The sequence below is a fragment of the Oncorhynchus nerka genome, linkage group LG18 (genome assembly GCF_034236695.1).
Source record: "Oncorhynchus nerka isolate Pitt River linkage group LG18, Oner_Uvic_2.0, whole genome shotgun sequence".
Lineage (NCBI taxonomy): Eukaryota > Metazoa > Chordata > Actinopteri > Salmoniformes > Salmonidae > Oncorhynchus > Oncorhynchus nerka.
The window spans coordinates 40,560,211-40,632,299 of NC_088413.1; the positions used below are offsets into that span (position 1 = coordinate 40,560,211).

General features: G+C 41.0%; 3 protein-coding genes across 4 annotated transcripts in view; all 3 read left to right on the forward strand.

Annotated features, from left to right (window-relative positions):
• The first annotated feature begins 14,566 nt into the window (after window positions 1-14,566).
• Window positions 14,567-15,856, forward strand: nkx2.9 (NK2 transcription factor related, locus 9 (Drosophila)). Its single transcript, XM_029688666.2, has 2 exons — window positions 14,567-14,816; window positions 15,170-15,856. Exons 1-2 carry the CDS (start codon window positions 14,666-14,668, stop codon window positions 15,724-15,726), a joined length of 708 nt encoding a protein of 235 aa, XP_029544526.1. The 5' UTR covers window positions 14,567-14,665; the 3' UTR covers window positions 15,727-15,856.
• Window positions 15,857-35,783: 19,927 nt separating this feature from the next.
• On the forward strand, window positions 35,784-38,522 carry nkx2.1 (NK2 homeobox 1). Its single transcript, XM_029688665.2, has 2 exons — window positions 35,784-36,393; window positions 37,221-38,522. The coding sequence occupies exons 1-2, from the start codon at window positions 36,027-36,029 to the stop codon at window positions 37,886-37,888; spliced, it is 1,035 nt and encodes a 344-aa protein (XP_029544525.1). The 5' UTR covers window positions 35,784-36,026; the 3' UTR covers window positions 37,889-38,522.
• Window positions 38,523-61,528: 23,006 nt separating this feature from the next.
• mbip (MAP3K12 binding inhibitory protein 1) overlaps window positions 61,529-72,089 on the forward strand; it is a 14,384-nt gene continuing 3,823 nt past the window's right edge. The window contains exons 1-7 of one of the 2 annotated variants that reach the window (XM_029687639.2): window positions 61,530-61,696; window positions 62,192-62,311; window positions 66,113-66,334; window positions 67,010-67,106; window positions 67,601-67,666; window positions 70,571-70,744; window positions 70,908-71,002. In XM_029687639.2, coding sequence (XP_029543499.1) covers window positions 61,547-61,696; window positions 62,192-62,311; window positions 66,113-66,334; window positions 67,010-67,106; window positions 67,601-67,666; window positions 70,571-70,744; window positions 70,908-71,002 — 924 coding nt within the window. In that variant the 5' untranslated portion in view covers window positions 61,530-61,546. Of the gene's footprint in view, window positions 61,697-62,191; window positions 62,312-66,112; window positions 66,335-67,009; window positions 67,107-67,600; window positions 67,667-70,570; window positions 70,745-70,907; window positions 71,003-72,089 lie in introns of both variants that reach the window. The other variant, XM_029687640.2, reaches the window with a different exon arrangement.

The following is a 72,089-nucleotide window of genomic DNA, read 5'->3' on the forward strand; positions in this document are numbered from 1 at the left end:
AATGAGTAAATGTGTCCAAACCTTTGGCTGGTACTGTACATAAGTATTCAGACCCTTTGCTATGGGACTTGAAATTGAGCTCAGGTGCATCCTGTTTCCATTGAATGTCCTTGAGATGTTTCTACAACTTGAATAAAGTCCACTTGTGGTAAATTCAATTGATTGTACATGACCTGGAAAGGCACACACCTGTCTATATAAGGTCCCACACTTGACAGTGCATGTCAGAGCCAAAACCAAGCCATGAGGTCGAAGGAATTGTCCGTAGAGCTCTGAGACAGGATTGTGTCGAGACACAGATCTGGGGAAGGGTACCAAAAAACATTCTGCAGCATTGACGGTCCCCAAGAACACAGTGGCCTCCATCATTCTTAAATGGAAAACGTTTGCAACCAGCAAGACTTTAGCTGGCCGCCAAACTGAGCAATCGGGGGAGAAGGGCCTTGGTCAGGGAGGTGACCAAGAACCCGATGGTCACTCTGACAGAGCTCCAGAGTTCCTCTGTGGAGATGGGAGAACCTTCCAGAAGGACAACCATCTCTGCAGCACTCCACCAATCAGGCATTTATGGAAAGGACGCACCTGGCCAGATGGAAGCCACTCCTCAGTAAAAGGCACATGACAGACCGCTTGGAGATGCCAAAAGGCACCTAAATGACTCTCAGAACATGGGAAACAAGATTCTCAAAGTTGAACTCTATGGCCTCAATGCCAAGCGTCACGTCTGGAGGAAACCTGGCACCATCCCTACGGTGAAGCATGGTGGTGGCCACATCCAGATGTGGGTATGTTTTTCAGAGGCAGGGACTGGGAGACTTGTCAGGATCGAGGGAAAGATTAACAGAGCAAAGTACTGAGATATCCTTTATGAAAACCTGCTCCAGAGCTCTCAGGACCTCAGACTGGGGCGAAGGTTCACCTTCCAACAGGTTAATGACCCTAAGCACACAGCCAAGACAACTCAGGAGTGGCTTTGGGACAAGTCTCTGAATGTCCTTGAGTGGCCCAGCCAGAGCCCGGACTTGAACCCGATCAAACATCTCTGGAGAGACCTGAAAATAGCTGTGCAGCAACCCTCTCCACCCAACCTGACAGAGTTCTAGAGGATCTGCAGAGAAGAATGGGAGAAACTCCCCAAATACAGTATGCCAAGCTTGTAGCGTCATACCCAATACTTGAGGCTGTACTCGCTGCCAAATGTACTTCAATAAAGTACTGAGTAAAGTGTCTGAATACTTATGTAAATGTGATATTTCCGTTTTAATTTTTTTTTAAATAAAAAAAACACTTTTTGCTTTGTCCTTATGGGGTATTGTATGTTTATTGATGAGGTAAAAAAAAAGGTTGTACGGTAACGAAATATGGAACATGTCAAGTGTTCCGAATGCACTGTATGGACTCCATTGTGGGAGCTCAGCTTTCAGCCCTAAATAGGCTATGGGATAGTGTTTCTGAGTTGTTTGGGACGTTTTGGAGATAATAACATTAGTTTCTAACTCATTTCAATTTCACATATGTGTTAATTGTGAGTTATATTCTATTATTAATTCCCTTTTTGTCTTTGGGGAGGGGATCTCTTCTTTGATTTAGCAAATGTCTCATCGCTGTTTGGGACTTTTTTTTAAAGCGCCCCATTGATGACTCTAACCTCTCACATCCAAATGGAATTGACACCATTAAAGTAATTTACAGGTTAACACTTCTGAAAGGTTCGGAAGGGTTGAGTGGTCCTGGAACTTTAGTGCGGCCGTAATGAGGATGACCGCAGGTTAACGACGTATGTAGTCGTGTTTCAGAGGGCCATGGCTGGATTTCTCGTGAGAAGGACAAACGAAACAATATTTACGACACTTTTAAGCATCCATCACTTTGACATCTGGTCGTCTAGCACCTGGTCTTCATTAACATTAAATATTACATTCCGGGCTAATTTGGAGCAGAGCTCGGCCAATCAAATAGATTGGAAAATCTATTTCGCACAACAGTCACATATGAGTGGAAATATGGGTCTTTTGCGTTTGGTAGCTCTTCAAAACTAGTTCATGTAAACATTACTATAGTTTTAAGTCAGCATTGTTGAGGAACGTGTTCATTCTTATTGTTTGTTCATTGGATCTTGCCAATGCCTAAAATTATATCTGTATCTTCCTCATTAGCATCTTCAGCATCATCATTGGCCTATGTAAAATAATGTAGACTCAACCTAAATCCAAGCCCATAACCTCAACCCAAACCGATATAACCTAAACACCCTAACATTAAGCACCTGAACATGTAGCAAAATAGTGTTACAAATATGTGTTATGAAAATGTAATATTGAATAAAACGTTTAAAGTTTGTCCAATACATTTTAAAGGCCAACATATTTGTGAAATGACTGTAAACATATATTTTTTTACATAACACCATAAAGTATAGGCATATATGATAACTAATACCTATTGTGTTCATTGTCATTCCCTCTCAAAATTGTTTGATGAACACCACAAGGAAAGGACGCACCTGGAAGAGTGGCCTAAAAACACCTGACGTAAACTATACATGGCGGTTGTGCACTGGCAAGATGAACCTAACCGGATCATTTAAAAAAGTTTCCGAGGCCGTGTCCATCCCCAAGGCTCTGTAGGAAACTCCCCACCGCATAACAGCGCAAGGCTGTTGGAATCTGCACAATGTTGCAGCGGGTTGGTCTGTTGATTGAGGGATACAAAATACAGGCCGTCTGACTATCTCCTCACGTGGGAGCCAGTATTTTTTAAGGATAGCCCCATCATTTTGAGTCTGCAACGGGTTCACCTTGTTGCGAATATGTGCATTTATATAAACTAGCCAACTGCGCAGCGGACGCCCCTGGTTTGGTTGGAGATGTGCCCTGACACCCGACGTTGAATTGCAATGCATCACCTGGCAGAAATTCGCGTTTGAATCATGTAATGTGAGACAATATATCCACAGGAAAGTATAATTACATACAATTCTCAAAGCACTGGTAATGAGTTGAGCTTTCTATCACCTGAACCACGCACACAATATTAAAACAAAAACATACATGAGACTCATGCATACTTGCCTAGCTCGTGCACATGTTTACATGGTTCTGCACATGCTTCAGGTGATAGAAACCTGAACACATGACCAGTGCTTTGAAAGGTGGATGTACTTATGCTTTCCTGTGGATATTTTGTCTCACATTCCTACTACCAAACGACCAACCTATGGACAACAGGTAAAGTATGTTATAAAAAAAAAAATTTAATCCCCCAACATTCTGGCTTGTAGAGGTCAGGAGAGCTAACTTTTCTGATTAAAACGCTCATTCCTGCCTGATGTACAGTGGGGCAAAAAAGTATTTAGTCAGCCACCAACCATAATTTGCAAATAAATTCATTAAAAATCTTACAATGTGATTTTCTGGATTGTTTTCTCTCATTTTGTCTGTCATAGTTGAAGTGTACCTATGATGAAAATTACAGGCCTCTCTCATCTTTTTAAGTGGGAGAACTTGCACAATTGGTGGCTGACAATACTTTTTTGCCCCACTGTAGAATAGAAGTTGCTACACATGCTGAGCACTTGTTGGCTGCTTTTCCTTCACTCTGCGGTCCAACGCATCCCAAACCATCTCAATTGGGCCGAGGTTGGGTGATTGTCGAGGACAGGTCATCTGATGCAGCACTCCATCACTCTCCTTCATGGTCAAATAGCCCTTACACAGCCTGGAGGTGTGTTGGGTCATTGTCCTGTTGAAAAACAAATGATAGTCCCACACCATCACACATGTGGAGATCATCCATTCACCTACTCTGTGTTTCACAAAGACACTGCGGTTGGAACCAAATATCTCAAATTTGAGTCAGGTTTGTAGGCCTCCTTGCTCGCACACACTTTTTCAGTTCTGCCCACACACTTTCTATTGGTTTGAGGTCGGGGCTTTGTGATGGCCACTCCAATACCTTGACTTTGTTGTCCTTAAGCCATTTTTCCACAACTTTGGAAGTATGCTTGGGGTCATTGTACATTTGGAAGACTCATTTGCGACCAAATCATCATTGATGTCTTGAGATGATGCTTCAATATATCCACATAATTTTCTTTCCTCATGATGTCATCTATTTTGTGAAGTGCACCAGTCCCTCCTGCAGCAAAGCACTCCCACAACATGATGCTGCCACCCCTGTGCTTCACTGTTGGGATGGTGTTCTTCGGCTTACAAGCCTCCTTCTTTTTCCTCCAAACAGTTCTCTTTCTGTTTCATCAGACCAGAGGACATTTCTCCAAAAAGTATGATCTTTGTCCCCATGTGCAGTTGCAAACCGTCGTCTGGCTTTTTATGGAGGTTTTGGAGCAGTAGCTTCTTCCTTGCTGAGCAGCTGATTGATTTGCACTTTTCGCACCAAAGTACGTTCATCTCTAGGAGACAGAACGCGTCTCCTTCCTGAGCTTTATGACGGCGGCGTGGTCCCATAGTGTTTATACTAGCGTACTATTGTTTGTACAGATGAACGTGGTACCTTCAGGCGTTTGGAAATTGCTCCCAAGGATGAACCAGACTTGTGGAGGTCTACAACAACAACAAAATCTGAGGTCCTGGCTGATTTCTTTTGATTTTCACCTGATGTCAAGCAAAGAGGCAGTAAGTTTGAAGGTAGGCCTTGAAGTACATCCACAGGTACACCTCCAATTGACTCAAATGATGTCAATTAGCCCAACAGAAGCTTCTAAAGCTATGACATAATTTTCTGGAATTTTCCAAGCTGTTTAAAGGCACAGTCAACTTAGTGTATGTAAACTTCTGACCCACTGGAGTTGTGATACAGTGAATTATAAGTGAAATAATCTGTCTGTAAACAATTGTTGGAAAAATTACTTGTGTCATGCACAAGGTAGATGTCCTAACCGACGTGCCAAAACTATAGTTTGTTAACAAGAAATTTGTGGAGTGGTTGAAAAACTAGTTTTAATGACTCCAACCTAATTGTATGTAAACTTCCGACTTCAACTGTATAAAAATAGGCACAAAAAATATTTATACAGTATATATTTATAAAGATTTATTTTTTATCTATAAATATATTTTTTGCATATTTTGCATGTTATTTTGGCATTAATACATGTTCACATATCAGTTTGCAAACAATGCAAAAATAATCATGGAGTTAAATAAAGCTGCATACAAACATGGTCTCTTTATTGCTTTCTTGAGATAGGCAGCTCCAAAATGCAGGTGTTTCAACCAAGTTCAGTGCTTTTTGTGGTGTTGGGGCTGCCTTTTGAAAATACGTCGTGTAGGGTTTGGTAATGTTCTCTAGTTGCGCCGTGATTGGCTCAGTGTTCTATCACTCATGGGGACACTACATCACCGCAAAAACTAAGAGGGAGGGGGCTCGACAATTCAAGCCCCTTGGGTGCTGCCATAGAGTTACATTAAAAGTTGCCCCATCCAACAAGGCTCAAGATCATTGGCCACAGATAAAATCACATATCTACCGCAGCTTTGATTGGACTGATCATGTCAACATCATACTTTCAAAATCTTAGCTAGCGGTCATCATCATGAATCAAGTTGGCAATCTACTGGCAAGTCCTTTTCCATCCTTGTCATATGAAGATAAATTATAGATATCGGTGCTCTTCAGCCATTGGCCATAAGCATTACACAACAAGTTGGAAATCGCAAATTCAACAATGATTGGTTTGGAAGGAATCGGGTTAAAGGTTGAATACATTGGCCATGCTGTCAATCCAGCATGACTTCTGCCACGGTCAAGACAACTGGAAACTCAGAAAACAACGAGAAACGACTGGGAAAATACGTTTTCCCATTCCAACCCGGAATTCCAAAACGGGAACTTAGACCTTTTTCTAGAGCTCTGACTTGAAGACCACCGACGTCATGATTCGACCTTGTTTTTTTTTCAAGTTCCCAGTTATCTTGAAAGTACCCACAAGGACCGCTGCACCACCTTCCTGTTCAGAACAACAATGCACAGAACAACAATGTGAGTCCAAAAATGTATTGTATACTACTGCATAAATGATGTAATATGCCAGGGAGATATGTATACTGTAGCTAAGAAAGTAATACTAAGTGTATGTTGTGTAGTAAGCTGTTAGTAGCTCATGTGCCTCACCCTAACAATATGGTCCCTTTTCCATTCATAATTTAGCCTACTGTTCTGACTTGGTGGTGCACATGTAGCCTATAGCCTGTTTTAGAGAAATGTAATCATAGAATATTGTAAGAGCTTTATGCCCCAGATTTATGGAGACCCTAGTGTTTGAGGACTGTTTGTCACCATTATAGTGCAATTAATGTGTTGTGTCGTGTCTTTGCTGGCATGCATCTAAAAAAGAAATATATCATTTTTTGCCTGACCAAGATTTACATGCAAAAATCGCCACTGGTTCCAGTTTTTTCCAATTTGGATAAGTACTGGATAAGATTCAGCTTGGGATAAAACTAAGCTTGACAAAATGTTACAAATACATATTTCAAATATTACCCTACATTAGATCCTATACATTACCCAGATGAAACATATGTCATGGTATGATCATGCCCATTCACAAAACAGTTGTACATTTTTTAGAATTATATCTGGTGAGGTGTTATGGCAGAGAAGAAGCCTAATGCTGCACTTTGTCTGCTATATGAGTAGTGTGGATCACTCAGATGTGCAAAGGTTTTTAAGAGTCACATTACTAGCAGAGGCTCTGGGAAACACCTTGGCTACTAAAGACAGCCTACATCATAAGATAGTTCTAACGATGATCATAACGCTACGCATGCTCTGGGAAACGAGGCCCAGATCGTGTGTGTGTGTGTGTGTGTGTGTGCGCGTGCGTGCGTGCGTGCGTGTGTGCGTGCGTGCGTGCGTAAACTCAGAAAAGAAATAAACATCCTCTCACTGTCAACTGAAAGCCCTTTGTTTCTAGCCATTTTGAGCCTGTAATCAAACCCACAAAAGCTGATGCTCCAGATACTCAACTAGTCTGAAGAAGCACAGTTTTATTGCTTATTTAATCAGCTCAACAGTTTTCAGCTGTGCTAACATAATTGCAAAAGGGTTTTCTAATGATCAACTAGCTTTTGAAAATGATAAACTTGGATTAGCTAACAATCTGCCATTGGAACATAGGAGTGATGGTTGCTGATAAAAGGCCTCTGTAGGCCTGCGTAGATATGCCATTAAAAAAATCTGCCCTTTTCCAGCTACAATAGTAATTTACAACATTAACAATGTCTACACTGTATTTCTGATCAATATCAACCTTCAGCTCATGCAGGAGAATATAACAAAACCATTTCATTTGAGGAAGCTCGTGCGCCGTCTTGTGTTTTTCGACCATCACTTGACAAAGGAGATTTTAAGAGACATGGCATGCCCTCCACATGGTTTACATTCTACAGACTCTAAAATCTAGGGAATTCTGCACAGGAATTCTATTCCATGATGAGGTGGCGCCATCTTGTGGATATGCAATCATTTTTACCTGAAGCACTGAACCACCAGGCAGTTCAGTTCTCATTATCCACATATTTGGCTTACTGTACCATCAATTACATTTGTCTCTGCCTGAAATACATGTGCAGCTGATCATGTTCCTTTGAGTCTTCCTAAGTACCCCCTGTGGATAGGCCAGGTACCCCCAGTTTGAGAACCACTGGCCAGTGTACCAAACGTTTGGAACACCTGCTCTTTCCCTGACATGGACTGCCAGGTGAAAGCTATGATCCCTTATTGATGTCACCTGTTAAATCCACTTCAATCAGTGTAGATGAAGGGGAGGAGACCGGTTAAAGAAGGATTTTTAAGCCATGAGACATTTTTAAGCAATTCAGACATGGATTGTGTATGTGTACCATTCAGAGGGTGAATGGGCAAGACAAAATATTTAAGTGCCTTTGAGCAGAGTATGGTAGTAGGTGCACCGGTTTAGGTGTTTCAAGAACTGCAATGCTGCTGGGTTTTTCCAGTGTGTATCAAGAATGGTTCACCACCCAAAGGACATCCAGCCAACTTGACACAACTGTGGGAAGCATTAGGGTCAATATGGGCCAGCATCTATGTGGAACACTTGTTCTAAGGGCAAAAGGGGGTGTACGGTGTTCCTAATGTTTTGTACACTCAGTGTATATCCAACTACAGTATAACTAATGTCGTAACTTATGTTTTTCTGTCTACTTTTCAAGTAAATGTAACTTTTTGTAATGTTTTGGGAAACATAGTCATTTAAAAATAGACTAAATTATGTTTGCATTGGTGTTTGGATATAGGCTGATGACCTTATGCACACTAAGAAAAAGAGGGTTCCTTAAGGGTTATTTGGGAAGGGTGATGGTTCTGGGTGGAACCATACTGACCCAAAGAGCCCTTTGCAGTTAAGAAAAGGGTTATTTCCTGTCGGCCGGCGGCTCATTTTAATATTTTGGGGCGTGGTTTGCTCACAGCTCTTTTTTTGTGCAACCGTGAGTGAGCATGTCATTCCAGTTTATCTAATGTGTTGTGTTATGCCATTTCATATCAACAGTTATTAGGGCCATTGATGGTGTCTTGTAAAAGACTTGTGTATGGCCTTGGGTCAATTTAGAACTGTTGTCCAAATTAGTCGTTCCCAAATCTCTCTCCTTAGGGGCCTCAACTGTTCGACCTAGGTTTTATTATTGCGTTCATATCATGTTTTCATAGCTGCACACCAATATTGATATCGAATCAGATGTTTTACTCTCTGAATTTCAGATAAGGCTTAATTGTTCATTTAGACCTATAGCAAATTAGACCTATACATAATAAGGTCGCGCTCTGCGTACTTGGTCCGGTTGAGTGAAAGTATGCCCTCAAGAGGGCAGCGTGGTACCACAGTGGCTTGCAGTCCCTAGGCCGTGTTTGGAGTTCAATGCTTATGCAGTATTGGTACAAGCAGAGCTCAATAGGCTGCATGTTAGATACTATAGAAGAAAATGCTGGTGTCAGTTTTCTCGCCATTTCATTTGAAATGGTAAGAATCAGATGGCTTGCCCGAGGACACAAAGGGGAAGCCTGCCCATGTTTTACAGTGAAGAGCATTTGGTAGGCATTTGTAAACGTGTTGTTTTAAATAGCCTATGAGGCTCATATAGAGAAATACAAGAAAAAGGGAATATCACAATTTATTCAAACATATACTACATGGCAAAAAGTATGTGGACACCTGCTCATCGAACATCTCATTCCAAAATCATTGGCATTAATTTGGAGTTGGTCCCCCCTTTGCTGCGAGAACAGCCTCCACTCTTCTGGGAAGGCTTTCCACTAGATGTTGGAACATTGCTGCAGGGGCTTTATTCTATTCAGCCAACAAGAGCAATAGTGAGGTCGGGCACAGATGTTGGGCGATAAAGGCCTGGCTCGCAGTCGGTGTTCCAATTCATCCAAAAGGTGTTTGATGAGGTTGAGGTCAGGGCTCTGTGCTGGCCAGTCAAGTTCTTCCACACCGATCTCGACAAACCATTTCTGTATGGACCTCTCATTGTGCACGGGGGCATTGTCATATTGAAACAAGAAAGGGCCTTACCCAAACTGTTGCCACAAAGTTGGAAGCACATGATCGCCTAGAATTTAATTGTATGCTATAGCGTTAAGATTTCCCTTCACTGGAACTAAGGGGCCTAGCCCGAACCATGAAAAACAGCCCCAGACCATTATTCCTCCTCCACCAAACTTTACAGTTAGCACTATGCATTCAGGCAGGTAGCGGTCTCCTGACATCCGCCAAACCCAGATTTGTCTGTCGGACGGTCAGATGGTGAAGCGTAATTCATCACTCCAGAGAACGCGTTTCCGCTTCTCCAGAGTCCAATGGCCATTGGTGTGCGGTTGTTCTGCAATGGAAACCCATTTCATGAAGTTTCCGACTAACAGTTATTGTGCTGACGTTGCTTTCAGAGGCAGTTTGGAACTCGGTAGTGAGTGTTGCAACCGAGAACAGATTATTTTTACGTGCTTCAGCACTCGGTGGTCCCGTTCCGTGAGCTTGTGTGTCCTACCACGTCGCGGCTGAGCTGTTGTTGCTCCTAGACATTTCCACTTTGAAATAACAGCACTTACAGTTGACCCCGGGCAGGGTAGAAATTTGCCAAACTGACTTGTTGGAAAGCTGGCATCCTATGATGGTGCCACGTTGAAAGTCACTGAACTCTTCAGTATGGGCAAATCTACTGCCAGTGTTTGTATATGGAGATTGCATGGCTGTGTGCTCGATTTTGTACCTGTCAGCAACTGGTGTGACTGAAATGTACAAATCCACTCATTTGAAGGGGTGTCCACATACTTTTAGCCATGTAGTGTATGTGTGATAGATTGTGTTTGCCAGATAATAAAACACATATACACACAGTACATACATTTTAAAAACGTGACAGTGATAGAAAACAAGTCAGTTATTTCCATTGTGGTCCCTATAAAAGTAACTAATAGCCTAATAATAATGTTTTCTAGTTGATAATAATAGTGACCTCAATCCCACTTTCATCTTTACACAAAAGAGATCATCGCATTACTAAACCAGAGTGCAGCGCCGTCACATTGCTTTTTCAGCACCCTGATGCCCTCATGGCAAACGCTCTATTGCCATGGTGTTCTAACCCGCCTCATGTATTGATACTTCCTTAATTATGACCGTGTGTTTTATAGTAGTTTTAGAACTATGGCAAAGAGGGCAATCGAAATACGTAAATGTACAGTGTATGAGCGAATGCCAGAGGCAGCCCATTGTGCAGAAACTGGTTAAATCAACGTCGTTTCCACAGAAAACAACCCCCCCCCCCCCCCCAAACTTGTAAACTAAATCCAATAACATGGTGAATTCGTTTGTTGATTTCACGTTGAATTCACGTCAGTTAACAACTCAACCAAATGAAAATAAAAACTAGTCTTTGAATTTACGTCTGTGCCCAGTGGATGGTGCATTGCAGGGTTTTGGATTTTAATAGTAAATCTCGTTGAAGGTCAATTCACACTTTTAACACATGATGTTGTTTTTGTGGTATTTGTTAGATCCTTAGAATGAAATAGGTTTTGATAACACTCTCTAAAAGTATTGATGAAAAGGGCCAGGGGACAGGTGCAGAGATCAAATATCAGATCAGCCTAATCTTTTTAACATAAATTGCTTACCTTCTATTATTACACACATTTTACATAATGTTTCTTATAAGATTGGCTAAATTAGACATTTATTTTAATTTTCTTACCAAATTTGCCTAAAGGACTACGCTTCAAATGGGAAAATCGCAATTTTGTTGAAGATTTAGAACCAGCCAAGAGTCTTACAACAAAAGTAAATATTTGTCCGTAAAGAGCTCTCGGTCCCAGAGTGGCCTCTCCTCTCTGGCTGAATCTGAAGTCTGTGGGTCTAATAGATTAAGGGGCTTGGCGAGTTCATTGTGGACAGAATCATTCCCGCTATCTGAACCTGACTTATCTTTGCCTTACGAAGTTCTGCACTTAAATTGAAGAGTCCTCTGCAAATTGACCCACTTGAGCCACCGTATAGGCCTACTTGTTTACAGTAATCTGTTAGTTCTTGTCAACATTATTTGAGAGGCTCTTCACTGAAGACCTTGTAGCACAGCCTAGATGTGCGTTTTCATGTTTGTTATAGGAGGACTATCAGACATAGTTATAAAAAAAACAATCCTCTTTCTCTTGCTACTCCGATGTCTCAAGGGTGTGTTGCAGGTCTGCATGAGTCTCCAATAAGCGTTATCCATGGTGTTTTTATCACTAGACTTGTTTTTAGAGTTTGATTTCAGTGCGTAGACATGCTTCTGAGTAAAGATTAAAGCAAAATGAAAGGCCACTATATTTTATACGCCATATTGTTCGAATCATCGAGGTCAACTACTGTTTGTGTAGTGGAAATGAAAAGGCGTTTTAATTCGTTTGGAAACGCATAAGTAATATTTCTGCTCACTGCAGGTTTGGCGGGTGTTGGACGTAGAGCAGCAGTAGATTGTAGTAGGCCTAATGCCCGCATCCCATTCAGGCCCATTCAAAACCATGACAACAAGGAACAAGCTCGGATTTATCCTGGAAAGTTAAAGGACATTGTGGCGGGGCGTCAATCACCGTATTATTGAAGGACTGAACAAATGCAAAATCTTGACTGGAACAAATGCTTCCAACGGGTCTCGGACGCGGGGCTACATTTCCCTCCTTTGTTCTCAGCCTCTGGTTGGCATGTATTTGTATTCCCCCTCGGCCGACCACCCAGGACGACTTGGGATGGAAGGCTGAGGCATGTCCACTCTCCTCGCTATAGGGCAGGCCCTGTCACCAAGGCAAAGCGCGCAAAGCAGAGAGGAGTGGAGACCGTCTAAAGCATGGGAACTAGATGGAACTCCACGGACCTGCCTGTGCCTCGTGTCCGTATCTGAAGTCTGAGACGAGAGCCAATATTAGAACTCTTCAGTCTGAAGTACAGTTGAAACACACCCCAAAACGGACGGGAAAAAATGCTTTTCATATGCCACATCCTCCCCCTACAGCACTCCATAATATGAATGCGTCTGCTGGGGATATGTGATCCCCTTTATCAGCTGCGTCATAATCTCCCATTACCTTTATAAAATGTGTGTTTTGACTGAAGGTGAAGGACACCTGTTCCAACATAGTCATATAGCGTTTGACCGACAATGTAAGGTGGTCGCCAGTGGCAAGGAAAAGTCTGTATTTTATATTGTAATACAACTACTGTAATATAAAAAATATATCAAAGAAAGTGCTGTGTAATGACAAACAGTGTAATACCGTAAAATGTACTGTATTATACTGTAAAAAATAAAGTAAAGGATACCTTCATCGGAAAGGGAGGGGTTTGTATTTCACAGAATTTTACAAGCAAGCAGGTTTGCTGCTAAGTTAAGTGTTTACACGTTACAGCATATTAATGAATCGTTGATGTTTTATATCACTTACACTTCTAGAGGCCTTATCGAAGGCTCCCAAAGGCCAAAACAGACCAAAAGGACATGACAAAATGCTCAACCATTTAAGGTTTAACACTTTTTAACACTCCAAACTATCACGTATTCTTTTGAGATTGATGGAGCACTACCACATACCAGTTAAATTGGCACAGCACTCTCACTCACTGGTGCAACAAATATAGCCTATTACAAGGCACGCCTCAAAATATGTTAATGAGACAGAAACAACAATACCATCACCATTCGAAATACAGACATTCTTTCCCCGCCCACAACATTTTCCCACAACGCACCATAATTTACTGTATATTGCAGTAAAAAGTGTCAGGGTATTTTAATCAATCAATCAAATATATTTATTAAGCCCTTTTTTTCATCAGCAGATGTCACAATGTGCTATACGGAAACCCAGACTAAATCCGCAAACAGCAAGCAATGCAGATGTAGAAGCACGGTAGCTCGGAAAAACTCCCTAGAATGCTGTGAACCTAGGAAGAAACCTAGAGAGGAACCAGGCTCTGAGGGGTGGCCAGTCCTCTCTCTTCTGGCTGTGCTGGGTGGAGCTTATAAGAGAACATGGCCATTAAGGTCAGATTGTTCTTTAAGATGTTAAAAATACCCCAAATTAATTTATAAATGGCAGTTTTCCGTTACAGTGTCCAAGTAGGGCGTGCCATATGTTTGGAATCAGAAAATGGCTTGATTCACTGTTCCAAAGCACTCATGTGATTCACGTGTCGTCTCTAAAATAATACTAAAATAATAACATTTTAATTCACACTCAATTTAATTCACACTGGATAGCCTCTAAGAATTGACCTGTCTGCCACAAGAGAAATTAATTGCCGTAACACCATTCTTTCTACTCATTAGAAATTGGTCGTTGACTTTTCTCCATTTTGGTTCACATGATCATGGTCATTTTGCAGGAGTGTCACTCTTTGTGAAGCCTATACGGAAAAAAATATATACATTTTCTTGGGAAATTAAAATTAGATTTATAGCCTAAATGGAAATGATAAATTATTTTAAAAATAACCTAACATTTTTTTTTTTTTACAAAAATAGGTGTTATTGGTGTGCTATTTTTGTGTTATTATGATATTGTTATGTGGTTTTATTTCAGGGACATGATATACAACATTATTAATTTCAAAATACCTGCAATGGATAGGGTGCACAGCCCTAAATATATTAGTTAAACCAACTCCGGGGCATCTCACACTAATTGCTCACTTTGTATGCAAATATTGGACATGTTATTTCGGGGGAGGGGGGTTCTGTTGTCACTTGCCACCCAAGACGTGATTCAGCTGCAACAATCACCATTATCTGGTCACCACTTTTCACGATACGGGACGAATCTGTAATGATGACGAGTGTTTCCTTCGACCATTGTTGAGGCAACGGGGATATTCTTCTGCGGGTTCACACCTACCATCATTGGATAAAGGCACTCGAATCATTCAGGTACTTGGCGTCCTCGAGGAGCATATATAAGCGGCGTGAAGTACTGTTTATACAAACACTGCCTCATGTCCACACACACAGGGTGTTCTAGGTCGTCTCTGACTCTGACAGCGCTCTTCGCCATTCCTTGAGTGGATACGTATTTTTACTCCTATATCAACTGTATCCTCTCATTTGGATAGTTATTACGCACAAGGATTCTGTTAGTTTTTTTCCTGGACAGAATGGCTGTTGCTGCAAAGTTCAGTTTTTCCGTGAGGAGCATCCTGGATTTGCCTGAGCATGACGCCAAGACAGCGCAGCCTTCCCCCGGTAACTCCTGCTACAGCTCCCCTTACTCCTCCTGGATGGACAGCGACCGGAGCCCTTGTCTCTGTAAGTTCCCCTGGTTGAAATCTGAGCATAGAAACAGATAGGCCTGACCACTTCAAATCCATATAAGCACATTGGCCTAACTGGATGTTATGGGTCCTGCTTAAATTGACACAATTTAATATCATCCACAGCGATTTCCAACATGCCTGTTTTATGAGATCCAATAAGCTATCCATCCAATTAACTAAGCATTATTAAATAATTGGATTTACACTTTATAGGGAGATGTGTAGCCTAATTCAAATTGGGAGTAAATAAATCTCTGTAGCTATGTATTTCTGGTGATATTGTATCTCGTGAGTTGTTTATATGGTTAATTGATCAGTGTAATAACACCATTTTGAATTCCTCAGCTTCAGATGAGGGTAGCCTGGAGATCTCCCCAAACAAGTCAGACGAGTCTTCTCTGGACTCTGAGGCCGAGAAGAAGAAGAAGCGCCGCGTGCTCTTCTCAAAGGCCCAGACCTTCGAGCTTGAGAGGCGCTTCCGTCAGCAGCGCTATCTGTCAGCACCAGAGCGGGAGCAGCTCGCCCATCTCCTCAGCCTGACGCCGACGCAGATCAAGATCTGGTTCCAGAACCACAGGTACAAAATGAAGAGGTCGCGAGTAGAGGGGGCGCCACAAGACATAAACCAATCGCCAATGTTGCGAAGAGTAGTGGTACCCATCCTAGTTCGGGATGGCAAGCCTTATCAGACCTGTTTCATTAACACGGAGAAAGGAGGCTGTCTTAGACCGACCACGTCCCCGGGTACACCCTTCAGTTTGGGATACCAGTCTTTCCAGCTTCCGTCGCCGTTCGGTCTACCTTCCCCATACCAGCATTTTGCCAGCCCGGCAGCATCTAGACACACCTTTGCTTGGAGAGACTTTCTGAACGACTCAGTTCAATTCAGTTATTTTAAGTGACTGAAAACATCAACAAGAGGACATTGTATAGAGGAACACTTAAAACCAAATATGTTTTCTGAATTCCCTTATTTTTCGAGGTACTTAAGTGTTAAACTCTCACTAATAATGTTGTATGAGAAGTAGGCTATTTTGCACATATTTTATTTTTGGTATTTTATTAAATGTAGCCTATTGAGTGATATTTTTGAATGATTAAAGTCGTTATTAGTTTGTTGTAATCTGGTGGTAGGCCTATGAACATTATACTCCTAGATTAAGTTTTGTTTATCCAATTGGATCATTGTTGTGTTTACTTTGCGTAGGCTTATTTTATCAGTAATTTAACATTTCTGTATTTTTTATGAATTTCGAATCTACACCAAGATTTCTGTCAAAAGTACGAGGGAATTAGGATATAAATGCTTTGGAAATTGTTTTTCACTTTTGTCTGGAAATGTTATAGAACATAATCGTTATATTGATTGGTTGGCCTTAAATGTTTTGTGTTTTTATAGAATTACGAATAAATCTTGTACATGTTTGCACATATTGTCCATTTTTCAGAAGTCCTCATGCATCTAGGCCTACATGTATTCCAACAAAGCTAGGCTATTGAGTATTGAGGGATACATCATACACCATTCTATCCAACAACTTCTGATACTAGAGAAGAGAAAGGCTTAGCTTAGAGGAACATATGGAAATAAGAAACGAACAGCAAGAAATGTTAGCTTTTATCATGTAAACAGTTCAGAACCCTAAAGCTGAGCAAACACCATCGCACTCTATAGAGTGGATTTCACTGAGCATAACAAAAACCGGGTAAACATTCGACCATACAGCTCCTCTCCCTCTCGTTCAAAAGGGCTCTCTCTTAGTGTGCTTCAAACGTGCAGGCAACGTAAAGCATTCATTTAACCCATACATAACTCTGCAAACTTCTTTGTAAATATTGTTTTACAAACCGTTATTGCAGTTTTATCTGTAATTAACGAGAAAATCATGGACGATGAAACCGAAGTAGTCTGGGCTTAGCGATGGGCCTATTTAAATAAGAAAATAATATTGTCATTAAAAGTAAAAACTATTTATAGTGTATGCCATTTCAGTGTGTTGCGCTCTCCTTTCATCATTGGTTATTGGGAGATTAGCTTGTAGACAGAAAAATTATCATATTTGTATCGTCCCTTTAAATGTTCGATTCATTTGGATTTATGCGGGTTGGATCAGCACTTTTATTTCTCTATAAAAAATATTATCTTAGGAGGGGAAATGCTTTTACTATTGGACCCATACACTGAAATATCACATTTCAATGTTTTATAGTTTATTCTATAATCCATATTGTAAACTGTCAAAGGTCCCTGCCTCTGTGTGGGGTAAAACACTTCACTTCATTCTCCTTCCTCCCTGTCTTATTCCATTGATGGAAGTGAAATATGTCGTAGGGGCTGACTGGAATAGAATATGCGTTATTCTGTGGCAACACTGGTTCTTTTTCACGCTTTCACGACCCCTATGATGTTGTTTGCTCGTCCTCCGACCCAGTAGCGCATCGTCCCTGTCACCTGGTCTATTGTCCCCGGGGCTCGGGCCACCTTGTATCACATATGGAGGGGACTGACCGAACCCCTCCGCGCGCAGCATCTCCCCTTAAAACACTCTTTTTGTGTGGTTGTCTCCCTCTGAATGGACCATTGTCTGTCCTCCAAAAGGGACCTAGACAAAATCTTTAGTGTTTCAATTCTCGTGATGTTTAATCAGTGCCTGCTACAAATTTATGAGGTTTAACCCCACAATGGCGTTTTAGAACATGTTGGGTTTTAAGACTGACAAAGACTGGCTTTTAGGATGAGGTTGCCATTGGTTTTTAGAGTTAGGTAGACCGACCTCTCTGAATAGGATGCTTGGTTCGATATTCTCCATGCATCCTTCCTTGTCTTCTTCCCCTCTTGACTAGACTTTCAATTTCTGAATGCAAGTTAGTTCCAAATATAAGAACATTGACATTGGCAAATAAATGTAGCAATCGTGATATGTAACCTAACCCTTGAGTTTCTACTTTTAATCGGGGGGGTTATTTCATACATCAGGAAAGGATTGGACGTTCGTTTGAAATGATACAACCCCATAATTGAATGGTTGGCAGAATTTCCTGATTCGTTCAATGTTACAAAAATGCATTTTTCGATCATCAGGGTTTTTCGACCATTTTAAATGTTTTCTATAAACGTTTTTCAGAATGGGTTACAAACACTTCAAGGTTTTCTTGGTTCATATTTAAACTAGACTGTTATCATGTTTATCTATGGAGAAACAAATCTGCAACCTTGGGTGCAAAATATTACAAGCCTAATTATCTGCCCGTTTGCTGCACACCAGCACCGACGCTTCTTATTCTGCAGATTCTCGGTTTTATTTGGGAACTCCAGTGTCTTTCATCAGATAGTGATGTAACACTGGCGGGCAACTCTCTCCCACAGAGACAATCAGAGTAAAAAGTCAGGGATGCCCGCTAAAGTGGTAGGAAGGTAAATGCAGCTAACCGAGGTCTTGATGACGGGTTTTGTGTTTCGGGCGTTTTAGTACTGATGTAAAATATACCCTCCTTGTCTTCGAGTTCACCGCTGTTTAAAAACTATATAATTAGAAGAAGACATGAGTCGATGTGCCTTGCTCTCCTGTTGCGTTGCAAATAAAAGCACATCAGTATAAATGTTGTTAGATAAAAAATATATATATTTTAAATCTGTTGCTAGCATGGCTCCAATGGCTCTTCTCGTTTTTAGTTATTGATCTTTAGGAATTGTCTACTGCCAGTTATCATAGTGCCAATGTACGAACCTTAACAATGTCGTCAAATGCATCTGAAAATGTAAGATCTTTCGCTATAAGGAGTTAAAGTAAACAGGTCACTCGGGTGGAAGGTGTGGGGTCCGTTGGGTTTAATTTGGGCTTTATTTTCCAATTAATTTCTGTTTTTTGTTCTTCTAGCCATGGTGAAACCTATTAGCATACCATTTATTGTTGCTTGGTAGGTCTGTGCATTACAATACATGTACCTTGTGTTATTGATTCATTTCTGTATTATTGAATGTCATGTGATATGGACCTGCGCCTACAAAGCATTTACCATTTGTCTAATTAAGCAATAAGGCCCGAGGAGGTGTGGTATATGGCCAATATACCACGGCTAAGGGGCTGTTCTTAAGCACGACGCAACACGGAATGCCCGGACACAGCCCTTAGCCGTGGTATATTGGCCATATGTCACAAACCCCCGAGGTGCCTTATTGCTATTATAAACTGGTTACCAATGTAATTAGAGCAGAAAAATAAATGTTGTGTCACACCCGTGGTATACGGTCTGATATACCACTGCTGTCAGCCAATCAGCATTCAGGGCTCGACCCACCCAGTTTATAATGCTGTTCATTTTGCCCATTGATTGAACACAAAATAATAATACAATTTGTGTTTTAGTGCTGGTCATGCAGGGTCCGAATTACAAATGTCGGGAATAGACTTGAAATGGGAAAAACTATATTACAGTTTATGAGATAAAAATGTAATTATCAAAAATGTATATTACAAGAATGTACGATTTACATTCGAATAGGTGTTGGGATTGCCATATTATATGACTCCTCATAGAATTCAACATGAGCTTCAGAAATTGCCAAAGAGTCTTGGTCTGTCTTATATCACATCAAGGACCCCATCTTCAGGTCAAGGGGTGAACTGACTCATAGAATTATGCCCACTGAAATGCATGCAATCATTCGAGTCATCCGTAATCACGTTTCCATCTACAGTTTTTATGCGAGTAAAGTCATGCCGAATAAAATAAAAAAATCATGACAGCTGTGATGAAAACAATAAGTTTCCGTACAATTTTATAAATGACGACATAATTTCTTTGTTTGACCTGGTGAAATCTTTGTGTCGGTAAAATGTAATTACGCGAGAATGCAAATATAAAAAACATCATACGGAAGTAAACCTGAAGTCACGCGATGATATGATGTGTGATCCTTCCCGATGAAATTTGAAACCATGCCATTTATTTGGCTACAGATTAAGTCATTTGGTGGTTAAACTGCACATTGATCTTGATGTTCCTTTCCAATACACGCCAAGGGTCTGATTCTGGTGACATAATGATCTATGCTTGACTACCGTTTAACATATACAAATATTCTCGCTGTTATACATAATAATCTCATTATGTAGACTAGCCTACACGCACAGCCTTCCCACGCACTGCAGCCTAGCTGCTTAATGTTGGCTAGGGCGCACATGCCAAGACCAGAGTAGGCACATTTGCTACAGTATTTAACTCAACAGTTTTTGTGTAGAGTTGAACATGCGGTAGAGTTAAAAATGCTATGGAAACTGTAGATTTCACTTGGTACATGAACACTTGTGAGAAAAAGTACATGTTGTGTGCGTCATCATGCACTGATTTTTATCCGAAACTAGTTAGTTTGAGGGAAAGACCGCACAGGTGGGAAAATGCGCATATTGTCTTTATTCGGAGTTTAGAATATTCGAATGAAATTTTGTTACCAATTGGATGGAAACCTAGCTAGCGCCACAGTCACTTATCGTTCGGAACGTATAGGCCTACAGCTGGAGAGGCTTGTTGATGTGGGTCATTCATACCCCCGCTAGATGGCAGGATAACACATGCTATTGATTTCTCAATCCACTTGACGTTCTCCCTAAACACATGTAGCGTCACTATTTTATTTAAAGGCCCATTGCAACTCACAAACGTGATTGTTCTGTGTTTTATATATATTTCCACACCATGAGGTTGGAATAATACTGTGAAATTGTGACGATGATGATGCCATTTTGGTGTAAGAGCTGTTGTTTTGTTTCTCACATCCTGTGTCTGAAATGTCTGCCTGTTTTGGTGGGAAAGTGTTCTAGCCTGCCTGGTGACATCACCAGGTAAATTAGTTAATAAACCAATAAGAAAGAGAGTTCCAAATCTCTGCCAACAACAGCTAGTTTTCAGTTTTCCCCTCCCCACTCACAGACAGTCTTAGCAATATTCTTGCTTTTTTTAAAGTTTCTGTTTGACCAGTTTAATTGAAAACAATTACAGTAAAGTACTTCATTGACCCTTTTCTGAGCCCCACTCCAGAATAGCTACACTAGCTACAGTACAACCTTAATTTTACCAGGTTCCCTGTGAAGTAAGTACAGTCCACCACAACATAACCAAGAGTCTCCTGATTAGGAAAGGATAGTCTGTGTTGATTTCATCGTGTATTAAAAACCCAGTTTGAGATCATTGTGAGGGGATTAGACGGGGGAATTGTGCTTCCCGGGAAACTGTTGTCCAAGGTTACAACACTAACCAAGGGGGTCAGAGCTTAGTGAAGGGTAAATTGTTATCCAGAAATTCTATTATATTGAGATAAAAACTGATTTTTAAAAATAGGGCATAAAGATAGACTCTAGGGCCAAAATCCTGTTTTAGCATCGGCAGTGCCAATAAGGACTTTCACCATTTTGAAGTAGTCATCTGGTTGGGACTTCCTATGGCAGGGCTGCCCAACCCTCTTCCTGGAGAGCTACTATGCTGTAGGTTTTCAGTCCAACCCTAATTTGGCGGTTCTGATTCAGCTAATTAAAGTCTTGTTGAGCAGCTAATTAGTAGGATTAGGTGTGTTAAATTAGGGTTGGGACTGAAAACCCACAGGACAGTAGATCTGCAGGAAGAGGGTTGGGCAGCCCTGTTCTATGATTTAAGGAAGGATCACATAATTCCATCCAGGTCACCGGGAGGGATCAGATAATGAATTATACTCCTGAGAAAAAATGTCATAACTGCAAACAACACACTCTAGGTGGCAGGGAAGCAACTTTGGTTTTAGAAGTGGGGTGAACATAACCAGGCAGGGGGTCTTGGAATCTTCCCTCAGAATTGTTTTGGGCATCTAAAGATAATTTTCTGCCTTTCTATTAGGGCTGAACCGCCCAAAAATATACATCTTTGTCCACAAAGAGTAGTTGAAATTTGTGGTTGAAATTTTGAAACGTGTATATTTCCATATATAATATAATATATATATATATATATATATAACATTACCGTTCAAAAGTTTGGGGTCACTCAGAAATGTCCTTGTTTTTTAAACAAAAGCACATTTTTGTCCAATAAATAACATCAAATTGATCAGAAATACTGTGTAGACATTGTTAATGTGATTTTTTTAATGGAATATCTACATAGCCGTACAGAGGCCCATTATCAGCAACTCCAGTGTTCCAATGGCACGTTGTGTTAGAAAATCCAAGTTTATCGTTTTAAACGGCTTCATTAGAAAACCATTTTGCAATTATGTTAGTACAGCTGAACACTGTTGTCCTGCTTAAAGAAGCAATAAAACTGGCCTTTAGACTAGTTGAGTATCTGGAGCATCAAATCAAATTTTTGTTCGTCACATGCGCCGAATACAACAGTCAAATAAAACATTCAGTGAAATGCTTACTTACGAGCCCCTAACCAACAATGCAGTTTAAAAAAATGGATAAGAATAAGAAATAAAAGTAACAAGTAATTAAAGAGCAGCAGTAAAATAACAATAGCGATACTATATACAGGCGAGTACTGGTACAGAGTCAATGTGCAGGGGCACCGGTTAGTTGAGGTAATATGTACATGAAGATAGAGTTAACAACAGCAGAGAGTAGCAGCGGTGGGGGGGGGCAATGCAATTTGTTTGGGTAGCCATTTGATTAGGTGTTCAGGAGTCTTATGGCTTGGGGGTAGAAGCTGCTTAGAAGCCTCTTGGACCTAGACTTGGTGCTCCGGTACCGCTTGCCGTGCGGTAGCAGAGAGAATAGTCTATGACTATGGTGCCTGGAGTCTTTCACAATTTTAGGGCCTTCCTCTGATACCGCCTGGTATAGAGTTCCTGGATGGCAGGAAGCTTTGCCTCAGTGATGTACTGGGCCGTCACACTACCCTCTGTAGGGCCTTGAGGTTGAGCAGTTGCCATACCAGGTAGTGATGCAACCAGTCAGGATTCTCTCGCTGGTGCAGCTGTAGAACCTTTTTGGGATCTGAGGACCCATGCTAAATCTTTTCAGTCTCCTGAATGGGAATAGGTTTTGTCGTGCCCTCTTTACGACTGTCTTGGTGTGCTTGGACCATGTTAGTTTGTTGGTGATGTGGACACCAAGGAACTTGAAGCTCTCAACCTGCTCCACTTGCAGCCCCGTCAATGAGAATGGGGGCGTGCTCGGTCCTCTTTTTCCTGTAGTCCACAATCATCTCCTTTGTCTTGATCACATTGAGGGAGAGGTTGTTGTCCTGGAACCACATGGCCAGGTCTCTGACATCCTCCCTATAGTCTGTCTCGTCATTGTTGGTGATCAGGCCTACCACTGTTGTGTCATCGGCAAACTTAATGATGGTGTTTGAGTCATGCCTGGCCGTGTAGTTATGAGTGAACAAGGAGTACAGGAGGGGACTAAGCACGCACCCCTGAGGGGCCCCTGTGTTGAGGATCAGCGTGGCGGATGTGTTGTTACCTACCCTTACCACCTGGGGATGGCTCGTCAGGAAGTCCAGGATCCAGTTGCAGAGGGAGGTGTTTAGTCCCAGTGATGAGCTTTGAGGGAACTATGGTGTTGAACGCTAAGCTGTAGTCAATGAATAGCATTCTCTCATAGGTGTTCCTTTTGTCCAGGTGGGAAAGAGGTTGAAAATGTCAGTGAAGACACTTGCCAGTTGGTCAGTGCAAGCTCGCAGTACACATCCTGGTAATCCATCTGTTGACCTGTTTAAAGGTCTTACTCACATCGGCTGCGGAGAGAGTGATCACACAGTCTTCCGGAACAGTCCGTGGTGAGTAATCGCAGTCCTGATGTCCAGGAGTTATTTTCAGTCATAAGAGATGGTAGCGGCAACATTATGTACATAATACGTAAAGAAATTAGTTACAAACAACGCAATTAAACAAACAAACAAAAAACATATTCCACCGGATATTAGACCGGTGTAAATTTGTCCTTTGTTCTGGAGTCCAAATTGGATTGGATTGGATTTTTGGTTCCAACCGCAGTGTCTTTGTGAGAAGTGGTGTGGGTGAACGGATGATCTCCACATGTGTATTTCCCACCATAAAGCATGGAGGTATGATGGTGTGGGGGTGCTTTGCTGGTAACACTGTCTGTGATTTATTTAGAATTCAAGGCACACTTAACCAGCATGGCTACCACAGCATTCTGCAACGATATGCCATCCCATCTGGTTTGGGCTTTGTTTTATCAACAGGGAAATGACCCAACACACCTCCAGGCTGTGTAAGGGCTATTTTACCAAGAATAAGTGTGATGGAGTTCTGCATCAGATGACCTGGCCTCCGCAATCCCCTGACCTCAACCTAATTGAGATGGCTTGGGATGAGTTGGACTGCAGAGTGAAGAAAAAGCAGCCAAAAAGTGCTCAGCATATGTGGGAACTCCTTTAAGCTGGTTGAGAGAATGCCAAGAGTGTGCAAAGCTGTCATCCAGGCAAAGGATGGCTATTTGAAGAATCTCAAATATAAAATATATTTTGATTTGTTTAACACTTTTTGGGTTACTACATGATTCTATTTCATAGTTTTGATGTCTTCACTATCATTCTACAATGGAGTATTTGTATCTCAAAATAATTTAAAAAACGTTATTTAACTAGGCAAGTCAGTTAAGAACAAATTCTTATTTTCAATGATGGCCTAGGAACAGTGGGTAAACTGCCTTGTTCAGGGGCAGAACGACATAGTTTTACCTTGTCAAGTCGGGGATTTGATCTTGCAACTTTTTGGTTACTGGTCCAACACTCTAACCACTAGGCTACCTGCCGCCTCAAAATCCTTGTCTGTGGTTAATCTACAATCTATCTAAATGAAAATTATATATATCTAAAACTAACTTTTATTACCATTTCCAACTATGTAATAACAACCTACATAAAGCCAACACATAAAAACATTGCAGCCTGCAGGTAGAAAATACATTGCGCAGACAGGAATAAATATCTCCCCCTGGGAAGCAGAAGGGTTGAGGGGTGTGTTTCATGATTAACACCTCATGGTGTAATTCTAGGAACATACAGGAACTCAAGTCCTTTTGTTCGCCTGACCTAGAATACCTCACAATTAAATGTCAACCATATTATTCCAAGAGAATTCTCCCCCGTCATCGCCACGGCCGTTTACATCCCACCTCAAGCCAAAACATTCACCGTCCTCAAAGAAACACATATCCTGAGGCCGCATTTATTGTAGCTGGGGATTTTAACAAAACAAATCTGAGGACTAGGCTACCAAAGTTCTATCAACATACCTACTCGCGCTGCTAAGACTCTCGAACCATTGCTATTCAAACCTCCAGAATGCTTACAAGGCCCTCCTCCGCCCTCCTTTCGGCAAATCTGACCACGACTCCATCTTGCTCCTACCGTCCTATAAGCCGAAACTCAATCAGGAAGTGTCCGTGCTTCGTACTATTCAACGCCTGTCGGACCAATTGGAATCCATGCTTCAGGATTGTTTTGATTACGTGGACTGGGATATGTTCCGGGTAGCTTGCAAAAATAATATAGACTATATAGATTTTATAAGGAAGTGTATAGGAGATGTAGTACCCACTGTGACTATATTAAAACCTACCCTAACCAGAAACCGTGGATAGACGGTAGTATTCGCGCGAAACTGAAAGCGCGAACCACCGAATTTAACCATGGCAAGGTGACTGGTAATATGGCAGAATATAAACAGTGTAGTCGCAATTCAACAGCTCAGACACAAGACTTATGTGGCAGGGACTACAGACTATCACAGACTCCAAAAGCCGAGACCAACGTCTTGCTTCTGGACAGGTGAAACACTTTCTTTGCATGCTTTGAGGATAACACAGTGCCACCGATGTGACCCGCTACCAAGGATTGTGGGCTCTCCTTCTCCATGGCCGACGTGAGTAAAACATTTAAACGTGTTAACCCTCGCAAGGCTGCCGGCCCAGACGGCATCCTTAGCCGCCTCCTCAGAGCATGCCCACACCAGCTGGCTGATGAGTTTACGGGTATATTCAATCTCTCCCTATCCTAGTCTGCTGTCCCCACATGCTTCAAGATGGCCACCATTGTTCCTGTACCCAAGAAGGCAAAGGTAACTGAACTTAATGACTAGCACACCGTAGCACTCACCTCTGTCATCATAAAGTGCTTTGAGAGACTAGTCAAGGATCATATCACCTCAACCTTAACAGCCACCCTAGACCCACTTCAATTTTCTTACCGTCCCAATAGATCCACAGACCATGCCATCGCCATCAATCTGTGCTGCCCTATCCCATCTTGACAGAGGAATACTTATGTAAGAATGCTGTTTATTGACTATAGCTCAGCATTCAACAACATAGTACCCTTCAAGCTCATCATTAAGTTCTCCCTGCCTCGAGTCTCTGGGTCTGAACCCAGCCCTGTGGAACTGGGTCCTAGACTTCCTGACGGGACGCCCCCAGGTGGTGAAGGTAGGAAACATCCCCTACACTCCGCTGATCCTCAACACTGGGGCCCCACAAGTGTGCATGCTCAGCCCCCTCCTGTACTCCCTGTTCACCCATGACTGCATGGCCAAGCACGCCTCCAACGCAATCATCAAGTTTGTAGACGACACAACAGTGGTAGGCTTGATTAACAATGATGACGAGACATCCTACAGGGAGGAGGTGAGGGCTCTGGGAGTGTGGTGCCTGGAAAACAATCTCTCACTCAACATCAACAAAACTAAGGAGATGATCGTGGACGTCAGGAAACAGCAGAGGGTGCACGCCCCTATCTACATTGACGGGATCGCAGTCGAGAAGGTGGAAAGCTTCAAGTTCCTTGGCATACACATCACTGACAAACTGAAATGGACCACCCACACAGACAGTGTGGTGAAGAAGGCACAACAGAGCCTCTTCAACCTCTGGAGGCCAAAGGAATTTGGCTTGTCACCTAAAACCCTGACCAACTTTTACAGATGCACAATTGAAGCATCCTGTTGGGCTGTATCACCGCCTGGTATGGCAACTGCACTGCCCGCAACCGCAAGGCTCTCCAGAGGGTGGTGCGGTCTGCCCAACGCATTACCGGGGGCAAACTACCCACCCTCTAGGACACCTACAGCACCCGATGTCACAGGAAGGCCAAAAAGATCATCAAGGACATCAATCACCCGAGCCACAATCTGTTCACCCCACTATCATCCAGAAGGCGAGGTCACTACAGGTGCATCAAAGCTGGGACCGAGAGACAGAAGCTATTTTTCAGTCTCAAGGCCATCAAACTGTTAAACAGCCATCACTAGCACATTAGTGGCTGCTGCCTATAGGCATAGACTAGAAATCACTGGCCACATTAAGGGATGGAACACTATTGACTTTAATCATATTTACATATCTGGCGTTACTCATCTCATATGTATATACTGTTTCTATACTATTCTACAGTATCTTAGTCACTTAATAATGTTTACATATCTGGCATTACTTATCTCATACAGTGCCTTGCGAAAGTATTCGGCCCCCTTGAACTTTGCGACCTTTTGCCACATTTCAGGCTTCAAACATAAAGATATAAAACTGTATTTTTTTGTGAAGAATCAACAACAAGTGGGACACCATCATGAAGTGGAACGACATTTATTGGATATTTCAAACTTTTTTAACAAATCAAAAACTGAAAAATTGGGCGTGCAAAATTATTCAGCCCCCTTAAGTTAATACTTTGTAGCGCCACCTTTTGCTGCGATTACAGCTGTATGTCGCTTGGGGTATGTCTCTATCAGTTTTGCAGATCGAGAGACTGAAATTTTTTCCCATTCCTCCTTGCAAAACAGCTCGAGCTCAGTGAGGTAGGATGGAGAGCATTTGTGAACAGCCGTTTTCAGTTCTTTCCACAGATTCTCGATTGGATTCAGGTCTGGACTTTGACTTGGCCATTCTAACACCTGGATATGTTTATTTTTGAACCATTCCATTGTAGATTTTGCTTTATGTTTTGGATCATTGTCTTGTTGGAAGACAAATCTCCTTCCCAGTCTCAGGTCTTTTGCAGACTCCATCAGGTTTTCTTCCAGAATGGTCCTGTATTTGGCTCCATCCATCTTCCCATCAATTTTAACCATCTTCCCTGTCCCTGCTGAAGAAAAGCAGGCCCAAACCATGATGCTGCCACCACCATGTTTGACAGTGGGGATGGTGTGTTCAGGGTGTTGCTTTTACGCCAAACTTAACGTTTTGCATTGTTGCCAAAAAGTTCAATTTTGGTTTCATCTGACCAGAGCACCTTCTTCCACATGTTTGGTGTGTCTCCCAGGTGGCTTGTGGCAAACTTTAAACAACACTTTTTATGGATATCTTTAAGAAATGGCTTTCTTCTTGCCACTCTTCCATAAAGGCCAGATTTGTGCAATATACGACTGATTGTTGTCCTATGGGCAGAGTCTCCCACCTCAGCTGTAAATCTCTGCAGTTCATCCAGAGTGATCATGGGCCTCTTGGCTGCATCTCTGATCAGTCTTCTCCTTGTATGAGCTGAAAGTTTAGAGGGACGGCCAGGTCTTGGTAGATTTGCAGTGGTCTGATACTCCTTCCATTTCAATATTATCGCTTGCACAGTGCTCCTTGGGATGTTTAAAGCTTGGGAAATCTTTTTGTATCCAAATCCGGCTTTAAACTTCTTCACAACAGTATCTCGGACCTGCCTGGTGTGTTCCTTGTTCTTCATGATGCTCTCTGCGCTTTTAACGGACCTCTGAGACTATCACAGTGCAGGTGCATTTATACGGAGACTTGATTACACACAGGTGGATTGTATTTATCATCATTAGTCATTTAGGTCAACATTGGATCATTCAGAGATCCTCACTGAACTTCTGGAGAGAGTTTGCTGCACTGAAAGTAAAGGGGCTGAATAATTTTGCACGCCCAATTTTTCAGTTTTTGATTTGTTAAAAAAGTTTGAAATATCGAATAAATGTCGTTCCACTTCATGATTGTGTCCTACTTGTTGTTGATTCTTCACAAAAAAATACAGTTTTATATCTTTGTTTGAAGCCTGAAATGTGGCAAAAGGTCGCAAAGTTCAAGGGGGCCGAATACTTTCGCAAGGCACTGTATGTATATACTGTATTCTATACTATTCTACTGTATCTTAGTCACTTAATGTTTACATACCTGGCATTACTCATCTCATATGTACAGTGGGGCAAAAAAGTATTTAGTCAGCCACCAATTGTGCAAGTTCTCCCACTTAAAAAGATCAGAAATATGACAGACAAAATGAGGAAAGAAAATCCAGAAAATCACATTGTAGGATTTTTAATGAATTTATTTGCAAATTATGGTGGAAAATAAGTCACCTACAAACATGCAAGATTTCTGGCTCTCACAGACCTGTAACTTCTTCTTTAAGAGGCCCCTCTGTCCTCCACTCGTTACCTGTATTAATGGCACCTGTTTGAACTTGTTATCAGTATAAAAGACACCTGTCCACAACCTCAAACAGTCACACTCCAAACTCCACTATGGCCAAGACCAAAGAGCTGTCAAAGGACACCAGAAACACAATTGTAGACCTGCACCAGGCTGGGAAGACTGAATCTGCAATAGGTAAGCAGATTGGTGGGAAGAAATCAACTGTGGGAGCAATTATTAGGAAATGGAAGACATACAAGACCACTGATAATCTCCCTCGGTCTGGGGCTCCACGCAAGATCTCACCCCGTGGGGTCAAAATGATCACAAGAACGGTGAGCAAAAATCCCAGAACCACACGGGGGGACCTAGTGAATGACCTGCAGAGAGCTGGGACCAAAGTAACAAAGCCTACCATCAGTAACACACTACGCCGCCAGGGACTCAAATCCTGCCGTGCCAGACGTGTCCCCCTGCTTAAGCCAGTACATGTCCAGGCCTGTCTGAAATTTGCTAGAGAGCATTTGGATGATCCAGAAGAAGATTGGGAGAATGGCATATGGTCAGATGAAACCAACTCGTCGTGTTTGGAGGACAAAGAATGCTGAGTTGTATCCATACCATACCTACTGTGGAGCATGGGGGTGGAAACATCATGCTTTGGGGCTGTTTTTCTGCAAAGGGACCAGGATGACTGATCCGTGTAAAGGAAAGAATGAATGGGGCCATGTATATCGTGAGATTTTGAGTGAAAACCTCCTTCCATCAGCAAGGGCATTGAAGATGAAACGTGGCTGGGTCTTTCAGCATGACAATGATCCCAAACACACCGCCCGGGAAACGAAGGAGTGGCTTCGTAAGAAGCATTTCAAGGTCCTGGAGTGGCCTAGCCAGTCTCCAGATCTCAACCTCATAGAAAATCCTTGGAGGGAGTTGAAAGTCCGTGTTGCCCAGCAAACAGCCCCAAAACATCACTGCTCTAGAGGAGATCTGCATGGAGGAATGGGCCAAAATACCAGCAACAGTGTGTGAAAATCTTGTGAAGACTTACAGAAAACGTTTGACCTCTGTCATTGCCAACAAAGGGTATATAACAAAGTATCGAGATAAACTTTTGTTATTGACCAAATACTTATTTTCCACCATAATTTGCAAATAAATTCATTAAAAATCCTACAATGTGACTTTCTGGATTTTTTTTCCCTCATTTTGTCTGTCATAGTTGAAGTGTACCTATGATGAAAATTTACAAGCCTCTCTCATCTTTTTAAGTGGGAGAACTTGCACAATTGGTGGCTGACTAAATACTTTTTTGCCCCACTGTATATACTGTATTCTATACTATTCTACGGTATCTTAGTCACTTAATGTTTACATATTGGGCATTACTCATCTCATATGTATATACTGTATTCTATACTATTGTATTGTAGCTTAGTCCGTTCCGCTCGGACATCACTCGTCCATATGTATATAGTCTTAATTCATTCCTACATAGATTTGTGTGTATTAGGTATATGTTGTGTAATATGTTAGATATTACTTGCTAGATATTAGAGCACTGTCGGAGCTAGAAGCACAAGCATTTTGCTACACCCGCAATAACATCTGCTAATCACGTGTATGTGACCAATAAAATTTGATTTTATTTTATTTGAAATATCCTGATCAAAATAAATATCCTATAAATCCCATTGGCTATGCATGGCTTCTGCAATGATCTTGAAACATTGTATCAACTATCAACTGGGTCACCCCCGGAACTCGCTTTAGCAAACTTGAACATTGTATAACATTTTCAGGGCCCTCAGTTTCCCACACCAGTGAGCTTGGGACAGACATAGCTGTAGGCTATTCGTGCAAGGGATGAGAAGTAATATGGTTATTTTATGATGTTTCCACTGGATCAGAGCAATACATTTTTCCATTTCATGCCAAGTTGTTATTGAAAGGGAGAGAGCTGGAAATATTGTTCAAATACGTTGAGGAACTATTGTTATATTCAATTTATTCTAAAAACAGACTGTGTTTACTTAAGGTTAAGAAAAAATACTTTGAGAAGCTCCATAGCTCATTAGTGGTGGTGAGTTAAGACAATCAGAAATACTATCAGACATCCCCAAGTGGGCACATTTACAGGCCTACAATTGCGTGCAGGCCAGGTAGACTAATCCAACCAAAATGGCGCTGATAGATAGGGCAGCCTTGCTTCTAGCCCTTAGGCAACTTTGCAGTATTTTTATTTTTTTGGTGTTATTTCTTACATTATAAGACCAGAATTATTTTTGTGTTATTACATAGAGCCAGGAATAACTCTTTTTTTTACAAGCATTTCGCTACATCAGCAATAATATCTGCTAAACACGTGCATGTAACCAAAGAAATCAGATTTTTGTTCAATATTTTTTCCCCTACTTCTATATGTGTAGTCAGGTGTGCATCCTTACTCAAAATTGACAGGAGCACTGCAAACAAAAGACGAGTAATAAATTGACCAAATGGAATGAAATGAACAAAAACTTTTTCTCCCAAGTGTAGCAAAGGTTGTGCGCTCTGCAAACAACTTGTCCACTCTGACAATGACAACGGTAAGACTGTAATACTAATATATTGACTGCATTAACAGAAATTACTATAACCACACAAACATTAGAAATTATGGGAATTAACAGTAAATGTAGGTTACTACTGGTGGTGTATGTAATGTGGAATTGATGCGGATGGTCCTAAAGCACACCGATGCCCCTTATTGTATCACAGTTCAATGATAAAACTGTGTGGGGAGGAGGTCATATCCCCTCTATGGTCATTTTTGTTGCACTTTACACATTTATTTTGGGATCCACCCCTGTAAACGCAAGTTTGCCTAAAGACGCACGAGTGGAGAAGGACCGTCTCATTTCAAGCAAGCGCATTTCCATCCATGTTCACTCTCCTCGCCAACTCTCCTCTATTAACTTGGACCCTTTTCATAAGGACGTGAGAGAGGACGCAGGAGAGAGGACGCAGGATGTGAGCAAATCTAATTGATAAAAAGCCATTGAGATTCTCTATTCCATTCGCCTACTAACGAATTGACATCTCCTCGACCTCGTTTCAGGGTCACGGAGGAGAGTGGGTGGTGTACGGAATTGTGCCCAAATGAGAAAAGGTCTAAGTCCTTTCTTGATATTATTTTTCAGTAGTAGTATGACGCCGCATGAACGATCAGTGCCCAAACAACAATATGAACCAGGAACAAAGGTTCGGTGCCCCCCTCCACGCGCCACTTCAAAGTCTCCTCATTATTCCAGAGAAATTAGTGCGAGCATTTTGACTAATGAATGTTAATTGACCATAATAGCCGTGTTCCAGAACAGAAAAGAGGTCCTGATTTAGATAATTGAGAAATCCTTTTGAAATTCAGCAATTAAGGAAGGCATATATCCCAGAGGAAACGTGTTATGATGCTAATTGCCCGTAATTGCATGTAGGCCTCCTATGTGGAACAGCTGAATTGACACTGTAAGGTGCGCTCACCTGTCGTCGAGAAATGATTTATTGAGAGCATCTAGGGATATGAGATTATATTGTTCCTTTCAAAATGCACTTCTCCTTGACCTCAATACAGTAATAATGGCGAAGACGTGAGCTATGGCAATGTACACAAATGTTTGCATGTTGTGATTTATAATGCCATTGAGAAGAGGTTGACATTGGGATGAATAATAATGTAGATTGGTTATGGAACCAATTTTCGTGGATACTGTTTTGTGTTGCTGTGGTTCACTTTGGGTAAAATCCTGAACCGTTTTTTACGGATAAATATCAATGCGCGATTAACGCGTAAAAACGGTATTACGCAGGATTATGCTCAGAGCTTGGTGTCAGCAAACAAAGAGGGATAATCCAAATATTCACCCTTGTTTCCTCTTATCGGGCACACGTGTTATTGTGATATAATATTATTGCAATTTGACAGTATGTGTAATGGTTTAATGCTATCAGAAGTGACACCATGCGTCGTATCACTCTGGTTTGTTTGAAATAGATGTGACCACGGCAGGTTTGTCAAACGTGTGATTAACGAGACTAAACTGTCTAACGTTGGCACGATGAAAACCACCGATACTTAGACATCTATTCAATATGTATTTCACATCATAGCCACCAGAAGACGCTGTCTTGCTGTCTTTCTTCGGCCCAAATGTATGTCCAGGGCCTCGACATCCAAACGAGAAAGGCTTTATCAACACCGGGACTGTTTGTTCTGCTTTCCTAAATTCCTCGATGTGTTTTATTCGACATAACGTCAATTTGAATGTTTTCTTCTCGTTTATAACCCTATATAAATTATCTCCAGCGTGCACTGCGGTACGGATAAAACATTGAAAGTAGGACTGCACATTACCAAACTATTTCCATCTATAATTTCCTGAATATCTTGGAAATTACTTCTTTTTTTAAATCAAGTAAATAGCCAAATCAGATTTCTTCCTTTGCATTCCGAAATGTATAAATCCATCCAACAAATCTTAGGTCATTACACTATATCCTAGCCAATTCATTTCCACAACCGCATGCAGGCTTAAGCTGAGGCGATACGGGGATATGCCCTCTGACTGTCATACCAATGTATTTAGAAAAGCCTATTGGAGATGATGATGTCAACGAGAACACTGTTACAGTAATAATGACGTTATCGTTAGTAGGCTAGTAATAGTGATAACCGTATGTGTAGTGTTATTATTGTTGTTGTTGTTGATTGCTGTTTCTATTAACAGGACTATGGTTGTTCATATAGTTTAATTTCATAACAATCATAGCAATCATAATAATCAACACTTATAACAGTTATTATTATGAAATATGATTAATATTGGGTGAGTTGTTTATTTCGTGGGGTGTCAAGGCATGAAAGTGGAACTACTGCCTTCCTGTATACGTTTAGATGTTATACTTCAGTTTTAGTTTTTCCTTGCATAAATAATACATATGAAACAAAGCGTGTATAAAGACAATGTTTATGACCAACGCAAATGAGAGATAATAAATTCACGCAAGGGGCATCATTTAGGTCATCGTAGCCAAATTTTTAAAAAGGCATCTTAATTAATAACGTAATAAAACAACCAAAATCAGAGGCTTTAGGCTACGTACAATAACAACAACAATTGTTTACTTTTTTGTTGTTGTTGTAAAATAACTAAACAATAATCAACAGTCAAGTCATGCAGACAGATTCATTAACCATGTTATTATTATTATTATTGTTGTTGTTGTATTCCACCCACATCAATGTACAACGTCCTCAATAATGGAAAGTTATAGGCTACAATTAGCCTACTTTCTTCAATTTATTTGTATATAACATTTTTGTCATGCTCCTTGAATAAAGTGAACAACACACTGTCCTTTGATTATAGCGCGCGTAACTACACCAAATATTCCTTCCTTTGACGTGAAAATAGTTTAGGAAAAATCGAATTCTATGGTCATGCCAGAACTGCGGCCTTTCCCTGTAGTATCATTTTTCGTTGGAAAGGTGAAGGGGAAACTAAGCACATTTGACTTTTACGCATCCATGAGCAGTGAAATCTGATTGAGTTCGACCATTATGGCTCCTTGGGCATCAGGGCGAGAGGCGGCTCACTGAGGACGACTACCTGGCGTGTGGTGTGGTTCTCCCTGCCTATCTACTGCTGCAGAATGAGAGTACAGATACTTGAGCGCCGTTAACTTTACAAGAGAGCCTCTCCTGAAACGCATTTTCGTTTGACTGGCTGCATGGCTGTCTGATCTGAGACGACGAGACGAGTGGAGCATCCGGATTTTGGGGTGACACGCTGCTCTCTCTCCTCGCGCTCAACTAATGATAACAAATAGAAAAGGGGTTAATCATTCACGCGCTGCCACTTAACACGCGGATGTGTATTTGTTTACTTATCCGTCAATTTTCCTCCCTTGTAGCAGAGAGCAAGTGCACTTTTGCATGTTTGAGTAAGATGCGAGCATAATGCAAACACGTCTGCAATCAACCAGAAGCCTCTCACGCCCATTAAAAGTCACTAGTTCAACTCAAGCTTTTCTCAGAGTACAGAGCTTGTGTCCTAAATGGCACCCTATATTCCCTATCGTGCACTATTGACCATCAGCAGCGAAACGTGGTTTAAAAAAGTACACTAAATATGGAATAGTGTGCCATTTGGGAAGTGGTCGGGGTGGGTTCCCCAGCTATGAGACTCTCAAGTCCGTCTAGGCCCCTTTTCATCAACATCACTACAGTTAATAAAGTGCATTGTGGTGCATGTACCCACTGCTATCATTATACTGCTGCGTGTTTGTCAACCACAACACAACAAACCCACCTACATACTGCTAATAAAGTAGCCTACCTACTATCAATAGCCTATAATACACAGGTAGCCAATGTGCATGCACTTTGGTTTATGGATTTGTGGGAGGGAAGCTGCAGAGCGCATTCTGTAGCTTGGCCAACATGTAAGTCAAATTATGCCTTTGGCTGCAACGAGGTTGAAAGGAGAGGAGGATAGAGCTGCTTTGTATTGTTGCCCTAGTTGGTGATGCCCCGCCTCTGATGCTAGACTTAAACCTGGCACCCTGCTAAAACAAACGGAAGCCAGCAGCACCAAGCTCAGCCCAGCTCAGCTCAGCTCCCACTCAATGCAATTAAGGCGGAATTCAGTCGACTCTCCTACCTACGTGTTCATCTAGCAAGGATCGACGTTGAGTCAACAGGAACCAAAGAGAGAGAGAGAGAGAGAGAGGGGCTTTGGTCCCCCCCAAAAAAACAGGAGAGATTGCCTAGCCTTCTAATTTCTCCCCTCTCCACCTGCCCCAGAACAATGTCGATGAGCCCTAAGCATACGACTCCTTTTTCTGTTTCCGATATCTTGAGTCCTCTTGAGGAGAGCTACAAGAAAGTAAGTATGGAGAATAACAACTTAGGGGTACCTCTCGCGTCTTACCGGCAACCGCAGGTGTCTCAGGCGGCGATGCAGCAGCACCACATGGGCCATAACGGGACTGTGTCCGCAGCGTACCACATGACCGCGGCAGGGGTGTCCCAGCTGTCACACACCGCGATGGGGGGCTACTGTAACGGCAACCTAGGCAACATGAGCGACCTGCCTCCCTACCAGGACGGTATGAGAGGCAGCGCCACTGCCACCGGCTGGTACGGAGCCAACACAGACCCGCGATTCTCCACGAGTAAGTATACCTTTTAGTCTGCATGAAGCCGAACAGCTGAGGGTATAGCTTTTTTATTACGCATCATCACGTACGCTAGTCTACACTAGAGCCATATGCTGAAATAAGTTAAATAAGTGATAGAAATTACTGAAACTCTTTGTTATTGCTTCCAGTTTTTACATCGATACTGATAGGTTATTGTTTCACTAAGAGGGAGTGTTAGGTATATTCATTGTTAATCGCCCAATTTAGTGACCCACTCTGTGCCTTTTTTTGCCAGTCTACCAATATCATGTTTACCATGGATATAGGAACACGTTTCATAGAAAGCTGACACCACCTGAAAATGTCCTTCACCTTTTTCGTTTATGATACATTTAGGCTCCCGCGGTCAAGATTGATGCTTCTAATAGTCTATTTGATTTAAGAGTATTGTCACTCCGGTTTGTAAAGATATATTACAGACACCTGTTGCTGGTTTCTACTCTATTGTGAGTAGCCCACAGAGGCTCATGCACCTGTCACGTGGGGGTGTATCGAATGCGTTATTAGCCTATTATTCATCTGATTGCACTAAATATATAAACCATATATAAACCACCGTTAAAATAGGCTACTAATTATGGTTAGGTCATTTGTCCATTAGGAGACAGACCTGTGAGTGACGTGATCATGTTAGCCTCAGTTTTTAAGGAAGGGTCATATTCCGACACGTTTTAAATTAAATTAATTCACATTGAGTATTATTTTATGGTTAAAGGTATTGAAGCGTTATAATAATATTATTTTTTATTATTATTGTTATCATAATCATCATCGTCTCACTGGCCTATTTCTGCTTTCAGTCTCCCGCTTCATGGGCTCTTCCTCGGGCATGAACATGGGCAGTATGGGCAGCCTCGGCTCCCTCGCGGATGTGGGCAAAGGCATGGGTCCGCTGTCAAGCACCCCGAGAAGGAAGAGACGCGTGCTGTTCTCTCAGGCTCAGGTCTACGAGCTCGAGCGGCGATTCAAACAACAGAAGTATCTCTCGGCGCCCGAGAGAGAGCACCTGGCGAGCATGATCCACCTCACCCCCACCCAGGTCAAAATCTGGTTCCAGAACCACCGGTATAAAATGAAGAGGCAAGCTAAGGACAAAGTGTCGCAGCAGCAGATGCAACAGGATAATAGTTCCTGTCAGCAGCAGTCCCCTCGGCGGGTGGCCGTGCCGGTGTTGGTGAAAGACGGCAAGCCATGCCAAGGCAGTGCCCACACTCCAACCACTACTGTCCAGACACACCACCAGCAAGGGGCCAATGTTATGATCATGTCCAGTAATGGTTCAGGCCTAGGCCAGCACCAGGGCCAGCAGGTGGTTAGCGCAGATCACTCTCCAGACCTAGCACATCATTCGACCAGCCCGCCGTCTCTCCAGACCCAGGTAGCTAGTCTCTCTCACCTGAACTCATCCAGCGCCGAGTACGGGACAGCCCTGCAGTGTTCTGCTCTCTTATACGGCCGGACATGGTGACAGCAAGACAAAACTATGAACACAAACAAACAACACTGTTGTCAAAGCTTTCGCAGAAAAGTCCCTCAACAGACAAACTAACAAACTCGGTTACTTTGTATACATTTTCAACAACACCACTTGGTGCATTTGGTTCACGCTCTTCTAAAATGTTATTTACTCTTTCGGAAAGCCATGTTGGATGCGGACAGTAGGAGGGGAAGAAAGAAACTTGAAAGACGAAGTGTCGAGTACATGCGATTTCAAGACTCGCCTTGAAGGTGGATTTTTTATTTATGTAAATTATACTGAGAAGGTATAAAAGGCTTACGTCAAGAGGTAGGCCTTCTCCTGTGTGTAGGTCATTGGGCTAAAGGTCTCAATAGAAAAACTGTGGGTGCTTTTCAACTTTTGTCACAGAAGGCTCTGGTTTATAATAGATTTAATGTAAAACGTAGCTTGTATATTTCTGTCAAAGTTTTGAATTGAACATATAGCCTAGTTTTTAGCAAACTGTTGTACAAAGTTTTTATGCTTTTGATGGTTTGTTGTTGGTTCTTTTAGTTCTATCGGTATTTGTACGTTTTATTTACTTGTAACTTATATAGATATTTTACTTAAATACAGCCAAACAATCCTATTAATAAATTATGGAAATAAAATAATTCACATCCATTTATTGAAATTGATATGTATACTGTTTCAGAGAAGAATATATAGGCCTACGAGAAACCTTGAAAATTTGTTTTCAGAAAATGATATAGGCCTATTAACAACATAATTTTCAACTTATTATTATTATTACTATTATTATTATTCTGTTATTTTTTTATATATATTTTTTAAATGTAACCTTTATTTAACTAGGCAAGTCCGTTAAAAACAAAATCTTATTTACAATGACGGCCTACCGAGGAACAGTGAGTTAACTGCATTGTTCAGTGGCACAACGACTGATTTTTACCTTGTCAGCTCGGGGATTCGATCCAGCAACCTTTCGGTTACTGGCCCAACGCTCTAAACAATAGGCTACCTGCTGCCCCAAAACATTGTCTATAACCCACTTTAGCTTGTCGATTCAGTAGGCCTCAATTTATACCGACATTATTTAGCTGTTTTATTAGAATAGCCTATGTTAACCGCACACAACATTTGCTTATAAGCAATGCATGACTAATGAAAACCTGTTCCTTGACTGGGTGTAATCCAAATTGCTGTTACAATATGCTTGCTTGGTAGACTAGCCTACATTGCTATTAGCCTAATGCTAACTTTTGCATGTAAGAGCTCGGCCCCAATTCCACGTTTTTTTCGTCACTTTTTTTATAGCTACAATCAACGACTGTGGGTAATAAGGTTAATGGATCTCTGTGACCGTTCCTACAAAACGCGGCTCTTCACAAATCGTATATTAAGCTAATGGATAATTGTGTACACAGTATCTCACTTGGATAACGCTGAGTAAACCCAGGCCTGGCCATTGTGTGCTGTCCGCGGCCCTTTGGTTCTAACTTTCTTGTATTCTCGGCTGCGGGCCTGTGTGTTTCTGGTTTGGGTGAGTCAGTTAGGTGAGGCCCCGAGGCGTTCTTTTTAACAGTGGGGATCAAACACGCGTTGGCTGAAAGGAAGTCTTATCGTTCAAATCCCTGCCCAAACAACTGTATTCTTCTCAAATAACTTCGCAAGACAAATCTCTTCGCTTCTTATCAGAGGTAGGCTTACGTTTATCAATAATCACTCAGTCAACTCTGATTGAAAGGAAAATAGCCTGCCCATAGCCACTCTTTACGCGGTAGGCCTATTAATAAATCGCCTTTAACCTATAGGATTTGAAACAAAAACTTTTAGCCTACCTATTTTATTGAATTGTTCTAAATCTATAGCACGTAGGTCCTGGTCACCATTTCCCACTGTGCAAAAACTGGTTGAATCAACAAAATTTCAACAAAAAACATTTTTTTAAATGTGATGACTTGAAACAACGTGGAAAACGTGGATTTGCAAAAAGTCACCAATTTAAGGGATTTTTTTCACCCAACTTTTAACCAAAATCCAATGACATGGTTCGTTTGTTGTTGATTTCACGTTGAATTCACTTTTGTTGACAACTCAACCAAATGTAAATCAAAACAAGATGTCTGTGCCCAGTGGGTTCTTTAATAGTCTCTTTTATGATATTTGTTTTGGTTTGTTGCAGACTTCAATGTAAACATGTCGCAGAAGAGTGACCCGAGTCTAAACCATATGAAATTGCCAGCCTTGCACGGGGATTGAGACTTAAATCTAGACCTATCAAATCGGATATTATTTTGACTGAGTATGTTCATGCATTTGACTCTAGCGCGTCATATCATTTGCATGCAGTGGGGCAGAGATTTTGCGGTTCTTAATCGAAAAGGTTTTAACATACTCCAGAATATAAATGGTACATTTCAAATGAATATTTTGAGAGGGGCCCATAGGTCCATAGTGTGGAAGGACTAGCTGTGTGTTCTCTTGTAATTTAGCTGTTAAATACCTGGATGTAACATACTTCCTGCAACTAATAGTATAATATTATATTGGTATAGATTATTAATACTATTCATATTAATATGATTTATTATTGTGGGAATTGCAAGTATTTTGTAGTCTTTATGATAAGTCTATTATGTCATGACTTGTTTGATATAGCCAATACGTGCTCCCCCCGCAAATGCTAAGCGATTGAACAACGACCCAAAGTGCTTTCTCAAAATACTTTAGTCTTATCCGCACTGGGCCCCTAAATAAATATTTCAATATGATATACGACGCCCACGGTTACACTATATTCTCTTTATTTTCATGCATTATGACAGGATACTTGCGTTATGCTCTTTAGAATATTTATACGTAAACTTGAGACACTTGACAGACATCATGAGATCGTCTTTTTGGCAATTATCAAACGGCTGATTCAAGCAGCAGATTGTACAAACATATGAAAAACAATATAATACTCTCATCAAACACTTCTGTCAAGTGGAGAAAAGTATAGTTGTATACTCGATTATTATGTTTTAATGAGCTCTCACAAGAGTTGCACTTCAAACAAGCAAACATCCTACATCATCAGCATTTCAGACTCATGCCAACCAATGGTAAACACTTCACATTTAGTGCAAGGCTCTTTTCAATACTGTGCATTTGACCTAAAGGGATTATTAACCTAGTTTCAATATAGCTTATTGATTTTGATAAGACTAATGACACAGGTGGTTGTGCATGCGCTTGCCCGGTCCTGGCTACATTGCAGCGTTGGGCTATGACAAGACATTATTGGAAGCACGCCTTTGGTCGCAATGGGGTTTTTGAGCAAGAGCTTTCTTCGACACAAGGTGAATAGCCTAGCGTAGCCAGTTTTCCTTTGAATCGGCTACAGCATTATGGCACAGGTGCAGTGAGGTTTCCCTGGCTGTAAAACAAGTCGCTGGTACATCTCTCGGCTCGGTTACAGACGTCTCATCCCACTGGCACATACGTATATTCAACGTCTATTCCACGTTGGTTCCACGTAATTTCATGGAAACAACGTTGATTCAACCAGTGTGTGCCCAGTGGACTTACACGGTTCACTTTATCTCGCTAAATCTGATTTGGAATAAGCGTTGTTGAAGAGATTTTAAGACTTTACGAATAGACTAATATTTAATTGAAATATAGGCTACTAATCGAATGTCAGGAATAATCAACGGAATTAACAGAGCACCAAACGCCTGTCGTAACCCTGCGTCAAAGCGCAGCAGTGCAAGGATTTGAATGAGGCACTGATTGTATTGGCGCTCTACTTTTCACTTAAAGTGGATGATTCAACCAATTGGGCTTTTCGTCGATTATTTTCTATATAAACTATATTGTACAAGCCTCTAGCATTCTGGGCATAGAGCCTATTTGCTCTGTGCTAGCTCAATTTGATGTTTGATATTATATACGGCAACCTCTCACCCTCAGCATTGTTCTTCCCTTTTGCCTAAGCATCACACCCCGTCTGTGTGGCAGTCTATATATGCCTGCCAGGAAAATGTCAACTGTATAAGACGTATTTTCAACCCATCATCTGTCCTATATTAGTTATATGGCGACACGCTGTCTGCAATCTGATGTAGTTTGCTTGTTTAATCGACCCATCTTCTACCAGTATAATATAAGTTAATTAACATTGTATCAATACTTTATTGGTTTTAATTGTGTTGAGTAAACACATTCCAATTGTTTGTCCATTTCAATACATTATTAGGACATTTGATATACACCGGAGCACATGATTTGACCCCATTAACGCCGCTCGTGGATTGGAAATTAGTCTGAATATTTCACACACACTTACATGGAATTATGACTATAGCTCTATTATAAGAGAGAAATCCCAAAATGTCCATAGCTTCCTCAACTTCCAAAGAGATTCAGTCCTCTGTCTGCTAACTCAATATCTATTTATATTGGGATCTGGTACTATAGTCCTAAAGTCCTACCATTTCCCTACAACTTTAATTCAGTGAGAATTCGGGGCATTTTCAAACGAACCCTTTGCAGCATCAGATAGAACAGAAAAGCGTTCGATTAAGTATTTTGTTGGTGTGGTTTTGTTCAGGATGAGCTCTGAGAGGCTCAAGCTTACATTATTACCATGTCTGTGGCGCGGTGTGTGGTCTTTTTGTTGGGCTTGTAGCTGTTCAGAATGACTTGTTGGAAGCGTGTGTGCTCTCATTGCTCTCTTTAAGACTGGTCTTTAGACAGACACATTGTACAACTCCGGCAAGTCCTCCTTGCTTTATACTCCCCAGGTCTCCACCAACCCAAAAGCAATTAGTTCCTAATCTCAAGGCAATCATATTTGAGTTGCGCGTTTGTTTCCCTTATTTACTGTAATTTAAAATGCACAAATATATTTAGGGCAGCCTATAGAACCTGTGTGGTATACCCTCATTATTTCGAGACTATCAGTGCACTATAGCCATTAGACCACCTTAGTTGAGGATATTTTAGTTGAGGAACAATAGGTAGAATGGTTAACTTCAGGTTAAGTTGTAGGCCTGTGATAAATGAACCCAATGTTAATCCAGGGGGTCCAATTCTGAGTGGAAAACCATAATTGTCTTAAACGCATCAAAGTTTTGCTCCTCAATTGATAATTAAGTCAAGTGTTACAACTTTTGACCATATGGCATTTTCTTTGGAGGTAGCGTTGATTTTCACATGCATTTCCAATCAGGTAAATATTTGGAATAAGTAAACAGAGCTTTAAACAAACTGGCATGCAAAACAAACCAACATGTTCTGGAAAGTGTCTCCCATTTGGCCTCGATATTTTTACACCTTTGACTTCAGATATATTTTAATAATATCCCCTAAATTCTAATTAGCATAATTACAACCATCCCCATAAAAATGAAGATTGATCTGCGGTGGAAGGTGGCAGAGATATATCCACTGTTTGTCAGAACGGGAGACATCCGGATAATCGGTCTTCTCACGAAAACGTCTGTAGCGTTTGAATGGTTTGGCCTACAAATGATGGTGTTCTCCGTTTTACTCTACGACCCCCACGCGCGTCATGGGACTCCTCTGCAGGTAACCAGGTACGGGGCTGAAAAATGAATGGAGGTGAATGGGGCATTTCCATGTCAAAGCTATACAGATAATTTCAACATTAAAAAGAAATGCCTGCGCTTTCTTGTATCTCATAGATATAGGACAACCACTTCAGAACATACTTCCTTTTGAATTATCTTTGGACTATCTGTTTTTCTGTGTACTGTATGAATCAGTTATTCAATGCGTTTCTAAGGGGTAATATCATGATATCAATAAGGCCAAATTCAATGTTTTATCAAATAATGTTTTATAAATACAGGTCAAGTCGAAAGTTTGGGCACACATACTCATTCAAGGGTTTTTCTTTCTTTCTTTTTTTTTTTACAATTTTCTACATTGTATAATAATAGTGAAGATATCAAAACTATGAAATAACACATATGGAATCATTTTGTGACCAAAGAAGTGTTAAACAAATCAAAATATATTTTAGATTTTAGATTCTTCCAAGTAGCCACCCTTTGCCTTGATGACAGCATTGCACACTCTTGGCATTCTCTTAACCAGCTTCACCTGGAATGCTTTTCCAACAGTCTTGAAGGTGTTCCCACATATGCTGAGCACTTGTTGGCTGCTTTTCCTTCACTCTGCGGTCCTACTCATCCCAAACCATCTCAATTGGGTTGAGGTCTGGTGATTGTGGAGGCCTTGTCATCTGATGCAGCACTCCACAACGCTTCTTCTTGGTCAAATAGCCCTTACACAGCCTGGAGGTTTGTTTTGTGTCATTGTCCTATTGAAAAACAAATGATAGTCCCTCTAAGCGCAAACCAAATGGGATATCACTGCAGAATGCTGTTGTAGCCATGCTGGTTAAGTGTGTCTTGAATTATAAATAAATCACGGACAGTGTCACCAGTAAAGCACCCCCACACCATCACACCTCCTCCTCCATGCTTCACGGTGGGAACACATGTGGAGATCATCCGTTCAACTACTCTGCGTCTCACAAAGACACGGCGGTTGGAACCAAAAATCGCACATTTGGACTCATCAGATCAAAGGGCAGATTTCCACCAGTCTAATGTCCATTGCTCGTGTTTCTTGGCCCAAGCTTCTTCTTATTGGTGTCCTTTAGTAATGGTTTCTTTGCAGCAATTCGACCATGAAGGTCTGACTCACACAGTCAACTCTGAACAATTGATGTTGAGATGTGTCTGTTACTTGAACTCTGTGAAGCAATTATTTGAGCTGCAATTTCTGAGGCTGGTAACTCTAATAAACGTATCCTCTGCAGTAGAGGTAACTCTGGGTCTTCCTTCCCTGTGGCTGTCCTCATGAGAGCCAGTTTCATCATAGGGCTTGATGGTTTTTGCGACTGCACTTGAAGAAACTTTCTAAGTTCTTGAAATGTTCCGTATTTACTGACTTTCATGTCTTGAAGTAATGATGGACTGTTGTTTCTCTTAGTTTATTTGAGCTGTTCTTGCCATAATATGGACTTTGTATTTTACCAAATAGGGCTATCTTCTGTACACCTCCCCTACCTTGTCACAACACAACTGATTGGCTCAAACGAAATAAGAAGGAAAGAAATTCCACAAATTAACTTTTAACAAGGCACACCTGTTAATTGAAATGCATTCCAGGTGACTACCTCATGAAGCTGGTTGAGAGAATGCCAAGAGTGTGCAAAGCTGTCATCAAGGCAAAGGGTGGCTACATTGAAGAATCTCAAATATAACATATATTGTGATTTGTTTAACACTTTTTTGCTTACTACGTGATTCCATATGTGTTATTTTATAGTTTTGATGTCTTCACTGTTATTCTACAATGTAGAAAATAGTACAAATAAAGAAAACCCCTGTAGGTGTCTCCAAACTTTCGACTGTTACTGTGTATTTGATTGCCTACCTACATGGGTCCTCAAATTCAATATAGAAAAGCTAAATGATCCTTTGTATGATCATCTTAAAACAATTCCACATGTTACTGATTCATAGATGAATCCGGAGGATGTCAATAACAAGTGGGTTAATTTGGGCCTTGATGAGTGCAGACAGCTGTCCCTACTGGCCGGACGACTTCGTGGACGATGTCTGCCTTGATTGTTTTAGATAGATTTGACCGGCAACTTTGTGAGATCAATTACGAGTCTTGCTAGCTGCCTACCTAATGATGCTGATATTGAAAACAACTAACATAAAAGATAAGCTTACTCGTTTTCAAAAACGAGACATTAAGTTATTTTAGTTAGCCTTTTACTCATGTAGCCTACAGAAACTATTCGTTAGCCATGTGTACAAATAACAATTTCACGTCAAATTCAACATCCCTGAAGATTATTTTCAAAATCCCAATTTTTGTTTTTCTTATTACGGACAGGCCTACAGCTTTGACGTTAGGAGCAGGCTATGGGTGGAATAGCTACGCCTCAATTTGGCGCTGTCCAAGGTTCTGCAATCCACAAGGCGATGAGCGTTTACCAAACCGCCCGGCGTCAGAATTCAAAATGACTGTCACTCATGTTTGAATCAACACAATCTGCTCTAGTAAAGCATGAAGAGTGACTGGTCGAGGGTGCAGCTTTATTTAATCTACTTAAACCCTATGTAGGCTATATATAGCCTAGGCGTCTGCATGGTGTCTGCATGGCGCAGAGAAACGTTGGACTGCTCCGGAAAGGATTCATGTAGTTCTGAAAAATCTGTGTTTGAGGTCAATGCATTGTTTACCAGCTCGAATTCGAACCGATCTGCAAAATGGTGTGAGCACTTTAATAGGTAAACGCCTATCTGGTACACAAATGTGAATACCGCTTGTTGGCTATTCTGATTTCTAGACAGTTTGACACAATACAGTTAATGTAACTCTGAATAAGGAAGAACTTTAGTAAAAACGACTTAATTTTGCCTCCTTGCTAAGAGTTATTTTAACAACATCACACTAAGCAAGCATTCCTTACTGTGCTGTGCATGACAAATTGGACAATTACACTGTAACTGCAATCACCTCCTCTTTAGTAAATCTTATTGTCAAACTGGTAACAAGAAATCTTTAATTGTCCTACATTTATCTGGATCTTGAAGCCATTGTGCGAACAGGGCACCCGAGGTTCATTTGCGAAGTGAAATACTTGGGCTCCATCCCAAATGGCATCCCTTTCCCTATATAGTCCATTACTTTTAGTGGGATATATAGGGAATAGGTTGCCATTTGGGACGTAGTCTTGTCATGCAAAGCGGAGTACAAGATGCTGTATAATACTTGACCTTTTCAGCATAATTGTTGCAGCAGTGAAATGCAGGGAGCGCATTCAGAGCCCGGCTGAATAGTCTTTTCCCTCATAAAGGAACAAAAAGACACATTTTTATACCTTCGTTTTTCATTTGGTTTTGTTTCTTCTATGAACATTATTATTTTAATGGCTATAGTCTAGCTGCAATCAGTCAGCATTCTGAATGGGCGAGGAGCGGAGGGAGAGGAGACATGAATTGTAGAAATTGTTGGGTTTTATTTTCAAATAGCCATTAAAATGTACACGGAATGGTTATTTTGCGGATTTTATGGGTCATTGTTGGAAATGAGCACCCGAATTCCTGAAAATGTTATTCCAAATGAATCAGTCGAATAGACTTACATTAGCCTTTATATAAATTGTATTATAGTATAAAACAAACATTTTCATTTTTCTTTGATGAACTTTTAAGATGTTGTACTAGGACTACTTCAGTTGACATGGATCACCAATAGTGCTCTCGCAAAATAGGACTTATTTTTCGTTGGTTGCAAAACATCCTTTAGTGCCGCTTTACAAAAAGGAACTACTGCACTTAACAAGACCCAGGTCAGGCAGGCACGGCTGTCAGTGAGGCTGTGGACATGTGTAGCATCTCAATCACAGGCTTTCATTGATACAGACGTTAATTAGCCACATTTCTCTGTGGCCCGGCAGCCCGACTGAGCTAACCTAAAATCTGCTCTGAGACAGCTGAGAAGCCACATGCCATGTGGGACTGGGCCCCTCTCCCATCACACTTCCTCCTTCTGGAGAATCTCACATGATGGGGTCTGATGAGTATTCAATCACATTCAAGTTGTATATATTCGGGTGGGGGTGGTGGAAGTATGCGCGTCAATGTTATTGCTCTTGTTTAATTGTGGGGTACAAACTGTCTGCTATAGGTATGGGAAGGCTTTTATTAATAAGAGGTGCATCAGCCCGCTCCAACAGGGGCTTTGCCATGCATGGCCTTGTAGGCTACTGTACCAGCGGGAGTCCTTTAGTAGCTACTGAGCCATTACTAAACGTGTTAACACGAGGTCTTTACTAAGTGGCGTGTAATCGTCTCTTTTCCCTGTCTCACTGTCGAATCCCACCATCCCCCACTAAAGCAGCTGTTTCTATATTTCAAACGGCAAAAAGGTTTAGCATAATGTAACTTAATTCGAGGACATTGCAAGACACCTACTGAGCTTCAGTCTGCTCTCACAACGAGGTTACTGATCTGGATAAATGTATTTAGAGGAGATGAAATGGAGGCTCTCCCTCCCCTGCCACAGTCAAATAGAGAAAACAGGCGTTATTAGGCTTTAATATAGCAATAATGAACCAACCACACCAATTACGGGAAAGATGCGGCTGGGCAATTTTGCGCCTCATTTACACAATTGACTGAAGTTAGAGAAACGTTGTTTTGACAGTTGCTCCGATTGACCTGGAACAGCAACAACAACAACATCCGTTAATCTTCATCAGGACTAACGTGGATATGAAAATATTGGAATTCCCACAGAAAATCATTATGGGAGATCAAGAACACATTGAGCAAACTGCGTTATTGTGTTTTATTATCAACATGGTCTCATTGTAATATGTAAAATTTGGTGATATTTACCATTGTAGTAATGTCCAACACTAATGTCACATTTTTACCCTATTCGCTATTTTACAAATTGCCTTGTCATTTCATTTCGTAGCGAGGCATTATGGGAACCCTATATCACATACCCAAAATGCAGTCTTCTGTAGGCCCTATAGACAGTGAGAAGTGCCTATAGCCAACCCATTGCCCTACGGAGGGCGTGAACAAAACGAGTTAAAACGTTTCTAAAATAACTACCCCAACAGGAACAAGCCAAAATAACAAGCAATCCAATCAATACGCTTTATTCCAAAATAACCTCGGAATTACCATGCCATGGCAGCATGATGAGTTCAGACTAAAAATAATCCTCCTAAATATATGTTTAACCAACAGGTCTATACGGGTCGGGGCTGCGAAAGGCAAAGCACGTCTATTTAACTCAAACCAAAAGAAAAAAAAGAACTGCAGCCGAATGAAAAACATCGGGGGGTGAGGTGTGAGGTTGGATCGGCTATAGCATTAGAACCTGTTGAGACGTTGGAAGGCGTTCGACATTAGTTTTGTTCTAGAACCTCTAATGAAATATGCAATTAAGACAGATTCATGCGACACAAAAGGCACGGCAGTCAAAAATTGCCCCACTGCTGTTCGGTAATTATATAGTTTGCCCTGGCAGCGGGCCGACTCGTGTCGAGGCAGGTGGCGATAGTCCATCATGCAAATAGCCTTGACTGTGTCGACATAATTAGCCTCTGCGAGCCGCTTAAATGAACAATTAGCTAACATGCAATTCGGTCCATGCAACGTGGTAGTTCTCCTTTGTATTGTATTTCCCGCCCATCAGTTGAATGCAATGAACACTGTAGGATTTGTTTCATAGGTCAATACCCAGCTGGCACATTTGGTTCCTTGGAAGTTGTGGGAACATATGTTTTTGGTTTCACATTGATTGTGGGAACGAAGCCATAAATTGCCTGAACGGTAAAACTGGACGTTTTTTGTTCTGAGATCAGAAGTGAAAAATGTGCCTGTTCTGAGAATGTTTATTTTTAAGTTGCAAGGAGGTTCTGAGAACGTTTCACTCTGGTTCCTTGAACGCTTTCCTTGGAGGTTTTCTGCTAAATGACTTAAATGTAAATGTTTTTATTAATGTTCAAAGAATGGAAATTATATGTTATTTACAGGTTTTTTAATAACTTCCTTAAAACTTCCAGTAAATGTTTCAATAAGACTTTTAATACAACTGCTAGTTTATTGTAGGTTAACTTTTTTGAATTCCAAGCACAGATATAAATTCATTTCCTTATGCATTAATCATGCAAACACATGTCTTTTTTTAATTGTGAAACGGCATCAGTGAGATTTGTTTGACCCTGTAATCTTCTGTTTTCTATCAATGGAATTAGGCCACTACGCCACCAGGATGGAGCTAGCATGCTGTTTTATTTACGCATACAAAGGAGTTCATTTTATTATATTCAAACATATCCCATTGCAAAGGAAACAAGCACACATTAAGATCAGGTGTGGCCAATTAGTGGGTGTGGCCAACACATCTGACCACACTTAACAAGGTAGAGAATAGAGTTTTGTTGAAGCTGAGAGTGGAATGTATATGTTTAATAACATTACAAATGAAAGTTTTCCTGTGGTTTTTATAAAACGTTTTCTTAAAGTTCTCAGAACAGTTTGAGAACATGACTTTAAATAGAACCATGAGGCAATCTGTACGAAACGTTATGCTGAAGTACTGAAATTCCCACAGAGGAACGTTTTCTTAACATTATCTGAACTATTTGCGAACATTCCCAACGTCAAACCAGTTGGAGAACATTCATAGAACATTACCAAAATTGAAAATAAATGTAACCATGTTTGAACTTTTAGGAAAGTTCTGTTAAAATAATGAAATACCAAGGATATTGTTCCTTAAAAATATATATTTTTGTTTTTGTCAAGTTCCTTTAAATGTGCATAGGAATTCTCCAAAAGCAGGCAACTATCCTAATATGCACCATTCCTAGAAAGTTGTGGGAAGGCTATATGCAAATGAACCATAGGACAGCCAAGCTCTAACAAACATATGGTTCTAAAAACGTTATGTGCTAGCTGGATATTAATAAGCTAAATCTGAAGGAACGGAACTCGCTGGTGGTACAGGCCCATGCAGACACAGTTGGATCTCTGTGTTTGGAAGAGCTGAGTAGGTTATTATCAGTTAACAAGTTCAATACATTTAATTCACACCACATGGCCATATAACTTTAGTCAAAGTTACATTTCCTCCCCTTTGATTAGGCTAGTCTATTCTTTCAAGTCACTGTATAGTTTTTACTTGGGTGCTTCGATTCCTGAATGCTAATTGGCTGACAGCCGTGGTATATTAGACCGTATACCATGGGTATGACAAAAAAATATTTTTACTACTCTAATTACGTTGATAACCAGTTTGTAATAGCAATAAGGCAACTCGGGGGTTTGTGATATATGGCCAATATACCACCGCTAAGAGCTGTGTCCAGTTACTCCGCTTTGCGTCGTGAGTAAGAACAGCCCTTAGCCATGGTATATAGGCTATATATCACACTCCCTCGGGTCTTATTGCTTAATTATACTGCCATCAATTTACCCTAGTGGGGCATGTGATACATGCAGTCCTATTGGTTTTAGTATGGGCTAATACAATTATTAAACATCAGTGACAATTATGTTAGAAAACATTAAATAGCTCATTTTTGGAATACTTTTTGGGTCAACTTATTTGTGGGGGGTGACCCAACAGGCCACATCCTGTGTCCCAGGGTTCTGATATTCTAACATCGCTCACTGATCTTCCTACATACCCCACATCATCCAACACGGACCCATCACGGCCCACCCACCCATTCATTATCCTCACTGCCCTCCGGCTGCGGCGTGACACAGGAACGAATCAGACATTAGGCAACTTTAAACCCTGGGCCGGGAGTAATCAGGACACGGGTTCTGTTAATGAGGGGAAACATGCAGAGGAATACTCACACTGCCTAATCAGTAGAAGCTGTCGGACAATGCTGGTTTAATGTTCAACCGATGGATGGACTCTGAACGCAAAAAAAGGGAAAACGCAAGTCAATTAGAATCCCCTATGAAACAACCTAATTCATTTCACACGTGATCATAAGTTTCACATGTGATCACATTTGATCTTATTTGAAGTTAATGTGACAACGTAATGTGATACGTAATGCTTATTAAAGAGCAGTGATACTATCAAGAGCGGCATGCAGGTTTCTTTTTTTTTCAGGTTAATGTGATAACATGTAAATGAAAATTGATAACATGAAACTGCACATGTGAAAACTTTATCTAATGTGAAATAAATGTGACAACCATGGGGATGCAACATTTCAACCATGAAACTTGCCTTGATAACATTTGAAAGTTTTTCACATGTAAAACTGCAATTGCACATCAGAGAGAGAGAGAGAGAGGTTTTTACATTTGAAAAAGTCACATGTGAGAGGAAACATATTATTCTCCTCACGTGTGAAAAGGTGAACTCTAAATTGAATACATGTGAACATATGCTTTCACACGTGAACAACTGACCTCACATGTCTCTTTTGTTTACAGTGAACTTTTTTTAAACAGACATTTCACATGTTTTTGTTTGTTGTAAGGGAAGTAATGAAATGGTATGTGGGTTTTAAAGTAAGTTCTGCTAAAATAGTTCATCAACGACCATATGATTATCACTTAACACTTACTTTTCAATATTGTCCCACCTGGGGTTTGAACTCACAACCTCTGGATTTGGGGTATACTGATCTTTCTGCTGTGCCTTAAAGTCTGCATTGTTATCAGAAGTCCCCCTACACATTTAATTAACTATAATACATCTCTGTACTTTGAAATAGAGTACAATCTGCACTGCCATTGCAGTTATCCGTTTTTCTCAATATTCTCTCATCATTGATTTAATTGACTTATTTCAGCAATTTGAGAGTTTTCTGTATAGCTGTCTAATGTTGGTGAGGCATATTATTCTGCTTTCATGTTACTCCTCAATCACTAATAAATATAATGGTTTTTATTGAGTGTATTATATACACAGCTGAAGTCCAAATTGTAGGAACACAGGTGAAGTTAGTAAATGACAGACATGGTGGCATAGCAGGAAGTTTGGACTGCTGTGAAACAAGAGGTTGTGAGTTCAAATCCCATGTGAGGAAATGTTGAATAATAATGACTGTATAAATAAACATGCACAATGTAAGCATGTGTGTCAAATTTGTCAGTTGAAAACAATTACTATTTTAGTGATGTTCCGGAAACACCTAACCACTCATTTTTGGTTTCTGGTCATCACTTGTGAAATCAAATTGTCACGTGAAAATTTGAATCCTCATGTGAAAGGTTATGTGATCACATCTGAAAATCCACATGTGAAATATCATGTGAAGTGTTCCGAAACAAAATGGTTTCACATGATTTCACGTAATATATGACATGTGCATCATGTGAAAATGTTCCATCTGTGAAATCATATGTTTTTTCCATACGGGATCCTCAGTCTGTGTTTGCCTTGAAACCATTCAGTCTATCTGTAGCAATTACTTCCTTAAATGTCATTTGTCATCCTAGCCTATAGGTTACCCTAAACAGCCACAACAGTTGTTTAGTCCCAGGCACCATTTTAACAAAACCTAATGAATGTGATGGGACAGGACAGCCATCTGGCTATGCAATGAGTTAACAATCCCTTGAAGTCACTAAATTAGGTTAACATAACGCACAGTTGCACAATGAAATCACTGAAACACTTCAGAAGGATTTTTTTGGGGGGCTATTTCTTTAAAAATGTGTAGATTCTAAAGCTTACAACATCATGAAGTTTAAAACATAGGCCTATACCATACCATTGAAAAAACAGGTGTCTAGAGCTCTTATTTTGATCAGACAGAACTGAATTTGTGACACTTACAGTGCATTCGGAATGTATTCAGACCCCTTGGCTTTTCCCACATTTTGTTACGTTACAGCCCTGTTCTAAAATGGATCACAAATGATTAATTTTTAAAAACCTGTTTTTGCTTTGTCATTAGGGGGTATTGTGTGTTGACCGATGAGGGTAAAAAATGTATTTAATCCATTTTCGAATAAGGCTGTAACGTAACAAAATGTGTGAAAAGTCAAGGGGTCTGAAAACTTTTCAAAATGCACTGTATATCGTATACTATATATATCGTGTACTGTATAACGCCTTTTATTTGCATGATCTTTGAGTGTGTGATCACCGTTACCTTGACTCACTGCAGCTACTACAACGTTACTCGGCTTCTGCCAGAGGCCTACCTCCTCTAGACTATGCGGTTGCTATAGCATTCTCAAGCACCATTCTACTAAATCCCCGCCCCCACAAACCCGCTCTGTGCACTTGTCATAAATTAGCCTCAAGTGAAACAGCTCAAATGATATTTGGAGCAACTGGATTGGGCTGGACATGGCAGGGGCACTTTGGTGAATCATACCTCACAGACACACACACTCTTCAACTTCATATTGTGCGAGTGACCCTGAACCTACCCTGTCTGTATACAGTTGATACACCTGGCATGTTCATTTCTGGTTTTGTTTTTTCTTACATAATCCCAGCTATGGGTTTGCTGTTATGTGGTCACATTTGGCACCAGTGGCAGATTGGCAATAGACGACATCTGTATGCAACAGAAGAAACATGTCTCGCATGCAGAGCCTGTGCCTCGCCCCCTATATTCCAGCTTGAAGTGCAAACATATGTGACAACCAGGCTCCTGAGAAGAGCTCTGATTTGTTGACTAATTGAGAATGGCCCTTCAAAATGGCCCCTAAAGCGAACCACCACTGTAGACCGGCACCTCCAGGTTTACCAGTGAACAAGTGGAAATTTTAATAATTCAACCCCCTTTTCTATGAGCCCCATCTTTGCCAAATTGAATGCCGATTGAAAATAATTTTACAGCTCTTGACTTGTGCGATTCATTGGCTCTCTGGATTTGTTTATCACGGTCACATTGCCACTAGAATGCCAATAAATGCAGTTAAAGCTGCAGTAAATGCTTCACGTGATGAATACGCATGGTTGCATGGTCATTTTGTGGAGAATGTGTACAGGGTGAAGGAATAATGACTATATTGAAATATTTTGAAAAATGGCGTGTTTTGTTAACATTTGGCGCTTTTCAGCACAGCCTGTTAATGTTGTGATTCTTTTTTTGGAAGGATTTGAATGGACAAATCTTGGTGTTTTTATTTATGTTATGCATTGACATGGATGTAAAAAAAAGAAAAGAAAAGCATTGATAATATACTCAAGCTTGGTAAATAGTCGGTAGATGTAAAAGCATCACAACATCCAAGTGTATTGATTGCTTTTGTACTCTTGGAAGTAAAAGCACCAGGCAAAGAATCATTGAGTTTGTCTTTTTTCATACCTTTATAGAAGTTCATACCTTAGGAGACATTGATACATGTTTTCAAATACTAAAGCCTTTACTGAACATACCCCCCCTTACCAGCTCTCCTTACCCTTGCCCCCCACCCCACCCAAGTCGCTCCCCACCCTATTCGCCTCCCACCCCAGCTCTTCCCCCCACTCCACCACAGGACCAGGACCAATCGCACGCTGCGATTTGGCAGAAAATCAATAAAAGGGAAAATCTGTTCTAATCATCGGTACATTTACCATCACAATCAACAATCAAAGCCAAGACCCTGGTGCTTTATTTGTAGGCCCGAGCCGCCCAATTTCCTCACTGTGAGACGCAGGCTAAATTAGAACCTTTGGTTCCTGTTAGCTGCTCCTAATGGCCCTGATTTGTGAACTGCTAAATGAGGTTATGTAAATGGCTCCTGAGTGTGGTGGAGTCTAGGCAGCAGAGGAAGAGCAGAGCAGGGGCTCCCAGGTGACAGGTGCAGTCGTCCCAATGTGGGGGCAGGGGAGAGAGAGGGAGGGAGGAGGGGGGAGATGTAAGGGGGGAGGGGGATGCTGGCAAGAAGCGCTGCAGGGCCACCGACTAAGTGAGAGTGAGAAACGAGGCAGTTTGACTGCACATTCCTCAAAACGTTGAGTATTGCCCTACATTTATTTGCCCCACAAAATCACCTTTGATACCTAAAATGGCAACGACAACAAAAACGATGGGTAATATTGCTACCACAAGAAATACAAATAAAAATATGTCTTTGACATCAGTCAATTTCTTCACCAATTAGTCATGCTACAAATATCCATATGATGTATCCATCTACAACATGCAGATAAACAGTCTTCCAGACTGGAGTGCTCATAGTTGTGAGGATATAATGACAAGACAACTATCAACATGTTCCTTCTCCCTCTCGGTGGAAGTAATGCTGCAGAGTGATTGGCGCGCTCCTCCGATTTACTGCACTTCACTTCTGTTCCCTGTTTAGACCCCCCCCCCCACGACCCGGGTTACTGTCACAGCTGAGATGGGAGAGAGAGGTTGGCTTCTTTCTCTCTTCCCCTATCTTCTCCTTCCCTCTTCTGATTCTTTTCCCTTTGTTTAGGCAGTAGGCATAGGGACTTGTGTTTACCTATCTCCATCACAAGGCTGCGGTCAATTTGATTTGTCAATTCAGTCAGGATGTAAAATTAAACTCCAATTCCAATTTTACACTAAAGTACACATTCAAATTTCAATTCAAATGTTTCTCATTGGACTTCCAGTTTGCTTCCAAAATGAACTGGATTGCAACTCTTCTCGGCCAAAGATATTTTATTAAGTAAATACCGTATGTGGTAATGAGAAACTTTACTGAACAAAAAGGTGAAAGAGGTAAGTCTGAGCGTCAGTCAGGCTCTTGAATGTGAAGCCGGATCTTTATTATATTAAGAGGTCCAATTGAACATGGAACCGCCTGTGCTCTGATGCTAGTAGCTAATCCTCTACAGTACTTCTGCTGATTGGTGACACAGTCAGTGGTGGGCAAGAACAGAACAGCACTATAACCGACTGCTTTAAAAGCCTAACGAGTATTCTCATTAATGCTCTCAACAGCGTAAAGTGGAACTTTTAAGTAATTTTTTCATTTCACTATTTTATGTTATTAATGCATGTTAAGGATGTCATTTTCGATCCCGTTGTAATTGCTTAATTTAGTTGAAATGATGTAAAAGCTAACAGCTATTTAAAGTTGCATTTGTTTCACCTGTCTGGTTGTTTATATATTTTTTGTATATTTTATTTGTGTTGTCTTTTTTTTTGGCAAAAATAAAATGATTGAAAGATAAAAAATAAAAAAATATAAAAAATATATATATATATACATAAATATATGCATTTAATTTTCCATGAGACAAAGAGGTATCTAGGCTATTCTACTGTCAATTGTCTGCTGTACAGTTTGCATTACAGGATCACTCTGTGATATTTACAGCAGTTTGCATTAAGCGCTTGTTCACCCTCATTGATTAGTCAAGTGCAGGTTTAGAAACCTCGCTGATGATCAACATATGTGGTAGGTAAGAAATACACGGCCTGGTATTATTCTAGAACTACTTACAGTTAAACATTTTACTGTGTTTCTTTTTCCTTTATTTCAACTGTTCAATTATAGTTCTACGTTAGCCCAGACACATTACATTACTTTATGTTGTTTTGAAAAGGTGAAGTACAACTAGCACTGATTTTTCTTTTAGTTTTGTCACTTTTGTCTGAAAGACTGGAAAAGAAAACAGAAAACAAATGAATTAATCAGAGAAACTATAATGGACAACATTCTCTTTGTGCTGAGGAGTGTAGCTGAGACTGGGAAATATCCCTGGCATCTCGAGTATAGGTGTGTGTATTCTGAATATTGCTCCCAAACTGAAGCAGGAAAAATGTCAACGCCTATCAATTCCCCATACAAAAAAATATAACATTTCAGAAGCCAACACTACTCTCTCCTTTCCTGTCACTCTCTCCATCTCTCTCTCTCTCCCTCCCTCATGTTCTGCCTCTTCCTTTATCCGTCTCCTACTCTGTCAACATCATCTGCTAGTGAAGACTAGACAGACGGGCTAAATAAGCAGCTTTTTACTATACTGCAGGTGGCTGATGGTAGAGCAGCAAGAGGCAGCCTCAATCCCTCTTCAGATCCCCATCTCCCCACCACCTCCACCACTTCATGCCAGCCTCCTCCGTCTTCTATCCTCCCTACTCCAACACAAACTCCTTAGGCCTGTGAATGCACCAATTCCTGTCCTGAATAAAGCTAAAACTATTTATCGTAGAGATCAAATATGAAGTTATCCAGTTTCTAATGATTACAATAAACTTGTATTTGTTTAGCACCTTTAGCACCAGTTTGTGCAAATATTGTTTTGTATTATTTCAATGGTTATTTATTTTGTTTCACAGCACAATTGCAACGTATTTAGAATCATATTTAGAATCATACAGTACCAGTCAAAAGTTTGGACACACCTACTTATTCAAGGGTTTTTCTTTATTTTTTTACTATTTTCTACATTGTAGAATAATAGTGAAGACATCAACACTATTAAATGACACATATGGAATCATGTGTGACACATGGAATAAACCAAAAAAGTGTTAAACAAATCAAAATATATTTTATATTTGAGATTCTTCCAAGTAGCCACCCTTTGCCTTGATGACAGCTTTGCACACTCTTGGTATTCCCTCAACCAGCTTCATGAGGTAGTTACCTGGAATGCATTTCAATTAACAGGGGTGCCTTGTTAAAGGTGAATTTGTGGAATTTCGTTTGAGTCAATCAGTTGTGTTGTGACGAGGTAGGGTTGGTATACAGAACATAGCCCTATTTGGTAAAAGACAGAGTCCATATTATGGCAAGAACGACTCAAATAATAGAAATGACAGTCCATCATTACTTTAAGACATGAAGGTCTGACAATCAGGAACATTTCAAGAACTTTTAAAGTTTCTTCAAAAGGGCAGTCACAAAAATCATCAAGCGCTGTGAGAAACTGGCTCTCATGAGGACGGCCACAGAAAAGGAAGACCCAGAGATACCTCTGCTGCAGAGGATAACTTAATTAGGGTGACCAGCCTCAGAAATTGTAGCCCAAATGAATGCTTCACAGAGTTCAAGTAACAGACACATCTCAACATCAACTGTTCAGAGGAGACTGTCTGAATCAGGCCTCCATGGTCAAATTGCTGCAAAGAAACCACTACTAAAGGACACAAATAATAATAAGAAGAGACGTGCTTGGGCCAAGAAACACGAGCAATAAACATTAGAATGGTGGAAATCTGCCCTTTGGTCTAGTGAGTTCAAATTTGAGATTTTTGGGCCCAACTGCTGTCTTTGTGAGGCACAGAGTATGTGAATGGTTGATCTCCGCATGTGTGGTTCCCACCGTGAAACATGGAGGAGGTGTGATGTTGTGGGGCTGCTTTGCTGGTGACACTGTCTGTAATTTATTTAGAATTCAAGACACACTTAACCAGCATGGCTACCACAGCATTCTGCGGCGATACGCCATCCCGTCTGGTTTGCGCTTAATGGGACTGTCATTTGTTTTTCAATAGGACAATGACCCAAATCCTCCAGGTTGTGTAAGGGCTATTTGACCAAGAAGGAGAGTGATGGAGTGCTGCATCAGGTGACCTGGCCTTCACAATCACCTGACCTCAACCCAATTGAGATGGTTTGGGATGAGTTGGACCGCAGAGTGAAGGAAAGACAGCCAACAAGTGCTCAGCATATGTGGGAACTCCTTCAAGACTGTTGGAAAAGCATTCCAGGTGAAGCTGGTTAAGAGAATGTCAAGAGAGTGCCAAGCTGTCATCAAGGCAAAGGGTGACTACTTGGAAGAATCTAAAATCTAAAATCTATTTTGATTTGTTTAACACTTTTGTGGTTACTACATGATTCCATATGTGTTATTTCATAGTTTTGATGTCTTCACTATTATTCTACAATGTAGAAAATTGTAAAAATAAAGAAAAACCCTTGACTGAGTAGGCGTGTCCAAACTTTTGACTGGTGCTGTATATATTTGGTTAAATATATTGTAAGTAACTTTCTGTAAAAGTTAATTGTCAGTCAATCATACATATTCAGTCAGACAAATGAAATGAGCAGCTTTTAATTATCCAGCTCCTCTTAGTGTGGGAACATACAACCACAGCATGTCAAAAGATGTCAAGTAACCACGACTCAGCATGTCAAAAGATGTCAAGTGTTACAGTTCCCTTCCTGCTGCAAGGAGAGAGAAAAAAACAACCTAGAAATGAATTCAAGTGAAAGGCTTGTCTCTAAACCCCTTCCTAAAATGATTAACCCATCCACCAGGACATTATGAGGTTCAGCTCTGAGTTCTCATGCTTTCTTATTGCTGTTAATTGTTCTTTTTCTGTTGTTGCCTCTCTTCATCAGTCTCCCCCCTCATTATATGAAAAGAGGGGAAAATGTCGACCTGAATAGAGGAAGGAGATTTTCCCACAGTCACTTAACAGAGAAATTCACCATTGTAGGCCAGGCCAGGCAGGTTCCCATCCCTTGTCTGACACACACACACACACCTCCAGCACAGTTTGATAGACAGTGTTTTTATAATTGAGTGACCAGTCTTTACCCTTGTGTCTAAATTGAAGAAAACTGAGAATAATATAGTTTTGGTAACAAAACTAACAAATCATTCACTTTCTGTCAAACTGATGGACCATTCACTCAGGTAACACTTCAGTGTTTAATTGGTATTTTATCATACCAACTATGTCCCAAATGGCACCCTATTCCCTATAGAGTGCACTACATTTAAGCAGGGCCCATACATCTCTGGTCAAATCTAGTGCACTAAATAGGGAATAGGGTGGCATTTGTAATTGCCTGGGAATAATTCAATTCACCATTACAACCCATTTCAATAAAAAAAAAATATATATAATATCTTAAGATTGGAGATTAATAAACCAAATTAACCAGTTTTTGAAATTGTCAAAGCAAAACTGTGTACATCAAATGTTTTGTGATTACATTTTTAAAAACCTATTGAGCTCAGGTGCATCCTATTTCCATTGATCATCCTTGAGATGTTTCTACAACTTGATTGGAGTCCACCTGTGGTAAATCCAATTGATTGGACATGAGTTGGAAAGACACACACATGTCTATATAAGGTCCCACAGTTGACAGTGCATGTCAGAGCAAAAACCAAGCCATGAGGTTGAATGAATTGTCCGTAGACCTCGAGACAGGATTGTGGCGAAGGGTAAAAAAATACTCTTTGTAAATTCCTGGGAATAATGCAATTCACAAATTCAACTCATTTCAATAAAGAAAGTACTGCAGTGTCTCCATAATATACTATCTTCAGATTGGAGATTAATACACAAAATTAACCCGTTTGGGAAATTGTAATGGCAAAACTGTGTACATCAAATATTTTGTGATTCAATTAAAAAAAAACTATTGTTAAAACACAAAAAAAGCTGCATAAACCAATGCAATGTGAAATGATGAGGCTATTATTTGATTGCCAGGTCCTTGCTACTAATACAGGCCCCATTTGATTGTGGGACATAAAAGTTAAATGTTAATGTTTTAGTCAAATATTTAGGACTTTAGTTTTGAGTACCGATTCATATATGATGCAAGTTAAATAATTGTTCTGAAGTGCTCCTACTGGTTCTGGAGTGTTTGACTAACCAGGTCGTTGGTTCACTTTGTTAGCGGTATCTGACTTTTCACCTTAAGTAGGCCAACCTTCTGATATTCTGAAAGGCTGATTCTATTCAATAGTTATATTTTCGCTACAAAGATAGTGGAGGTATATATGGAGTTTATATATATATTTTTTTAATTATTTTTTTCACCTTTATTTAACCAGGTAGGCAAGTTGAGAACAAGTTCTCATTTACAATTGCGACCTGGCCAAGATAAAGCAAAGCAGTTTGACACATACAACGACACAGAGTTACACATGGAGTAAAACAAACATACAGTCAATTATACAGTAAAAAGGTATGCGAAGAAAGTTGTAAATATATATATATACGGGACACGACAAGACGAGGACAAAATACGTCTGAACTGCTATACCATCTTGGAGCGAGTATGCGCATAACATTTATTTTTTCTCAGTTTGTTTATACTATGGCCAACTTGTTGATGGTTTTATGCACCATCCATTTATTGCTTTGCAGGGGCTACGTAATAACACTTCCGGTATTGGAGGGACCGTTTCTTAACCAATCACTGAGCACTGTGCTTGAGACGCGGAAATGCAATGGCGGACAGGATGAAGTTGAATGACGAAAACGGTGTGTGCGATAAACAAAGGGGAAATGTTGCCATAACGTCTTCTTGCAAGGAAATATCAAGCTACAGAGACAGTATGTTAATTCTTTTGAATCTGCTCACAGACTTCGGGAGTGAGGTTGGTATACTAATGCTTTTGCACATCTAATTCAGCTATAATTGCTTCGATCACTGCGAGAGATGTCCACGAGATGTGCATGCTGCATGTCTGTTCTTTTCAAATAGGAATTTGTCAAATATCCTTTGTCGCATGCAATCGCACGCTAAATGGTACAACGTTGCAAGAATAGTTTGTGTTGCAGCACAGTAGGCTACTACTACTAGCTTGCTGTTGCACTGATTGCAGATGGGCTCCTTCCTCCTTTATCTAGCAGGCTGAATGCGACAAAGTAGCAATCAAAAAGATCTTACTGACAACTGCCGCGTGGAACAAAGTAACAAATTATAGCCCTCGTTTGTATTAACAGCCTTTGCTTGTTTTTCCCCCAGTTCTTATAGCCCTGGAAATAATATAGTTTGTAGACTTAGTATATCAAATGGAGGCTTAACTACTCTTAGTCCAGGTTCTGACCAAGTTTCAATGATTTATTTTGTAACTATTTTTAATTTCAAGCTGAAATTGGGTGAAGCTGCACTGAAAATCAGCGCCAGCTTAGAAGCAGTGGATGTGTCATCTCTTCAACCTACTCGTCATGTGTTCACCTGTCTTCAGCAACACATCTCCAAACTACAGGTAGACTACACTACAGTCTCACAACGATGTGCTGACAGGTGCACAGTGGTGTCATGTCGAAAATTAAGGATGGATATGCAACACTACTTTCAGTATTTATTACATTTTTCATTTGGTTCTTTACTCTAGAGTAAGTATTCCCAAACTGGGGTATGCCAAATCAAATGTGATTCACATTTAAAAATACATTTAAAAAAGTAAAATATTTTTATTAAAAAATAAATGTTTCACATTTTCAAATAGTCCATTTATATTTTCCAACAGGGCTATACATTTGGGTGAGTTTTTTTCTCGCCTGAGTAGCCTTGCTTCACTGCCAAAAATAAAATGAAACCATCTAGTGTTCAGCAAAATAACAACATATTGTTAAATACAGGTAGCCTAGTCAAATAATTAACATCCGATTATATTAACCATTACTCTCTCGTGGGAATTCCACTAACGGTCCCATGTAGCCAAACGTAGCTGCTGCTGATTCTGTTTGCTAGAAAATGGATAAATGTTTTTTTTTAAGTATCGCACACGTCCATAGACACATACCAGCTCTACTGGTAGTACTGCTCATACCAGCAGTACTGCTCATACCAGCAGTACTGCTAATACCAGTACTACACCTGCACCTGTCGATGACACAAGTTTTTCTGCTTCCATGAGCACATCCAATGCTAGCATCAGTAATTCTACATTTGTTGTTAGCCCAGCTAGCATGGACACTGATAGTAGTGAATCTGATACAGCCAAAGAGCTACTGCCCCCTTACCCGGGAAAGCACCGAACAACAGACAGGGACGTTGGACCATCGAAGAGGCGCAAATATGATGAGAACCTCATTGATTTTGGATTCACTTATATTGGGAGTAGGGCCATCCACAGTGTGTTATGTGTGCAAAAGTACTATCTCACAACTCGATGAAACCTTCACTCTTGCGTAGACATTTAGAAACAAAACATGCCAGTATGAAAAATAAGCCACGGGAGTTTTTTGAGCGAGAATTAAGATGACTTTTGAGTAGTAAGACATGTATAAATGCAACAGATACCATTAATAAGAAGGGTCTAGAATAGTCTTATATGGTGAGCTACCGAGTGTCTAGGACAGGCAAACCACAAACTATTGTGTAGGACTTAATTCTTCCTGCTGCCATGGATATGGCTGGGACAATGTTGGGGGGAAAGGCTGAAAAAACTACACAGACAATATCTTCATCAAACAACACTGTTTCACGACGCATCAGTGACATGGCAGGAGATGTTTCGAAACAGTTACTGCTTCGCATACAAGCCATTGAATTCTATGCGTTACAGCTGGATGTGTCAACAGACCTGTCAAAAGGCCTGGCACAGCTCCTGGTATGTTGTTTAAGTTTATGGGGGTCAATTAATGAAGGCATCCTCTTCTGCAAACCACTGGAAACAAGGACAACAGGAGAGGATATTTTAAGTACTGGACAGCTTCGTGACATCAAATGGACTTTGGTCATCAAGATTTGTTTGTATCTTTACTAATGGCCCAAGCTATGAGAGGGAGACATAGTAGAGTGATAACCCACGTGCAAGCAGTTTCTCCCGACGCTACTTGGGTACACTGCAGCATCCACCGAGAGGCTCTTGCTGCCAAAGGAATGCCTGACAGCTTGAAAGATGTTTGTGACACTACAGTGAACATCTGCTTTGTTAAGGCAAGGCCCCTTAACTGTCGTGTATTTTCTGCACTATGCAATGATATGGGCAGCTGTTACGCACACCTCTATGAAGAGGGAACGCAACACCCTGCTACAACTAAACTCTCCGTGAAGCGAAAAAGGTATGGACTGTAGGTGCGAGTAAGAATGACAACAGGCAGAATGTGGTACCGTTTACAAGGACTTTATTCCTTTACACGGTAATATGGGGAAAAGGGGCTGGACAGAACCAAAGTAAATCTCAAAGCCCCCTCTCCTATCTTACCTGCCTAACCAATACTTACCTAATTTAGCACCACCTGGTGCCCTAACCAAAATACAGGGGGTGGTCCGCCCAGGTCTTACCTAGTGTGCCTAGACAGCGAATATGTTACGGGTATATGTATGCCCGCAGGCCTCTTGCCTAAGCACTCCCTAGGTGCCTTCCCCTTCCCCCCTGGGAACAAATGAAACAGAATATTAAACAATTTCACAAACAAACTAAGAAACAAAAGACATCAAAATAAGCTCTATCTGACCAACTCTCAGCAATGAACTCCCAGCAAAAAAAAAAATCTCTATCAAAATATCTCTGCAATGACCTCCCAGAAAATCTCTCGCAAATCTACATCCAGCAAAATCTCTCTCTCCTGAACAGAACACTGGCTTTTATATAGCTTCTGAAGGAATGGGTAATTGGAGACAGCTGTGTCTTGACGAGGGGGCGGGGTCAGCTCTCCAATTAACCATGGAGTCGACCAATCAGCTGCTTGAGGGATTTCAGGAAGCCATTTCCTGAAATAAACACATGCAAATATACAAACTACAATACATAAACTGGGGAACGTAACAGCAGCGACCATGTAACGCTTTTACAACATACAGAAAAGCGCTGGTTATCAAGGGGCAAAGTATTGACACGTTTTTTGGAATTGAGAGACAAGCTTTAAGTTTGCTTTACTGACCATCATTTTCACTTGTCTGACCACTAGCGTTATGACAAGTTTCTCACACGACTGGCCTATCTGGGTGATGTTTTTTCTCACCTGAATGATCTGAATCTAGGATCACAGGGACTCTCCGCAACTATATTCAATGTGCTGGACAGAATTGAGGCTATGATTAAGAAGTTGGAGCTCTACTCTGTCTGCATAAACAAAGACAACATGCAGGTCTTTCCATTGTATGATTTTCTTTTTGTGTGTGTGCAAATTAACTCAAACTTACAGACAATGTCAAATGTGATATATCGAAGCACCTGAGTGAGTTGGGTGCGCAATTACGCAGGTACTTTCCCGAAACGGATGACGTAAACATCTGGATTCGTTATCCCTTTCATGCCCTGACTCCAGTCCATTTACCGATATCTGAACAAGAGAGCCTCATCGAAATTGCAGCAAGCAGTTCTGTGAAAATTGAATTTAATCAGAAGCCACTGCCAGATTTTCTAGATTGGGCTGCGCTCAGAGTATCCTGCCTTGGCAAATTGCACTGTTGTTAAGTCACTGCTCTTTGCAACCACGTACCTATGTGAGAGTGGATTCTCGGCCCTCCCTAGCATGAAACTCAAATACAGGCACAGACTGTGTGTGAGGCATGATTTAAGACTGCGACTCTCTCCAATACAACCCAACATTGCGGAGTTACGTGCATCCTTTCAAGCACACCCTTCTCATTAACCTGTGGTGAGTTATTCACAATTTTCAATGACCAAATAAGGTTTTATATGTAAGATGGCTAAATAAAGAGCAAAATTATTTATATATTATTATTTGTGCCCTGGTCCTATAAGAGCTCTTTGTCACTTCCCACGAGCCGGGTTGTGAAAAACTCCCACTCATTCTTATGTTTAATAACTATATTGTATAGTGTGTGTGGCAGGATGGTAAAAAAACATTTGCGAGTGCGCTGACCCTGTCGCTAGAGGGGGTACGCAGCTGGAGGTTGAATGTTTGAAGGGCTATGGGACTATAAAAGGTTTGGGAACCACTGCTCTAGAGTTAAATAAATTGTTGCATTTTCATGTTTTTTTTTGTGAGTTTTTTATTCTTTGTCGTATTAGTTAATGGATGTAGAAAGTGTATGTTGACGGGGACTTCACCGTCTCTCCCCATAACCTGCCTTTAATCCTCCTCAACAGTCAGTTTCAGAAAACCTGAGGGTCCTGGTGGAGGCAGAAGACCAGTCCTCGTCTTCAAAGAGCAACAAGGATGAAACCACTAGCACACTCTCTTCTGATGAGATGACCATAGACTCGCCACCCATTCTACCTGCAGCTCAGCCAACCCGGCCAGAGGTAGAGGAGGAGGGCAAGTTGCAGGTTGATGACCTCAGCATTCAGATCAGAGCCAACAAATCCGAGGTGAGTTGACTGTAGCTTCTGTTTGGTCATTGGTCAACTCCGCTCAGCTGTACTGATGCTGCGGTTTATACGGCAGTGTTTTCAATACTGTTTCCTATTCTCTGCTAAAGCCAATGAATACTCATAAGTAATTGCCTCCGAGTGTGCTGCACACTTTGCAATAACATAGTAGTGAATCAAATGCTTGATCAGGACCTGATGATAAGCCAGTTTAGCACAGAATAAGGGCTCCTTCAGAGTGCTGCAGTCAGGGAACGTGGGAGTGTGTGTGGTCGCTGACTGGTGTGGTGGCAGTAGCAGGAGGGCTTTGCGAGAGGGCCAGGCCCTTGATATATTATGAAGTGGATGCTCATTACTCTAGAGAGATTGCATGTGGATGAAGGACAAGAGGATGCCGAGGCCTGTTGTATTTCATTGTGTATTTATTTTGGTAGCCAAATAAACAGTATTTTGTAGTACTTCGTCATTTTTAGAAATGGCAAAGCAATTGTGATGGGGTATTCTGAATCTGAGTACATTTCACGTGCTGTTTGGATGGGAACGCTAGTCTCATATCGCTTTGCTTGCCCCTGCCTTTATTACCATGATATAAACAAAACTCGACTGTCGTTTGATATCAATAGCTCTTTAATCCAGCCTGTGTCACATCTCCAACTGTCTCCTCTACTACTATAGATTGATAGGAGGATATCTGCATTTATAGAGCGAAAGCAGCTGGAGATCAATGAAAACAACGTGAGGGAGTTCTGCAACGTGATCGACTGCAATCAGGGTAAGAATCTGAGTGAGGTGTGGGGAGAGGCGTGTGTGTGTGTGTGTGAGAGCTGGTGGAGTGGGGGGGGGGGGGGGGGGGGACCGTGCACAGATTGCCAATGTTTGGAGAGGGCTGATTTCCACAGCCAGAGAGGCAAGAGGTCAGACTGAACTGTTATAATAGTGGGCCTGAAGTAGCTAACACCCTCCTCAGCTGGCCTCAAAATAAATCCAGCTTTGTCCAGATTCTTTGAACAGAAGGTACAAGTTGTTGTTTTTCTTCAGAAATAGATGGTGTGAAATGACAGTAATACAAATGACAATTAACAGTAATGACCGGAACAGAAATATTGGTAACAGAAATGAGGGTAACCGAAGTGAACGTGTCACAAGGACAGTCCATTTAATTTTAAACGGATGCATCAGTTAATTATCCACAAAATTGATATTTCAAAGGTAAAATATATATTTTGTGCTGATTAATATAAACGGTTCTCTTTTGCTATGATGTAGAAGACAGCTGTGCCAGAACCGATGCAGTATTCACACCCTACCCAGGCTTCAAAAGTCATGTTAAAGGTAAGAGCATTCTGCTTTAAGTTTAAACATAGTTTTCTTATGTTATTTTTTATGTTTATTGGTGGGTCGTTCAAAGAAATTAGTCCCTTTTGCGTAGTGTAACTTGATTAAAATAATAATAATAAATTAGTTACCTAAATTTAACATTATTAATGAAAAAAAAACATGTATTACCATCAAGTTAAATAAATGACTGTAGTAATTTCCTATTAAGTGCCAAATAAAGTACCAGCATTGCCAGTCATTAATCCACTTGTGACAGGGGGGAATGGAAGCTTGTTGTTTGCAACAGGGAGGAGCAATTGAATGCAAGTTTCACAAAGAAATGTACATTGTAAAAAAATGTCTAGCCTGTCTATCGAAGGGTAACAGGGTCGACATGTTATGTTTGACCTACTGTTTTCCACCACGATACACCAGAAAATGGCCAAAAAGAGTAGACCCAGCTCACTTGCTTTTACACTATGATTTGACAATTAGATGTTAATTGTTTCTTTAGAAAAAAATATTTAATGATCAACTGCCCCTTGGAACCATCTTCTCTGGTTTTAAAGGGCCTATGAGGTATTGATATGAGTCAGAAACATTAATTATAGTATTAGAATTGACTACAAAGTGTAAATAGGATAATTTTGGTTTATAAAGTCAGTCTCGTCCAAAATGGAGTTTGGTAAGTGACTGCGTTATGACTCGATGGTTTGGATTACAGTTATGTCAACAATTCATGCCCCATTTTTCCTATTAACGCGTGATGGCACTGTGTTTTCTGGGAAAAGACTGGGCGAGTTCGCTTTGCATGGCCCAGTGCCCCTCGGCAGACGTAGGAGACCTCTCCTTAGCACAGTTTTTCCCAACCCTGGTCCCCGAGTACCCCCAAAGTTCACATTTTTATTGTAACCCTGGAGGACAAGCACACCTGATCCAACTTGTCAACTAATCATCAAGCCCTCAATGAGTTGAATGAGGTGTGTTAGTCCAGGGCTACAACGAAACGGTGTACTGTTGGGGGTACTGGAGGACCAGGGTTGGGAAACACTGCCTTAAGAGGACCATTCCATTCAGACCCCGCCTACCCGAGGCGAAACAAACTCGCCCACTGGAACCTCTTCCCTAGACAAGACGTGGGTAGTACATGCCCTACCCCATTCATAGACGCTAACTACCTTTAGCGCCTATTGACGATAGTATCTTCTGGCCAGGGGGGTTTGTTAGGAGCCATGACCCTCAACCTGAACATGGACCACGAGTCACTTTAATTATGTTTACATACTGTTTTTTTTACCCACTTCATATATACACTATATATGCAGAAGTATGTGGACACCCCTTCTAGTTAGTGGATTTGGCTATTTTGGTATTTTTTTAGGATCCCCATTTAGCTGTTGCAAACACAGCAGCTACTCTTCCTGGGGTCCACACAAAACATGAAACATCATACAGAATGACATAATACAGAACATCATTAGACAAGAACAGCTCAGACAGAACTACATTCATTAAAAAAAGGCACATGTAGCCTACATATCAATGCATACACACACACACACACACACACACACACACTATCTAGGGGAGAGGTGAGGTGTTGCTTTACCTTGAAACAAGGTTGGTTATTTATTTGAGAAATGTGCTCTGTTCTGTTCTGGGCCAGCTGCAGCTTAACTAGGTCTTTCTTAGCAGCACTGGACCACACGACTGGACAATCTGCAGCCACTCCTGTTGCTGACAGGTGTATAAAATCAAGCACACAGCATTGCATGTTAAAATTGTCTGTCCTCTGTTACAAGACTCACTACAGCGTTCCAAACTGCCTCTGGAAGCAACGTCAGCACAATAACTGTTTGTTGGGAGCTTCATGAAATGGGTTTCCATGGCCGAGCAGCCGCAATGCCAAGTCTCTGCTGGAGTGGTATAAAGCTTGCCGCCATTGGACTCTGGAGCAGTGGACTCGTTCTCTGGAGTGATGAATCACGCTTCACCATCTGGCAGTCCGACGGACGACTCTGGGTTTGGCAGATGCCAGGAGAACGCTACCAGCCCCAATGCGTAGTGCCAACTGTAAAGTTTGTTGGAGGAGGAATAATGGTCTGTGGCTGTTTTTCATGGTTCAGGCTAGGATCCCTTAATTCCAGTGAAGGGAATTCTTAACCCTACAGCATACAATGACATTCTAGATGATTCTTGGTCTTCCAGGTCGATTAAATCAGAAACATGTGGTCCTGGGCCAGGGTTGCCTACCCCTGTACTAGGCTAACTAGCTCATAACTAAGCAAAGCTGACAACATGTTTGATGCATGTTACCAGCTTGCTTTCAGTAAAGAAAATGAAATGCGAACTGGTTAGCTACTGCCCTTTTTTTTTTTTTGTGACTGAATGACAAAGACAAACCCAAGAAACACGCACATCAAACCACACCCTCAAGACAGCTCTCATTTGCCTTTATTCACAGGCGCTAGCATTTCTTAATGAGCAATGATGAAAGACGAGGCCAAATCAGGAAGTGCGGTCGCCCTTTAACAACGAATACTTTCACCATATTAAAAGGTTTATCTTTTTTAAACCTTTAAACCTGTATCACTAATCACATTTAAAATAAAATACAATCTTCAGAAATTACTTTGTCACAGCAACAAAAGAACTAGGGCTTTGTGGAAACTGCAGAATTTTGGGCACAATAGCTAGTCTTTATTCATATATATTGATTTTTCCATGTGCTCTATATTAAAGGCCACTACATTTTAAAATAACAGGCTTTTAAAATCCAATGTAGGTGCACAATTTCTACTTAAAATATCAAAGGGATGTAAAAGGGACTCATTCCGATGAAACAACCCTGGTATGTTTCTTTACTTTGCTTGTGACATTTAATGGGTTTCTAATTGTCTGTATGCCTTGTCTGTGCAGTGACTCGTGTGGTGAACACCTACGGGCCTCAGACTCGTAGAGGGGGAGGGTTAGGAGGAGGTGCCTTGGGGGAGGCTGAGGAGCAGCAGAGGGCCATGGTGTCTAGAGACTGTGGGAATCCAGCCATAGAGGAACGCCTGCACAACATCGAGACACACCTAAAGCTCCCAACAGGTGAAGAGGTTAAACAAGATGTGGCATCGGCCATATTGTGGTCGTTGCATGTCTCTCTTTACCCAAACATTTGTATTCCTTTCCATTTCTGACACTTGACTTTTAGGAATTCTGGTCTTCTACTCTAATATTCCTATCAGCCACACAAACCTTTCTTTTCCAGAGGGTCCAGTGCCTTTAAGTGTGTACCAGAGGCTGAAGAAGCTTGAGGATCGGATCCTGGAGTTGGAGGGACTTTCCCCGGAGTACTTCCAGTCTGTGAGTTTAGTGTGGTAGAAAGATTTTAACACATCCACTTATTTTTTTGTGTGTGCTTGCGGACATGCGTGCGTCTACTTGCGCGTTAGTATTTCTCCATGTTAGTATTCATAAAGAGTCCTTATGCCGTGATTATCAGAAGTGGGGTATTTCTTCCTCTTCAGTTCAGAATATATCATCCATGTCAGAATTTAGCCTATCAAAGTTAGCTGAGTAAGAGCGCTCGAGTTTCTGCATGACTCTTATCTCTCCCTTCTCTTGGCTTGACGTGCCGGTTCTAAGAGCATGCTGCTCTCCATGTCCTTTAGGGTGTGTGTGTGTGCACAGAGAACTGGGGGTTGAGAGAGTCTTTTTGAATAAACTGAGCTGATCTTTTTTTTTTATTCCAAGTGCCACTGTTTAAGCAATTTCTGCAAATAGTTTGGAAGTACACACTGAGCAGGTTTCTGAGGGTGGAGGAGCGGAGATGTTTCCTCAGTAGCGGCCTAGTGAGTCTATAATCTCGTCTTTAACACTCGTACCCAGGGCCTAACATTAACACCTGCCAAATGTGGGTAGATTTTTCCATTGGTGGGTAAAGATGTCTATTTCACCAGCCACGTTGGTGGGTGGTCGGTCGGGGCTCCACAGTGCACGCATTTCACTCGCATTTGTGAATTAAAATGGTCAACTATGATCACATTTTATAGTAACATAAATGCTGCAGTAGCTGTTTTCAAAGTACATTACAAATGTATGTGGACACCTGCTGGTCGAACATTTGCTGCTAAAACAGTCTCCACTCTTCTGGGAAGGCTTTCCACTAGATGTTGGGACTTGCTTCCATTCAGCCACAAGAGCATTAGTGAGGTCGGGCACTGATGTTGGGCGATTTTGCCTGGATCGCAATCGGCGTTCCAATTCATCCCTAAGGTGTTTCGATGGTACTATGCATTGGGGCAGGTAGCGTTTTTCCTGACATCCGCCAAACCAGATTTGTCCATCGGACTGCCAGATGGTGACCTGTGATTCATCACTCCAGCGAACGTGTTTCCACTGCTCCAGAGTCCAATATCAGCTAACTTTATACCACTCCAGCCAAATGCTT

Coding starts and splice junctions, on each gene's coding strand:
- nkx2.9 (XM_029688666.2), top strand. CDS start 14,666: ATGGCTGTTGCTGCAAAGTTCAGTTTTTCCGTGAGGAGCATCCTGGAT. Junction 14,817..15,169: donor CGACCGGAGCCCTTGTCTCT/GTAAGTTCCCCT, acceptor TGAATTCCTCAG/CTTCAGATGAGGGTAGCCTG.
- nkx2.1 (XM_029688665.2), top strand. CDS start 36,027: ATGTCGATGAGCCCTAAGCATACGACTCCTTTTTCTGTTTCCGATATC. Junction 36,394..37,220: donor AGACCCGCGATTCTCCACGA/GTAAGTATACCT, acceptor TTCTGCTTTCAG/TCTCCCGCTTCATGGGCTCT.